At 38.5% G+C, this 69,847-nt stretch overlaps 3 protein-coding genes and 2 pseudogenes across 3 annotated transcripts; all 5 read right to left on the reverse strand.

Moving 5' to 3' along the window:
- Window positions 1-12,767: 12,767 nt before the first annotated feature.
- LOC145510825 (olfactory receptor-like protein OLF4) lies at window positions 12,768-13,578 on the reverse strand (annotated as a pseudogene).
- Window positions 13,579-20,125: 6,547 nt separating this feature from the next.
- On the reverse strand, window positions 20,126-21,058 carry LOC145511647 (olfactory receptor 7A10-like). Its single transcript, XM_081505246.1, has one exon. It carries the CDS (start codon window positions 21,056-21,058, stop codon window positions 20,126-20,128), a length of 933 nt encoding a protein of 310 aa, XP_081361372.1.
- An 11,423-nt stretch (window positions 21,059-32,481) lies between these two features.
- Window positions 32,482-33,401, reverse strand: LOC145510826 (olfactory receptor 7A10-like; annotated as a pseudogene).
- A 7,230-nt stretch (window positions 33,402-40,631) lies between these two features.
- On the reverse strand, window positions 40,632-41,498 carry LOC145508908 (olfactory receptor 7A10-like). The gene has a single exon (XM_081496678.1). The coding sequence runs from the start codon at window positions 41,496-41,498 to the stop codon at window positions 40,632-40,634; it is 867 nt and encodes a 288-aa protein (XP_081352804.1).
- A 6,503-nt stretch (window positions 41,499-48,001) lies between these two features.
- LOC145510827 (olfactory receptor 7A17-like) lies at window positions 48,002-48,994 on the reverse strand. The gene has a single exon (XM_081503016.1). It carries the CDS (start codon window positions 48,989-48,991, stop codon window positions 48,002-48,004), a length of 990 nt encoding a protein of 329 aa, XP_081359142.1. The 5' UTR covers window positions 48,992-48,994.
- Between the last annotated feature and the right edge of the window lie 20,853 nt (window positions 48,995-69,847).

Genomic DNA, 69,847 nt, shown 5'->3' on the forward strand with positions numbered 1-69,847 from the left:
GTGTCTTGGAAATAAAATAATATGACAGAAAATCTTTTAAAATGTTGGGAGGAAATGGTACCTAGGTTGTCATTTCCTCTTACACAGGAAAGTATGAACTCAAATACAAATATAGAAAATAAAGACGATCTTAAGCTAAATGCAAAAAGTCTTCCATATGTTGACTGAACATGATGCAACTTTTATAAGTAAATCTAATCACAATAGAATAAATTGAACAATGAGGAATAAGAGATGTGGAAAATAGTGGGAACACGTATAAAGCATGACTTATTAGCTCATAATATGCACAAGAGCATTCATTTTCATTTCTGTTTAAAGCAAGGATTTGCAAGTAAAAATATTTAAGTAAGAACTCTTAATTCCAGTTAAATCTTTAAAGTAATGATGGGAAGGAACATAAGGTGACACATATTTTACCACTGAGTATTTATAAATTATGGACATTCTGAACAAATTCTTCTATACATATGTGAAATAACTTAGTTGCAAACACCTGCTTCATGTTAACAATTCTAGTTCGAAGCAAAACAATTTTTAAAAAAAAGAATAAAAATATGTTGTACTCACTGTACAAAAGTAAAGGAATTGAATAGGAAAATCACTACTTTTTCAATGAAGAAAGTAACTGGCTAACTACACATGTATTCAGCCTTAGTGGAAATAAAATAATTGCAAATTAAATTCATTAACACACTCCTTCCCATAATACTCTTTTTATTTGAATACTGAGAGACATATTATTCTCATATATGTCTCATGAACTGTTGTTGCAAGATAATGTGTGGCAACATTGCCTGGTCTGTATATTTCTCATCAGTAGTCAAATATGCTCTATATTAAAAATAGTCCTTATGTCTCTATACATCCCAACACAGCTAATATGCTATTCTCTACTCCAATTAATCTCAAAGCTCCCTGGAACTAGGTTCTATTTTTAAGAAGTACTTTTCATGTCTCATTCCCTCTTCTAGATGGGCTTTTATGTCTACCATATAATGGTCAACATTGACCCTTGATTGTAGATTTCAATATGTCCTTCTATTTTGAGCATCATAAATTAATATAGTCATAACTAATCAAGCAAACAAACAACTACAGAAATCGTGGCTCTGGGTTAGTCTGCATTGGCTCTTAAGTGAACTCAGGTAAACATTCTTGCTTGCCATCCCTTTGACCATATCCTGCATTATTTCCTGGGCTCTTGGACTCACCTTAGAGACCCACCTTAGAGTCTCTAAGAGGAACATTTCAACATAAATATCGAAAATTCTGTTGGTTGGTTGATGATGGAGATAGACGCTCAGTTTCTAGACAAGACAGGAGGATGGAGTGAATCATTGATCCCCCAGCCAGAGTTATAACCCCACAAGCAACAACCATGCACCATGCAGCCCAAGGTTGCGCAGGTGGAGGGATGCAGCAGAGGAGATATTTACAGCTCCTCGTGTGTACTCATTAGGTATATTTCCCTCTTGTATCACTACCTCTAATAGCTGATTTCCCTGAGGGACAGTGGTCTGGACAGAGAGGAAAGTTTTCCTGCTCATTCTCTGTGTCTAGAAGACAATGTTACAAGCCAGATGAATTTAGTGTTTATTAATCCTTCCATGACCTCTCCTTTTTGCCTACGGGAATAAACTTTAAAGTTGCAGTGTGTGTGCTAAGTCACTTCAGTTGTGTCTAACCCTTTGTGACCCTATGGACTGTAGCACTTCATCCCAATTCTGAATTCAAATTTCTCCAGAATCTCAGTATGAGGATTCTGTCTTGATTAGGTCCCTAATGAAAGCACTGATACTGATAAGTCACCACTCCTGCTACCTCTAGAAAATGACTATTACCATCTTCAAAAAGTGGGATAATTTTGTTCCTTTAATACAAAACTTTGGACAGTACACAGCTTCAGTTCATAATTTTGCCAAAACATGTGAAAATTTAATACTTATAGCACAAGTTAAGACTGGTTGCTCAGTCCCTCATTAAAATATTTGTTAATCATAGAAGATATTTTTGGATCATAACACCATATAAGGATTATATAATAATTTAATTTTAGTAAAGACCATTCCGTGAGATGGTACTATTATGAAATCCATTTTTAGTTGTAGAAATGGACTTTATGGGAATTAGTGATGTCAGTTATACTCTGAGTAAGGCATGAGACCTTTATTGGAATCTTGTCAGGTAGTTTCCAGTTTTCAAACTCTGCACCAACCAGAAATGTCTTTGGTTTCGATAATATTTGGCCTTGTCTGAAGGGATTCTGCTAAACAACTGCAATGTCCAGGATGTATGCCTGTGTGTGTGTGTGTGTGTGTGTGTGTGTGTGTGTGTGTGTGTGTGTGAAGTCATTTCAATTGTGTCTGACTGTTTTTGATTCTATGGACTGTAGCCCTCAAGACTCCTTTGTCCATAAGATTCTCCAGGTAAAAACATTGGAGTGGGCTGCCATTTCCTCCTCCAGGGGATCTTCCCAACCCAGGGACTGAACCCACATCTTTTATGTTTCCAGGACAGTACCACACAAAAGTAATGACCCTGCTCCAAAATGTCAAGAGTGGAAAAATGAGTAAACCTTTCTAGACTAGCACTTTTCCTACTTCATTGTGCATATCAATCAACCTTTGCATGTATGCTAAGTCATTTCAGTCATGTCAGAATCTTTTCAACCCTAGAACCTATAGTCCACCAGACTCCTCTGTCCATGGGCTTCTCCAGGCAAGAATACTGGAGTCGGTTGCCATGCCCTACCTCCAGCAGATCTTCCCGATCTAGGAAATGAACCTTCACCTACTGCCGCTCCTGCATTCAAACAGATTCTTTACCACTGAGCCACCAGGGAAGCCCTCAATCAACCTGATGAGAGTTCAAATGCAGTTCCTGATTCTGTTCATCCCTGGTGAACCATGAGACTTTATTCTTCTAACAAGGTCCTGAGAGGCATTGATGAAGCAAGTACTGGACTGTGGCCACTCTGTGAGTAAGCCAGGCTGTGGTTATGGTTTACAGTCATGTGTACAGAGTTTTATCTTTTTCCACCAAAAATTATCTTTGCATGAAATTCTGAATGAACTTTTTGTTTGAAATATGTAATAAAAATTGTGTGGATTCATTCCACACTCTGTGATACTTTCTATGTATCTATGTACAATTCTTTTAAAGGCCCTTGAATCACACCAAATAATCTACTTGTGAAAAAATATGTATAGTATACATGATCAGTTCAGTTCAGTTCAGTCACTCAGTCGTGAACAACTCTTTGCGACCCCATGAACTGCAGCACACCAGGCCTCCCTGCCCAACACCAACTCCCTGAGTCTACCCAAACCCATGTCCATCGAGTCGGTGATGCCATCCAGCCATCTCATCCTCTGTCATCTGCTTGTCCTCCTGCCCTCAATCTTTCCCAGCATCAGGGTCTTATCCAGTGAATCAACTCTTTGCGTGAGGTGGCCAAAATACTGGAGTTTCAGCTACAACATCAGTCCTTCCAATGAACACCCAGGACTGATCTCCTTTAGGATGGACTGATTGGATCTCCTTGCAGTCCAAGGGACTCTCAAGAGTTTTCTCCAACACCACACTTCAAAAGAACCAATTCTTCAGTGCTCAGCTTTCTTCACAGTCCAACTCTCACATCCATACATGACTACTGGAAAAACCATAGCCTTGACTAGGCAGACCTTTGTTGACAAAGTAATGTCTCTACTTTTTAATATGCTATCTAGTTTGGTCATAACTTTCCTTCCAAGGAGTAAGCATCTTTTAATTTCATGGCTGCAATCACCATCAGCAGTGATTTTGGAGCCCAAAAAAATAAAGTCTGACACTGTTTCCACTGTTTCCCCATCTATTTCCCATGAAGTGATGGGACCAGATGCCATGCTCTGAGTTTTCTGAATGTTGAGCTTTAAACCAACGTTTTCGCTCTCCTCTCTCATTTTCATCAAGAGGCTCTTTAGTTCTTCTTCACTTTCTGCCATAAGGGTGGTGTCATCTGCATATCTGAGGTTATTGATATTTCTCCTGGCAATCTTGATTCCAGCTTGTGCTTCTTCCAGCCCAGCGTTTCTCATGATGTATTCTGCATATAAATTAAATAAGCAGGGTGACAATATACAGCCTTGACGTACTCCTTTTCCTATTTGGAACCAGTCGGTTGTTCCATATCCAGTTCTAACTGTTGCTTCCTGACCTGCATACAGGTTTCTCAAGAGGCAGGTCAAGTAGTTTGGTATTCCCATCTCTTTCAGAATTTTCCACAGTTTATTGTGATCCACACAGTCAAAGGCTTTTGGCATAGTCGATAAAGCAGAAATAGATGTTTTTCTGGAATTCTCTTGCTTTTTCGATGATCCAGCAGATGTTGGCAATTTGATCTCTGGTTCCTCTGCATTTTTCTAAAACCAGCTTGAACATCTGGAAGTTCACAGTTCATGTATTGCTGAAGCCTGGCTTGGAGAATTTTGAGCATTACTTTACTAGCGTGTGAGATGAGTGCAATTGTGCGGTAGTTTGAGTATTCTTTGGCATTGCCTTTCTTTGGGATTTGAATGAAAACTGTTCTTTTCCAGTCCTGTGGCCACTGCTGAATTTTCCATATTTGCTGAGATATTGAGTGCAGCACTTTCACAGCATCATCTTTCAGGATTTGAAATAGCTCAACTGGAATTCCATCACCTCCACTAGCTTTAGGGCCTCTAAAAGATATGATAATCTTTGAACATTATATTTTATACCATCAAGGGATGATTAAGGACATAAGTAGAATAGAGCTTCTAATGAGCTCACTTTAAGGAGATTAGCCAGGATTATGCAGGTAGGGCTAACTTAATCACAGTCGCTCTCTAAATGTGGATGAGAAGTGTTGAAGTCACAGAGGGACTTGAAAACTTGAAGCTGCTAACTTTGAAGATGCTGCTATTAGCCAAGCAACGCAGGTGGCTTCTAGAACCTGGAATAGGAGAGGAAGTGAATTACTACCTTGAGCCTCCAGGAGAAAGACAGCCATGCTCATCTCATTATTTTAACTTCAAAATAAACAATTTTAGACTTCTGACATCCAGAAACATGAGTATGAATTTGTTTTAAATTACTACCATAGTAATTTTTTAATGGCAGCAATAGGAACTTAATACAGATGTATACCCAATAAAATTTGTATTATTTGTTGTCACCACCCTGTCTCTTAGATCTTCAAAACTTATTCATCTGGTAATTGAAAGTTTGGACCCTTTGACTAACATTCCCCAAAATCCCTCACACCTCCATTCTTGGAAATCACCATTCTACTCTCTATTTCTATAAATTTGGCTTTTTTTACATTCCACATAGATGTGAGACAATGCAGTATTTAGTTTTCAGTGTCTAGATCATTCTTGTTAGCATGATGTGTTAAGTGTCCAGCCATCGTGTAACAGATGGCAGAATTTCCCTTTATTATGGTCAAATACATTCCAATATTTAGTTTTAAGCCAGCTCTTTCACTTAAAACTAAATATTAAAAAAAAAAAAAAACAACAACCTAAGATCATGGTATCTGGCCCCATTACTTCATGGCAAACAGACGGGAAAAGGTGGAAGTACTGACAGATTTCCTCTCCTTGGGCTCTAAAATCACTGCTGATGGTGACTATAGCTATGAAATCAGAAGACATTTGCTTCTTGGCAGGAAAGCTATGATGAACCTGGACAGTGTGTTGAAAAGCAGAGACATTACTCTACTGACAAAGGTCTGTATAGTCAAGGCTGTGGTCTTCCCAGTGGTCATGTACAGTTGTGAGAGCTGGACCATAAGGAAGGTGGAGCACCAAAAAATTGATGCCTTTGAACTGTGGTGCTGAAGAAGACTTCTGAGAGTCCCTTGGACAGCAAGGAGATCAAATCAGTTAATCTTAAGGGAAATCAACCTTGAATACTCATTGAAGGACTGATGCTAAAGCTGAAACTACAGTATTTTGGTCATCTGATATGAACAGCTGATTCATTGGAAGAGTCTCTGATCCTCGGAAAGATCAAGGGCAGAAGGAGAATTGGTTGTCAGAGGATGAGATGGCTGGATGGCATCACTGATGCAATGGAGATGAACTTTGGCAAACTTGGGAAATGGTGAGGAACAGAAAGGCCTGGCATGCTACAGTCCATGGGCGCAAAAAGTTGGACATGACTGAGTGACTGAACAACAATAACATTTCAATATATACAACATTAAAAAAAATCCATTTACAAAATGGGACTCTCCAGGTACCTCAGTGGTAAAGAAGCTGCCTGCCAGTGCAGGAGATGCAAGAGACTTGGGTTCCATTTCTGGGTCAGGAAGATCTCCTGGTGCGGAAAACAACAACCTGCTCCAGTATTGAGCCTGGAAAATTCCATTGACAGAGAAGCCTGATGGGCTTCAATCCATGGCGTTGCAAAGAATCAGACACGGCTGAGTGACTGAACACAACAGTCAGAGGCATTCAGGCAACAATTAATACTTCAGTTGTTTCCATATGTTTCATCAGGATGGATAACGTTGCAATGAAAATGGGGTGCATATATTTTTATGGAGAGTTCAATTCTTTGGAAATATACCCAGAAATAAAATTGTTGTAACACTTTCCCGTTCTATTTTTTTTTTTTCATTTTTTGAGTAACTTAGGCACTGTTTTCCATAGTGACTATACCATAAATTATATCAACATCAGTACTGCACAGGTTTAACTTTTCTGCCCATTGTCACCAATACTAGTATTCGGGTCTTTTTTCTTTTTATTGAAGTAATACTGTTTTATGGGCTTTGCTGGTGGCTCAGGTGGTAAAGAATCTGCCTGCAATACGGGAGACCTGGGTTCGATCCCTGGGTTGAGAAGATCCCTGAGAAGGGAATGGCAGCCCACTCCAGTATTCTTGCCTGAAAAATTCCATGGACAGAGAAGCCTGATGAGCTTTAGCCCATGGGGTCCCAAAGAATCAGACACAACTGAGATACTAACACACTAATGTTGGTTCATAGCATTATGTATGTTTAATATGTGCAAAGTTATATTTTGAATTCTCTGTACACAGCAAGTATTCTCACCACAAAACATTTAGTGTCCTCTTGTCACTGTACAGTTGGCCTCCTTGACCCGTTTTGTCCTCCTCCATACTTTCCCTCTTCTCTGTATCTATGTGTTTATATTTGATTGCTTCTTCATTTATTTTTCAGTTTTTTATAATCAAAATATAAGTGAAATCATGTGATGTTTTTTCTCATTTGTTCCACTTAGCATAATACTTTCAAAGTCTATATCCATATTGCTGAAAATGGCAAATTTTCACATATTTATACTTAAATAGTATCCCATTGTATAGATATAACATATCATTTTTATCCATTCTTCTGTCAGTGAACACTTAGGTTGAACTCATATGTTGGCTATTGTAAACTGGAGATAATGAATATAGGGACATATTAATTAGTTTTTTCATTTACTTTGAATAAATACTCAGAAGTATAATTTTTGGATAATGTGTTAGTTCTATTTTTAGCTTTTGAGGAATTTCCATATTGTTTTCCACAATGGCTGCACCAATTTACATTTCTGCCAACAGTTTGCAAGGGTGCCGTTTCCATGACATCCTCTTCAACATTGTGATTTGTAGATGTTTTGATGATAGTCATCCTGACAAGGATGGTATGTTATTTTTGTTTTGATTTTCATTTTTCTAGAAATTTGTGATATTGAGTAACTTTCCATGTGCTGGTTAGTCACCCATTTGTCTTCTTCAGGAAAACAGTCTATTCAGGTCTTCAGCTCATTTTTTGACTGGGTTGCTTTATTTTTAATTGAATTGTACGAATTGTTTATATATTTTGGATACCAAGTTTCATCAGTGATATTCAGTTCAGTTCAGTCGCTCACTCGTGTCTGACTCTTTGCGACCCCATGAATTGCAGCATGCCAGGCCTCTCTGTCCATCACCAACTCCCGGAGTCTACCCAAACCCATGTCCATCGAGTCGGTGATGCCATCCAACCATCTCATCCTCTGTCGTCCCCTTCTCCTCCTGCCCCCAATCCTACCCAGCATTAGGGTCTTTTCCAATGAGTCAACTCTTCGCATGAGGTGGCCAAAGTATTGGAGTTTCAGCTTCAACATCAGTCCTTCCAATGAACACCCAGGATTGATCTCCTTTAGGATGGATTGATTGGATCTCCTTGCAGTCCAAGGGACTCTCAAGAGTCTTCTCCAACACCACAGTTCAAAAGCATCAATTCTGCAGCGCTCAGCTTCCTTCACCGTCCAACTCTCACATCCATACATGACCACTGGAAAAACCATAGCCTTGACTAGACGGACTTTTGTTGGCAAAGTAATGTCTCTGCTTTTAAATATGCTATCTAGGTTGGCCATAACCTTCCTTCCAAGGAGTAAGCGTCTTTTAATTTCATGGCTGCAGTCACCATCTACAGTGATTTTGGAGCCCAAAAAAATAAAGTCTGACACTGTTTCCCCATCTATTTCCCATGAAGTGATGGGACCAGATGCCATGATCTTAGTTTTCTGAACGTTGAGCTTTAAGCCAACTTTTTCACTCTCCTCTTTCACTTTCATCAAGAGGCTCTTTAGTTCTTACTTTCTGCCATAAGGATGGTGTCATCTGCATATCTGTGGTTATTGATATTTCTCCCAGCAATCTTGATTCCAGCCAAAGGAACATTTCATGCAAAGATAGGCTCAATAAAGGACAGAAATTGTATGGACCTAACAGAAGCAGAAGATATTAAGAAGAGGTGGCAAGAATACACAGAAGAACTGTACAAAAAAGATCTTCACAACCCAGATAATCACGATGGTGTGATGACTCACCTAGAGCCAGACATCCTGGAATGTGAGGTCAAGTGGGCCTTAGAAAGCATCATTATGAACAAAGCTAGTGGAGGTGATGGAATTCCAGTTGAGCTATTTCAAATCCTCAAAGGTGATGCTGTGAATGTGCTGCACTCGATATGCCAGCAAATTTGGAAAACTCAGCAGTGGCCACAGGACTGGAAAAGGTCAGTTTTCGTTCCAATCCCAAAGAAAGGCAATGCCAAGGAATGCTCAAACTACCACACAATTGCACTCAGTGATATTACCTGAAAATATTTTCTCAAATTCCATAGGTTGTCTTTTTACTTTTTAATTGGTTTCCTTTGCTATGCAAAAGACTTTAAATTTAATTAGGCCTCCTCCCCTTTTTCCCTTGCTTTTACTTATTTCTCATTCTGATAGTTGATTATTGATTACTGGCGAATATAAAAGCTACAGATATCTATACAGTAACCTTTTATCTTGCAGCTTTTCTGAATTCATTTAATAGTTCTAATATACTTTTGGTGGAGATTTTAGGTTTTTCTATACAGAGTATCTTGTCTTCTATATCATGGCTAATGAAAGGCTCCTTTTGTCACTCCCTGTCAATCAACAAGAAAACATCTACAACACAAGGAAGGTGCCTCTGTACAACATACCAGGATATCAGAGAATTCCATAATTGTGTACATCTAAGAAGGGTCCATATAGGATGGGGCTCTGAGGGAAGAGCAGAGGCACCTCTGCGACACCAACTTCTCCATTCACCAACCCCCTTCAGAAGAGTGGCAGAGCCTGTGACTCAGGAGATCCCAGACATGTGGGAAAAGCCTCCATTCTAGTGCCTCAGGCAGCACTCCAACAATACCAGCAACACCAAGGCATCAACAACCCCAGAGGCCTAGGAAACTATAACTAGGGTGAAGACAGAGGTGGTGGAATTTGGAAAGTGCAAATTTTCAAATGATCAAAAAATGCTGCCTCTCTAAGAGAAGCAAACAAAAAGTCTAGCGCCAGCTACCTGACAACAAAAGAAAGGCAACAAGCATCTCCTGCATTGGCAGGCAGGTTGTTAACCGCTGCACCACATGGGAAGCCCCCTACCATTAAATGGTTAGAAGCAAACAAAAAAGTGCTCCCTTTTTCAAATGCACAAGTTGAATAACAACTCATCAAACACTAGGAAGAACCACAGAAACACTATCACAAAAATAAAATAACAACTCTTCAGAAACCAAACTTCAATGTATGGAATACTGCTACCTAACTAATAGAGACAAGGTAGCTCTCATGAAGAAGCTCAATAGGCAGTTCAATGGAATAAAATGAATGAATAGAAGGAATGCTTTTCCAAAATATTGAAACTTTAAGATAGAACCAAACAGAAATTCTAGAGCTGAAAAAAATAAATAAATAAACCAGATGAAGAATGCATTAGAAATCACTTGAAATGGGACAGAATTAGTGAGTTTGAAGATAGAAATATAGAAATGATACAAGTAGAATAGGGAAGAGAAACGAGATATTTAAAAATGAGGAAATTCAGTGAGAGTTAACACTCTTTTAGGAAGGACAAGATTGAGATAATGGGTGTCCCAGAGGAACGGAGGAAGGAAAGAGTGGAGAGTTTACTTAAATAAATAAAACTAAGAACTTAAATAAAACAGAGAAGTTCCAAAACCTGGGGAAGGAACTGAATTATACAAGTCCTTGAAGTTAAGATCATCTAATTACCTCATTGCACACGGACCTTTTCCCTCATATTGGGTTGGCCAGAAAGTTTGTTTGTGTTTTTGCAAAACATTCATTAAGAATGGAACTATCTTAAAAGAAATGTTGAAAGAAGCTCTTCTACCAGAAACAAAAAGGCAAAAACACGCAAAACTTATATATATATATATATATATATATATATATATATAAACAGAATATCATTGTTGTTGTCACTTAGTTGCTAAGTCGTGTCTGCCTCTTTGTGATCCCATGGACTGCAGCCTGCCAGGCTCCTCTGTCCACAGGATTTCCCAAATAAGAATACTTGAGAGTGTTGCCATTTGCTTCTGCAGGGGATATTCCCAACCCAAGGATCAAACGTGTGTCTCCTTCTTGGCAGTCGGATTCTTTTTACCACCGAATCGCCTGGGAAGGTGAATATTATTCATCCATGTTGTTCATCTTTTAAGAATGAAATCCTGTCATTTGTAGCAATGTGGAAGGACCTAAAGAATGTTATGCTAAGTCAGACAGAGAATGACAAATAGTGTATTATATCATTTATATGTGGAATCTAAAAGACAATGGTGTTGGGCAAGTTAGGGGAATAGTATTAAGACATACAAACTACTGTAAAATAAGTGAGCAACAAGTATGCATTGTGTAGCACAGGTAACTACAGCCATTATCTTCTAACATCATTAAATGAAATATAATCCAAGGACTTCCATGGTGGTCCAATGGTTAAGAATTCACCTTCCAATTCAGGGGACATGGTTTGGTCCCTGTTCAGGGAACTGATAGCCCACATACTGTGGGACAACTAAGCCCTTGTGCCACAACTATTGAGTCCATGCACTGCAATGAAGATCCTACTTGCCACAGTTAGGACTTGACACAGCCAAATAAATAAATTAATATTTTTTAAAAAGAAATATAATCTGCAAAAATATTGAATAACTCTGATGTATACTTGAAACTAATATAGCATTGTAAATCAACTATATCTTAAAAATCAGGAAAAAAATAGAATCAAGAAGTTTTAGCTTGGAGACTCCATCCACATGGAGACATGTATTTGATAATCTGTTTTTGTCAGTGACAATGGTAGGAATTGTGGACCCAGACCTGGACAAGATAATAGGTTCCTAATGAGAAAAATAAAATTTATTGAAACCCTGTAAAACACACTGGATGTAGAGTCTAGGATATTAGGAAAAGCAGTTAACGTAGTGACCCACAAGGGAACGATATAAACAAAAGTGAAATTCTGTGGGCTGAGATTTTCCTTTCTATAAATATAAAATAGCAACAGGTGCCTAGAGTATATTTTTGCCACAGGACTGGCAAAAATCTTGACTATCCTTTTAGTATAACAAAGGAAGAAGACTTGTTACTATGTATTTTATTTCAGAATAAACTGTTCTTAAGAAATCCATCTAGACATACCATAAACAGTAATTTCCATATTATTCTGATCTAAATTTGAGAATAAATTTGAGTGGGAAAACCAAAAAACGGAAAAGCTCATGAAAATGGGAGAGATCACAAAGCTAATCAACTGAGTTTTGTAAAGGTCTGTATAGTCCTAAAAGCTATGATCTTTCTGGTAGTCATGTAGGGATGTGACAGCTGGACCAGAAAGAAGACTGACTGTCGAAGAATTGATGCTTTCGAACTGTGGTGCTGGAGAAGACTCTTGAGAATCCTTTGGACAGCAAGGAGCTTAAACCAGTCAATCCAAAGGAAATAAACTCAGAATAATCATTGGAAGGACTGATGTTTAAGCTAAAGCTCCAATACTTCGGCCACCTGAGACAAAGAGCTGACACATTGTTAAAGTTTCTGATGCTGGGAAAGATGGAGAGCAGGAGAAGGGGGCAACAGAAGATGAGATGGTTGAATGGCATCACTGACTCAATGGACATGAGTTTGAACAAACTCTGGGAGATAGTGAAGGACAGAGAAGCCTGGCATGCTGCAGTCCATGGGGTCACAATGAGTTGGACATGACTTAGCGACTAAACAGCAACAAATTGTATGGAGGACCTGAAGTCAAAGAAAGGTAAATTCCAAGAAATAAATTGAAGGAGAAATTTCTGCTTTCTTAAACTGTCAAAGGTCTGTAATTTCTGGCTCTGAGGCTTTGAACATTTCAAGCTTCAACTGTAAGCCCTTCTTCAGCCCAGGAAAATTTGCTTTTTATAACTGCTATTTTAATGAATGTTTTCAGGGCCCCTTTATGTCTTTGTTCCTCAAACTGTAGATGAAAGTTCAGCATGGGTGTGACCACAGTGTACATCATGGAGGCTCTTTTACTTGAATATGAGCTGTGGGTAGCAGCAGAGCTAAGGTACACTCCTATGCCTGTACAATAAAATAAGGAGACACCTGAGAGGTGAGATGCACAGGTGGAAAATGCTTTATACTTCCCCTGAGCTGATGCAATTCTATGTATGGAGGAAACTATCTTAGAATAAGAGTAAAAGATACCAACAAGGGGAATACTACCCAACAGCCCAGTTGCAAATTTAAACACCATGTCTTTAAGAAAGTTGTCAGAACAGGCAAGAATAGACCAACTGTTTGAGTTCACAAAAATAGTGAGGGATTTTCACCTCGCTACATAAGGACAGCCTCAACACCATTAAGCTTTCTAACAAGGAATACAGGACACTGATGACCCAGCTAACCAGAACCAGAATTCCACAGAGCTGGGGGTTCATGATGACTACCTAGTGCAGGGGGTGGCAGATGTCCAGAAAGCAGTCATAGGCCTTTGCTGTCAGGAGGAAGTCATCTAAACCTGCAAACAGCATGAAAAAAAAGAAAAAAATTCCTGGGCAATACAGGCTTCATAGGGTATAACTTTCCTCTGTGTCTGGATGCTCCACAGCATCTTTGGGGTGGTGGTGGAGGTGACGCAGATGTCTATAAAGGATAGGTTGGAAAGGAAGACGTGCATGGGGGTGTGGAGGTGGGAGTCTGAGCTGACGGCCAGGATGAGGAGCAGGTTTCCAAATACAGTGACCAGGTACATGGAGAGGAAAAGCCCAGTTATGAGGGGCTGCAGTGTTGTTCCTCTGAAAAACTCAGAAGAAATTCTGAAACTCCTGTTTGGTTCCTTGGTGCCATGTGATGGAGGTAACTACAAAAAATGGGGGGGGAGGCAATAACATGACTAATTTTCACACAATCAGGCATGGCTCACTTTGTTGAAATGCTGTCATTTACATCTTGCTTTCAAAAAATTAATTTCAACATTTTATTCACAGACCAGGTCCCCATTATTGATTAGTCTAATCATCTCTAGGCTTCCCTGGTGGCTCAGCAATAAAGAATCCACCTGCAATGCAGAAGATGCTGGTTTGATCCTTGTGTCAGTAAGATCCCCTGGAGAAGGGAATGGCAGCCCACTCCAGTATTCTTGCCTGGGAAATCCCATGGACAGAGGAGCTTGATGGGCTACAGTCCATGGGGTGACAAAGAGTCGGATATTACTTAGCGAGTAAACAACGTCATCTCTAATTAGAAAACTTTTTCCACTTCTAACGTTTTCCCCAACATATCTTCTATTCAGCACATTTAATGAGAAGTTATTTCCTTCACTTTGGGAATATAAATTCAGTATAATGTTCCAGGTGCTGTCTAGGCAAAGATTGGAGCATTCTGAAAAATAAAAGCTCCTAAAAATCCAGCCATGGAGAAAAAAACACATGACCAAATAAAAAATTATTTAGCATGCCAAAGGGTGACAGGCGCTTTGAAGAAATTTGCATGCTGCTAAAAGGGAAAGAGTGAAGAGGAGTGCAATTTTGGGGAAATGTTCATGCAAGACATGGAAATATGGTGACATTTGAACAGAGACTTCCAGGAAAAGGAAGCAGGAGCCACAAATAAATCAGATGAAATGTGTGTCAGGCGGGGAGCACAGTCTCTGCAAAGGCTTTAGGAAGCCGCTTGTTTAAGATGTCAGTGTCTGGAGCAACATGAGCAGGAGGGAGAGTGAGGAGAGATGGCATAAGAAGATGCTGAAAAACAAGGTGGCCTCCCTGTTGCTGCTGAAACTTCAAGTCACAGGGGTCTCTCATACACACAATGAAATTGTTGCCAAGATGTCCTGTATGCTTAAATGAATCTCTTCCATTGATTGAGCTCTGGCCTCTGTATATCAGTCACCTTGGAATACGTGAGCTCCGTACCCCTGGTCTCAGGACTTCGCACACTTCACAAGACACGGAAAGAAGTACAAATACAGAGCAGACCCTGTCTTCCTAGACTGTGTTACTTTCATCTATATTTCACCCCTAGCAACCCTGATTAACTTAGAGATGATAAAACTCAGGTTGATCAGGTCAGATTATTTGTAAATAACTTTTTATTTATTTCCAGAATTTCCAGTTTTAAAATTTCCAGATACCAAAATCTTGGGGCTCAGTTGTGGCATGGCCACTTTATGCTTTGTATTAACAATCCATATTTTTTTTTTGATAAACAAATATGTTTGTGTATGTGGGATTTCCTAGTGGCTCAGACAGTGCAGAACCTGCCTACAGTGTGAGAGACTTGGGTTTGATCCCTGGGTTGGGAAGATTCCCTGGAGAAAGGAATGACAACCCACTCCATTATTCTTGCCTGGAGAATTTCATGGACAGAGGAGCCTGGTGGGCTACAGTCCATGGGGTTGATACCTTGCATTAAAAATATATCACTTTTTTCAGTAAAAAATATGTTTGTGTATATATCTATATAATTCCTGTCAACCTGGATTTTAAGATATATGTATACAATCTGAGAGAAAGAGAGACATGGACACAAGAGAAAATAAAGATCTGATAAGCTGAAGCAGTCCCTGAGAAAATGTGTGGAAAAAAACTCCTTTGGTTCTGGCAACATTTCATGTGTTCTTATATTTCTTTGATGTCCAGGAAAAGTAATAAAAGAGAAAAAAATAAAGTCATCCAAGAGATGAAGTCATGATGTAGCAAGATACAGATTGTACAGCCCAAGAGAAAAATGAGCAAAGAGAATAAACCAATACTTCACAAAGGGATGTATATAATATGCAATGAATGTAAAATGAACTTGGTTAATTTTCATACAGGCAGCAAAACTTGTTTTTCCTGTGCCTAGTTCCTATTCCTTTGACTGATTGGTTTTACATGATCTAATCACAGAGGAGACCAGGTTCTACAGGTTCTATCTCTCTTTTTATATGTAGCATCTTCTCTTTGTTATTTTTTGATTTTGTTCCTTTTCTGTTGAGTCCTAAGGGCTCACTCCAGTTCTAGGTCTGATCTTTGCCCAAGCTTTAACAATGACCTCCCAAGTCCATACACATAAGACTTGCACATATCTTGATTATTCCAACATTTTTACAGAGTAACATTTTTGTTACTATTAGTAACAAAATAGTATTATTAGTTTTTCCTATTTTTAATTTTTTTTTCCTATTAGTTGCCTGAGAACATTGTATTATACACACATTTCTTTCATTGTACCCTATCTTCACAACTATGATGATAGATCTAAACAGGCAGGGACTTCTATTTTATTCACCTTTGTGCTTTAACAAAGTGTGTAAATATAGACACACTTGTACAAAAATCAGTTCATAAAAATGAAAAGTTAGGAAACAAAAAGAATGGCAAGGAGATTGAAACCAGGTTACAATAGTGCAATTTCAAAACAAGTGCAGTAAAAAAATTTGAATGGAGTGTTAAAAACTAATTGAACAAGAAATATAGTAGCGGTAACTTATGATATCAGTATAGGTTAAACTGGCAGTGACCTAGATATAAAATAAAATGATACATAATGTTGCTAGAGTGTTCTGGTATGTAGCACATGCTCAGTTATTATTTGTTGAATGAATTAAGACAAGTGTCTCATTATTTATGAACATACAATGTATGACAAGGTTGTACTTCAATTTATGTAGAAGTATTGAATTGTTGAGAAAAAAAAAGCTAGCACAAACATTTGTTGAGCTTGCAAAAATAAAATTTCCTCCTTCCCTCAAACATCTTACAAAACAAGAGAGTTACAGCATCAGTGTAAGAAGAACCTATCAAGCTGCCAACGGTATTTTTCACAGAATTAGAACAAATAATTTCACAATTTGTATGGAAATACAAAAAACCTCGAATAGCCAAAGCAAACTTGAGAAAGAAGAATGGAACTGGAGGAATCAACCTGCCTGACTTCAGGCTATACTACAAAGCTACAGTCATCAAGACGGTATAGTACTGGTACAAAGACAGAAATATAGATCAGTGGAACAAAATAGAAAGCCCAGAGATAAATCCATGCACCTATGGACACCTTATCTTTGACAAGGAGGCAAGAAATACAATGGAGAAAAGACAATCTCTTTAACAAGTGGTGCTGGGAAAACTGGTCAACCACTTGTAAATGAATGAAACTAGAATACTTTCTAACACCATACACTAAAATAAACTCAAAATGGATTAAAGATCTAAACGTAAGACCAGAAACTATAAAACCCCTAGAGGAAAACATAGACAAAACACTCTCCAACATAAATCAAAGCAGGATCCTCTATGACTCACCTCCCAGTGTATTGGAAATAAAAGCAAAAATAAACAAATGGGACCTAATTAAACTTAACTGATGCTTTTGAACTGTGGTGTTGGAGAAGACTCTTGACAGTCCCTTGGACTGCAAGGAGATCCAACCAGTCCATCTTAAAGGAGATCCATCCTGGTGTTCATTGGAAGGACTGATCGTTGAAGCTGAAACTCCAATATTTTGGCCACCTGATGCAAAGAGCCGATTCATTGTAAAAGATCCTGATGCTGGGAAAGATTGAGGGCAGGAGGAGAAGGGGATGACAGAGGACGAAATGGCTGGATGGCATCATTGACTCAATGGACATGGGCTTGGGTGGACTCCGGGAGTTGGTGATGGACAGGGAGGCCTGGCGTGCTGCAGTTCATGGGGTCGCAAAGAGTTGGACATGACTGAGCGACTGAACTGAATTAAACTTAAAAGCTTTTGCAAAGTGAAGGAAGCTATAAGCAAGGTGAAAAGACAGCCTTCAGAGTGGGAGAAAATAATAGCAAACTGACAGAAAATTAATCGACAGCCTTCAGAGTGGGAGAAAATAATAGCAAACTGACAGAAAATTAATCTCAAAAATATGTAAGCAACTCCTGCAGCTCAATTCCAGAAAAATGAACAATCCAATCAAAAATTGGGCCAAAGAGCTAAACAGGCTTTTCTCCAAAGAAGACATACAGATGGCTAACAAACACATGAAAAGATGCTCAACATCACTCATTATCAGAGAAATGCAAATCAAAACCACAATGAGGTACTATCTCATGCCGGTCAAGTGGCTACTATCCAAAAATCTACAAACAATAAATGCTGGAAAGGGTGTGGAGAAAATGGAACCCTCTTACACTGTTGGTGGGAATGCAAACTAGTACAGCCACTATGGAGAACAGTGTGGAGATTCCTTAAAAAACTGGAAATAGAACTGCCATATGACCCAGCAATCCCACTGCTGGGCATACACACTGAGGAAACCAGACTTGAAAGAGACACGTGTATCCCCAACATTTATCACAGCACTGTTTATAATAGCCAGGACATGGAAGCAACCTAGATGTCCATCAGCAGACGAATGGATAAGGAAGCTGTGGTACATATACACAATGGAATATCACTCAGCCATTAAAAAGGATACATCTGAATCAGTTCTAATGAGGTGGATGAAACTGGAGCCTATTATACAGAGTGAAGTAAGCCAGAAAGAAAAACACCAATACAGTATACTATCACATATATATGGAATTTAGAAAGAGGGTAATGATAACCCTATATACGAGACAGCAAAAGAGACACAGATGTATAGAACAGTCTTTTGGACTCTGTGGGAGAAGGCGAGGGTGGGATGGTTTGGGAGAATGACATTGAAACGTGTATATTATTATATATGTAACAGATCACCAGTCCAGGTTCAATGCATGAGACAGGTGCTCAGGGCTGGTGAACTGGGATGACTCAGAGGGATGGGATGAGGAGGAAGGTGAGAGGGGGGTTCAGGATGGGGACACACATGTAAACCTATGCTTAATACATATCAATGTATGGTAAAAACCACTACAATATTGTAAACTAATTAGCCTCTCACTAAAATTAATTAAAAAAATAAATAATTAAAAAAAAAAGAAGAACCAACACAGTACAGATAAACATCTTGAAATCTACATATAAAATAATTGGTGGTAAAACCATTTTAGATAAAACAAGAAACTCAAAAGTAAGACAATAAATACATTTAACTAAGTAAACTTTTTAAAAATTATTGCCAAAGTGTCACCTAAAAGTCAACTGAAAAACAATCCTTTGTAAAAATTATTTGAAAGGCTATTAACTGTGTAAAATTTGACTTATGACTTATGGGTACATAATAATAATAGGCAAATCAAAGTAGGTAAGTCAAAGTGGTGACCAAATATATAAATATTTATATAATTTAAGAAAACAAGAGAAAATCTCTTTCATAGCGTCATCTTGGGAAAAATCTTAAAGATCTCTTATACTTTGGAGTGAGAAGCTTCGAATCAGTAGCAGTGATGTGCTCTGATTTTGCTGGCAGAAATATGAGTGTTACAACTTTTTAGGTAAACAATCTGAAGACAGCTTTCAATATTTAAAATGCAAATAGCCTTTAATTTGGGGGTTTTCAGAGTTGGCACGATCGACATTCAGGTCCATATCATTGTGGTGGAGTCTGTCCTATACATTGTAGAAGGTTTAGAGCATCAGTGACCCCTGTGGAACCACCCATGTGACAGACAAAAAAAATATGGATACTGCATGGTGTACCCTGGGTGACACATCAAGTGGCCAAAGGAGTTTCAGCTTCAGCATCAGGCCTGCCAATGAGTATTCAGGACTGATTTACTGTAGGATGGACTGGTTGGATCTCCTTGCAGTCCAAGGGACTCTCTAGAGTCTTCTCCAACATCACAGTTCAAAAGCATCAATTCTTCGGCCCTCAGCTTTCTTTATAGTCCAACTCTCACATCCACACATGACCACTGGGAAAACCATAGCTTTGATTAGACAGACCTTTGTTGGCAAAGTAATGTCTCTGCTTTTCAATATACTGTCTAGGTTGGTCATAGCTTTTCTTCCAAGGAGCAAGTGTCTTTTAATATCATGGCTGCAATCACCATCTGCAGTGATTTTGGAGCCCGAGAAAGTAAAGTCTGTCACTGTTTCCATTGTTTCTCCATCTATTTGTCATGAAGTGTTGGGACTGGATACCATGATCTTAGTTTTCTGAATATTGAGTTTTAAGCCAACTTTTTCACTTTCCTCTTTCACTTTTATCAAGAGGCTCTTTAGTTCATCTTCACTTTCTGCTATAAGGCTTGATATATTTTTTATTTGAGAAAAAGATTTTTTAAAGAAATCCAAAGTCATATGATTTGAAATAGAAAATAACTTGGGAGAGCAGGAAAAGGATAAGAGGTAAAACTGCTGAAATTATACTTGTGGCTCCAACCTTGTGCTCAAATGGCCTTGTTCAACTACAGGACAGTTGTGCCTTATGTAGCTGCCATCCCCACAAATCTTTTCATAGCCCTCTTTATGTCTTTATTTCTCAGACTGTATATGAAGGGGTTCAGCATGGGTGTGACCACTGTGTACATCAATGAGGCTGTTGCACTTGAGTGTGAGCTGTGGGTAACAGCAGAGCTTAGGTACACTCCTAAGCATGTACAATAGAATAAGGAGACAATTGAAAGGTGAGATGCACAAGTGGAAAATACTTTATACTTCCCCTGAGATGATGAGATTCTACAAATGGAAGACACTATCTTAGAGTATGAGTAAATGATACCAACCAGGGGACCACCACCCAGAAGTGGGGCTGCAAAATACATCACTATGTCATTAAGAAAGGTATCAGTGCAGGCAAATTGAATCAACTGATTAAGTTCACAGAAATAATGAGGGATTTCTAAGTGTGTGTAGAAGGCAAGCTGTAAAACCATTAATGTTTGTAAGAAGGAATGCAAGACACTGATGATCCAGGAGACCAGGAGCATAATGCCACAGAGCCATGGATTCATAATGACTGTGTAGTGCAGAGGATGACAGATGGCCACAAAGCGGTCATAGGCCATCACTGTTAGGAGAAAGTCATCCAACCCTACAAAGAGTATGACAAAGTACATCTGAGTAATGCAGCTTTCATAGCTTATCAGCTTGCCCTGGTTCTGGATGTTCCACAGCATCTTTGGGATGGTGGTAGAGGTAACACAGATGTCTACAAAGGACAGGTTGGAGAGGAAGAAGTACATAGGGGTGTGGAGGTGGGAGTCAGAAATGGTGGCTAGGATGATAGCCAGATTTCCAAATACAGTGATCAGATACATGGAGAAGAAAATCATGAATGTGATGGGCTGCAATTCTTGTTCCTTTGAAAATCCCAGAAGGAGAAATCCTGAAACTACTGTAAGATTTTCTTCTTCCATTTGTTGAAGTTGAGTATAAAAAGGAGAAAAATATCATTAGTGATCTTTACACAAATGGCTTTTACCCACAAAATTGAAATGGTTAGTTTATATTTTGCAGTAACAAAATTAATATCAATACTTTTGTGTACGGACCTAATCCTCTATGGGATTCTCTATTGCTATTCCTGATTAGGAAATTTTCCCATTTTTAGCTTTTTTGTCGACATGTGATGTTCCACCTTTAATGAGAAATTCTATCATTTATTTCTGAAATTCATATTGTTTGCTGACAATTTTCCTATTACTTTCTGGTCTTTGAGTGTAAGAAGATGAAAAGCAAAAACACCTAACATGCATAAAAACATCACATATGATGTACCCACAGCTAACTTCATATTAAATGGTGAAAAAAATAGAAGTTTTACCTGTATGATCAGGAGCGAGACAAGGGTACCCTCTCTCACCACTCCTATTCCACATGGTACTAGAAGTCCCTAGTCAGAGCATTAAAGTACAAAAAAGCAATAAACACATAAGATTTGGAAAATAAGAAGTAAAATTGTCTTTTTTTGCAGATGACATACATATAATACAATCCTAAAAAAAAAATCTATAAAAAATGTTACAGCTAATTAAAAAATTCACTAAAATGCAGGATACAAAGTTAACATATAAAAATAAGTAGCAACTGTATATACTAACAACAAATTGTCAAAAAAGAAATAAAGAAAGCAGTAGTATTTATAATAGCATTAAAAACAACAAAATGCTTTGGAGTAAGTTCAACCAATGAGGTAAAGTATCTGTATGCTGAAAATTACAAGACATTGTTGATAGGAATTGAAGAAGATACAAATAAATGCAAAGTATCCCATGTTTATAGATTGGAAAAACTATTATTCCTATAATGTTCAGATTAGCCAAAGCAAATCTACAGATTCAATGCAATCCCTGTCAAGATTTCAATGGCATTTCTCAGAGAAACAGATAAACAATCCTAAAATTCATAAGAAATCACAAAACCATAAATATCTGAGGTAATCTTGAGAAAGAAGGACAAAACTAGAGTTATCACACCTTCTGCTTTCAAAAATATACTACCAAGCTACAATCATCAAAACAGCATGATACTAGCATAAAAACAGACACGTATAACTATGTAACAAAATTGGGATCCCATTAATAAAATGACACTTAGATGGTTAATTAATCGATGACAAAGAACACATTAATATAAAATAGGTAAAATATGGCCTCTTCTGTAAGTAATATTGGAAAAATTGTCCAGCTACATAAAGCAGAATGATATTGGGACACTACTTTATGGTAGTCAAAGAAATTCCTCTTAAATGAATTAAAGACATAAGTAGACCTAAAACCAGTAAAAATCCTAGAGGAAAACATATGGAAATGATTTCTTGGCATAGATCTTGGAAATATTTATTTTGGATTTGACATGTCAACAAAGTATCAAAATAAGAAATAACCAAGCGGCACTACATCAAACTAGACAGCATCTGCAGAAAAAAAAAAAAAAAAAAAACTAACAACATGACCAAAAAAAGATATGGAAATGGAAAAAATATTTTCAGACAAAATATCTGAAAGAGAGTTAATATTCAAACTATAAAAGGAACTCATAAAACCCAGCAGGGCTTCCCTGGTGGCTTAGTGATAAAGAATCTGCCTGCCAATGCAGGAGTCACAGGAGACGTGGGTTTGATTCCTGGGTCAGAAATATCTCCTGCAGCAGGAAATGACAACCCACTCCAGTATTGCTGGGAAAACTCCATGGACAGAGGAACCTGGAGGGTTACAGTTCGTGGTGTTGCAAAGAGTCAGACACAACTCAGACAACTGAGCATACAACCCAGTAGCAAAAGAAATTCAAATAAAAAATAGGGAAAGGATATGAGTAGACGTTTTCCAAAGAGATATTCAAATGGTCAACAGGTACGTGAAAAGGCACACAACAACGCTGTTCATTAGGAAACTTCAAGTCAAAACTGAATGAAATATTATCTATTCCTGTTATAATGGTGATTGTCAAAAATGCTAGAGCTAAGAAGTGATTGTAAGAATGTGGAGAAAAGTGAACTTTGTGCACTATTGGTGTTAAGATAATTTGTAAAATCAGTGTAATTTGTGAAATACCCATTTTATAAGACAGAATGGAGTTTCATCAGAAATAATTAGAAAGAGACTACAATTCAATAACTTCAACTCTAAAAAGTGAAAGTGTTAGTCACTCAGTCATGTCTGACTCTTTGCAACCCCATGGATTATAGCCCACCGGCTCCTCTGTCCATGGAATTCTCCAAGCAAGAATACTGGAGGGGGTTGCCATTTCCTTCTCCAGGGGATCTTCTTGCCACATTGGAAATAGGTACACAAATGATTTATTAGCACTAAGTAGATAGAGGAAATTTCACTAATATTTTTGTTTAAAGCCATGATTTGAGACTGAAGAATGTTAAAGTGACACCTCAAATATTTCGGCAATGAAAACAAAAAATTAAAATGCAATGGAGGGAGCATTCTATGGCTGATGGATTGATTTGATCACAAAAAGTTGTAAACACTCACAGTTACCCACAGACACATTTATAATATGTAAAAGAGCTAAATGGCAAACAGTCAGTTTGTAGAAAAACTTCAATTCTTTGAAAGAACTCAATGAAAAGCAGGAATGAAAATATTCCAACTTACTATATCAAATCAAATGCCACATACATACAATTTGCGTCAAGAAAGTAAATGTCTAACAAATCCACATATATATTCAGCCTCACTAGGTAATAAATAGTTCCAGAATAAAGCTGGTTGCATACCCCCTTTGACATATAAAATAATTCTTTTTCACATGGACACCCTGAGTGACAGAAGACACTCTGAAATGTGTATCTCATGAAATGCTATTGTAAAGATTCATTTGCAGTCATTCTTTGGTCTTGATTTTCTTATCATTTGGGTACATAGTCAAATAGGCACTATCTTAAAAGTGAAAGGAAAACCCACACTTCCCTGAACATCTCTCCACAACTAATACCCTATTTGTTTACTCCTATTAATTAATAGATTCTTGGACATAAATTTCACTTTATTCAAAGTACATTACACCTCCCATTCCCCCTTCTAACTGGATTTCCATCACTAAGATTTAATTGGTATCATTGACCCTCAAATTGCTGAGTTCAATGTTCATGTCTCTTTACAGCATCATAAAAATACATTGTTCTATTAATCAAACAGCTTCCCAGGTGGCACAGTGGTAAAGAATCAGCTTACCAGTGAAGGAGCCATAGGAGACTCAGGTTTCATCGCTGGGTTGGGAAGATCCCCTGGAGTAAGAAATGGCAACCCACTCCAGTATTCTTGCCTGGAAAATCTCATGGACAGAGAAGCCCAGGTCACAGAATTGGACATGACTGAGCGACTGAGTACATGCACAGCACGCACGCGCGTGCACACACACACACACACCAATCAAACAAGTGAACAACCACAGTGATCTCTGGGCACTGGGCTAGACTGGGTTGGCTTTCACATGACCTCAGATAAGCAGTTAGCTTCCATATTATGATACCTTCTGTATCAGTTGGGCAGCAGAGCTAACCTGGATGGAAACTCTCTGTGTGGAAGTCCTCCCTGGGTGGTGGATGATAGAGACTGAAACTCAGTCCCCAAAAGTCAGCTGTTAGGGGTCAGGCATGCTTCCCTGATCCAGACTAAGGACAACAAAAGTGCTAACCGTGCCCCACCCAATCCAAGTTTGTACTCACGGGGGACTGCAGTCAGAAGGTGTTTACAGCTCTCTGTCTGCTCATTAGGTATATTTCCCTCCTTTACTACCAAATCCATGTAGATGATTTCCCAGTGGGACACTCATCTAGAGAGCATGAAATTTTTTCTGCTGATTCTTTGCTCCTAGGAGACCGGGTTCTGACCCAGGTGAATTCAGACTTGATCACTCCTCCATTAATTCTTCTTCCTTCCAGAAGTCTAAACCCTAATGACTTCATCAAAACCTGGAGTTAAAATTTTCTTAAAGCCTAAGACTGAGTATTCTGTATCATTTAGGTTCCCTGGAACTTCACACATTGATTTTTGATTGGGATAGTGTCCCTGAAACTCCAGAAAATTATTATTCCTCTGTTTTTAAAAGGGACAGGTTGTAAAATTTAATATAAAATTTTGGGCGGTATACTCCTTGGCTTCCTGACACTTTGACCAAAACAATTAGAAAACCCATAGTTATATCACAAGATAAGTCCCTTATTATAAAGTATGTATTAATTACAAGAGAAACATTAAAATAGACATTTCTCCAAAGAAGACATAAAGAGGGCCATGAAGCACATGAAAAGATGCTCAACATAACTAATTATCAGACAAATGCAAATCATCTACAATAAGGTATCACCTCACACCAGTCAGTATGTCCATCATTAAAAAAAATCTACAAACCATAAATGCTGGAGAAGGTTTGGAGAAAAGGGAACCCTCTTACACTGTTGGTGGAAATATAAATTGATACAGCCACTATGGAGAACAGCATGGAGGTGTCTTAAAGAACTAAACGTAAAACTACCATCTGATCCAGCAATCCCACTCCTAGGCATATATACAGAGAAAACCATAATTTGAAAAGATAAATGTGCTCCAATGTTCACTGCAGCACTATTTACAATAGCCAGAACATGGAAGCAGCCTAAATGCCCATCAACAGAGGAACGAATAAAGAAAATGTGCTACATATACACAGTGGAATATTACTGAGTCATGAAAAATGAAATAATGCCATTTGCAGCAACATGGATAGACCTAGAGATTATCATACTGAGTGAAGTAAATCAGAAGAGAAACATCATATGGTACCCCTTATATGTGGAATCTAAAAAAAAAAAATGGTACAAATGAACTTGTTTATAAAACAGAAATAGAGTCACAAATGTAAAAAGCAAACTTATGGCTACTGGGGGGAAAGGGAGGGGTAATTTGGGAGACTGAGATCGACACAAACACCCTGTTGATGTAGTTTAGTCAAGGAGTCATGTCTGACTTTTTGGGACCCCATGGACTGTAGCCTGCAAGACTCCTCTGTCCAGGAGACTTTTTCCAGGCAAGAATACTGGAGTGGGTTTCCATTTCCTCCTCCAGGGGATCTTTCCAACCCAGGGATCAAACCCATGTCTCTTGCATCTTCTGCATTGGCAGGCAGATTCTTTACCACTGCACCACCTGGGAAGGCTCAATGCTGTCAATGGGAATGTAAATTGGTACAGTCACTACGTAGAGTAGTATGGAGATTCCTTAAAAAAAAAAATGCTAAAAATAGAGCTACCATATGATCCCACAATCCTACTCCTGGGGCATATATCTGGAGAAAACCATAATTTGAAAAGACGCATGTACTCTGATGGTCACAAACTAGTCAATGGTCACAAACCAGTCACAGGACATCAAACTCAGGAGAATATCGTCCAACTTTGAAAAGACTGAAAAAATACATCTGGATAATGCAGCCTGCATGGGTCATGACTTTCTTCTTTAATTACATACTGACTTTAGACAGTCAGTTTAAAGTGGTCGAGGTAAAACAGATGTTGATAAAGATCAGCAAGAGATAAAGTACATGGGGGTATGGAAAGAAGAATCTGATCTGATGATTGCAGTGACAAGGAGTTTTATGCATACAGTGATCAGGTGCTTGGAGCGGAAAAGTCCCAATATGGGGGCTGCACTCCTGGTGCCTCTGAAAATCCCAGACGTCATTCTGAAATTCAGGAAACTTTCTCTGGTTCCATGTGGTACAAGTGACTGCCAATAAAGTGTTTTAAAGATTAATGTTCACACAAGCTCATGTTAGTAACCTCAAATAAATACTGCAATATAATTTTAAAGCAGAGAATTTTCATTTCAATATTTTTTTTATGGACCTGTGTCCCTTTAGGACATTCCATTTCCATTTCTTATTAGAAATTCCATTTCTAGTCTCAGCATCTTTTTCAAGCATAATTTATACCATTGTTTTATTAAAAATATCTTTCATTTAATTGAGGAATATATATTGCGTACCAAATATTTTCCAGGCACTACCCAGGCAAGGAGTATTGGGTACTGAGAAAAAAGACATCTGTACAATCCAGTAATGGAGAAAGAATACAAACAATTAAAATAATGATTTAATAGGTCAGATGGTGACAAGTGTGATGAAGAAAACAGAAGCAGGTATAAAAGAAAGAGTGGAGAGCAGCCACTATTTTTTATTGGGTGTTCTGGCAAGACTGCAGTCAAGATGATGTTTCAAAAGAGACCTCAAGGAAGAGACAGCAGGGAAAATGAACTCATGTAGGGAAGTGTGTGCCTGGCAGAGGGGATGGCCCCTGCAAAGCTCCTGAGGAATGTACCTGTTTCAATCAGTCAAGTATAGGAAAGGAAGGCAGTGTTTGGTAGGGGAATAAGAAAGACAGAGGGTGATGAGAGATGATGTCAGAGAGTGTTGAGCAACAATGTGACCTTCCTGTTGAAGTAATTTCAAGCCACAGGTGTCTCTCCTCCACATCATGTACCATTGCACTTTATTAATCTGGTTGCAAAGACATCCCATGAATTGAAATGGATCTTTCCCCTCCCCCTCACCTGTTACCATCCATTGGTTGAGTTCTGGCCTCTGTATTATTAAGAGTCATCTTGAAAATATAAGCCCAGTTACTTCTGCACAGAAAAGAAACATTGTTTTCCTTGTTTGATTTTTTCTGTTTTTTTAATGCAGTTTATTAAATTTCTTTATGAGTATTATTATATATATTTTGCCAGACAGTTTACAGACCTCTGTTTCTTTAAAGGCATTCATACGAGCTGTATTAATTTCCTTGCAGTTTGTGCATGTTCAGTCATGTCTGACTTTTTGCAACCCCATAAACTGTAGCTTGCCAGGCTCCTCTGCCCATGGAATTTTCCAGGCAGGAATATTGGAGTGGTTTCCCATTTCCTACCCAGTGGTCTTCTGGATCCAGGCATTGAACCCATGTCGCCTGTGTTTCTTGCCTTGGCAGGTGGATTCTTTACCACAGTGCCACCTGGGAAGTCCTTTAAGTGGTTTCTTTTTCCCTTGAGTACTTGTGATCCTCATGGCCTTGCATCAGTGTGCATTAAAAGAAGTTGGTATCTCTTCCTGTCTTGGCATGGAAAGTCCTTCACCAGACAGCCTGTTATGTTTCTGGATGGGCCACATGGTTATGTCTTTTGGTCAGCTTCCTTCTGGAGTCCTAAAATGGGCAGGTCTTATGTCTGGGGAGATGAGTGATAAGGCCTGATGCTTGGGGCCCTGGGGATAGACCTGAACTTTGGGTTTGTAGGGGTTGATGAGGCGTCAGGGAACACTGGAATGGGCCTGGCAGTTGGGCTGCAAGAGCTGGCCTCATGCTGGGGTAGACCTAAAGCTCTGGTTAACAGGAGTCATGCTGACTTGGTGCTTAGATAAGCTTGGAGCCTAGGGTCTCAGCAATTATATGCTATCCTATTCTCAGGACCAGCCTACAGTTTGGGTCAAGGCAGGATGTCCTCAGGCATGGGGGCATGGAACATTGTTCTACGGAAGCCTCAGTCTGGGGAAGTCTGCCTGGAGCCTGAGGCTGCAGGGGGTGGCCAGGTGTATGGGTTACAATGAGGTCAGACAAACACTTCAGCTTCTTTCTGTCATGGGTGTCTGTCTCCATGCTTTGTTGCCCACTTGTGGAAATATAATGAGGATAACAGAAAAATGTCTTTACTGATTTTTTCTCTTATTGATGTACTGAAATCAACGGTCTGGAATCCTGACACGAAGGTATTGTTGTATACAGACAGTTATTCAAATTGATGTTTCTAGGGGTGGAAGAATGCTAGAAATTCCTATATACCTCATATCGAGAAGGGCATGGCAACCCACTCCAGTATTCTTGCCTGGAGAATCCCATGGACAGAGGAGATTGGCGGGCTACAGTCCATGGGGTCACAAAGAGTCAGACATGACTGAATGACTAACACACACACACACACACACACACACACACACACACACACACACTCACACACCATCATATACCATCTTACTGACATTACTCAGAGAAAATAAGTCTCCTCCATCTATCACCTGTATGTTTAAAATATGTGTTGTTTAATGTATATCATTATATTCTAATAGGGCTTCCCAGGTGGCATTAGTGGTAAAAGGATCCACCTGCTAATTCAGAAGCTTCAGGAGATGTGAATTCGATCCCTAGGTTGGGAAGATACCTTGGTGGAGGACATGGCTGCCCACTCCAGTATTCTTGCCGGGATAATCCCATGGACAGAGGAGACTGACGGGGTCACGAAGAGTTGGACATGACAGAGCATAGAGCATGATACTCTAATAAATTACTTAAAAGGAAAAAAATTAAATTTGATGTATTAATTAATTAAAAATTAATAAGTCAGATAATATTTAGAGTGAAGTATGGAATATAGGTCTTCTAACTGGGAAGAAAGCAAAGTGCTATATATGGATATAGGAATTGTGACATTAAGGTAAAGGGATTCATATTTCAGAAACTCATTTTTTCTGTAAATGGATAAACTGAGTATAGACAAGGAGTGAACTGACCATGAATGTGTTCAAGACAAAAGAACACAGGTCACACAGTTTCATGGATGAGCCTTAGAAACACAATGAAGAGACTTCTAGCTGAATACAGACTCATCAAGTGGCAAGCAGGGTTCAGGATCACTCCCCATCATACTGCCTCATTCAATAATAAAGCCATTATGATAACTTATGTGATTTTATGTTGGCTATGTCAGGAAGAAACAGCTAGAACTGGATGTGGAATAACAGACTGGTTCCAAATAGGAAAAGGAGTAGGTCAAGGCTGTATATTGTCACCCTGCTTATTTAAATCATATGCAGAGTACATCATGAGAAACGCTGGGCTGGAAGAAGCACAAGCTGGAATCAAGATTGCCAGGAGAAATATCAATAACCTCAGATATGCAGATGACACTACCCTTATGGCAGGAAGTGAAGAGGAATTAAAAAGCCTCTTGATGAAAGTGAAAGAGGAGAGTGAAAAGCTGGCTTAAAGCTCAACATTTAGAAAACTAAGATCATGGCATCTGGTCCCATCACTTCGTGGGAAATAGATGGGGAAACAGTGGAAACAGTGTCAGACTTTATTTTGGGGGGCTCCAAAATCACTGCAGATGGTGATTGCAGCAATGAAATTAAAAGACACTTACTCCTTGGAAGGAAAGTTATGACCACCCTAGACAGCATATTAGAGAGCAGAGACAATACTTTGCCAACAAAGTTCCGTCTAGTCAAGGCTATGGTTTTTCCAGTGGTCATGTATGGATGTGAGAGTTAGACTGTGAAGAAAGCTGAGCGCCGAAGAATTGATGCTTTTGAATTGTGGTGTTGGAGAAGATTATTGAGAGTCCCTTGGACTGCAGGAGATCCAACCAGTCCATCCTAAAGGACATCAGTCCTGGGTGTTCATTGGAAGGACTGATGTTGAAGCTGAAACTCCAATACTTTGGCCACTTCATGTGAAGAATTGACTCATTGGGAAAGACCATGATGCTGGGAAGGATTGGGGGCAGGAGGAGAAGGGGACGACAGAGGATGAAATGGCTGGATGGCATCACCGACTCGATGGACATGAGTTTGGATAAACTTCGGGAGTTGGTGATGGACAGGGAGGCCTGTTGTGCTGCTATTCATGGGATCACAAAGAGTCCCACACGACTGAGTGACTGAACTGAACTGTTATGCTGCAATAACTGATACAATAACCCAAAGGCACAGAACTGAGGGCAATGAAAATAATATACTTGATCTTAGACATTTATTCTGATATTTGAAGGTAGCATTTCTGCTTATATCATTATTTATGTTTATATCAAATCCCTGATAGCTCAGTTGGTAAAGAATCCGCCTGCAATTCCTGGGTCTGGAAGAGCCGCTGGGGAAGGGATAGTCTACCCACTTCAGTATTCTTGGACTTCACTTGTGGCTCAACTGGTGAAGAATCTGCCTGCAACGCGGGAGACCTGGATCCAATCCCTGGGTCGGGAAGATCCCCTGGAGAAGGGAAAGGCTACTTACTCCAGTATTCTGGCCTAGAGAATTCCATAGACTGTATGGTCCATGGGGTCGCAAAGGGTTGGACAGGACTGAGTGACTTTCACTTTCACAAGTAACAGAAGTAAAAAAAATGACTACCTGATAACCTTTCCAGCTACCTAGGAGAACTTGGAAGGACATGCAGGTTGTTGCAGAAACCGCTGACCCTGAATCACAGGACTAAGAAAGTTCACATTGTCTTGGGAATCATTTATGATAATAAAGATTGAAGAAATGTCCCTGTATAGGAGATATATATAGTAGATGATTGTGGTTATTCACTATCCCTTTAGTGTTCATAATGAAATTTAGAAAAGGATGAGTTATTTTATTTAGAGCAATAGAAAGAATCATGTTTGTATGCATCACTGGAAGATTTCAAGAAAAAAACAGTCAGTAATTCAATGAAAAACCTTAAGACATACCTTCCAAAACTTCACACCAAAGAATAAACCCCTTTAAACAGGTGACGTATATCTTACTTCAAAAAATAAATGTATATTTTGAAAATGAAATATTATGCAGAGTGATACAAAGTATAAGTTAAAGCTTGCTTCATCATATTCAAGGTCATATTAATGCAATGGTTTATTCAAATATATGTTTTCATGGAGACATCACTAGGAGACATGTTATTAGGTAAACAAAGTCAGGGGCTAGGGTTGGCACTGTGCATACAGGGAGTAAAGAGAAAAAGAATACCCACTCCAGTATTCTTGCTGGGTATTAGTTAATTAAAATTAATTAATGAAAACAAATGTTTAGCTAAAACACACTATATGTTAAATCTATATTATTATGAAAAACAACTGTTATTGATACACAAGCGGTTGTGCTCATATAGTGAAAAATGGTGGTCTCAGATTTTCCTCTCCTAAAAACTTATATGAATGACCTTGTTTTCTCAAATGTGTTCTTCTTTTCCCCCATAGGTTTAGTACAGCCTATGGTTATGCGTTTAGGAAAACTAACGGAAGATTGCATAGGATTATATATGTCGTTTGAGAAAAAAAAAATACTGAGAAATGCATATTGTCGCATGAGACAAATGAGATTCTCCAAATATTTAATACTCAAGATTGAGAATAAATTTGGAATATTTGGAAGACAAAAAAGGGAGAAAATGTTCAATATCAGAGAGAGAAGAAAGCTTAATAATGGTAGTTAAGTTTTTCAGATAAATGGAAGCCAAAGAAATAAAAATTCTGAGAAATAAATAAAAAGAACAAGTTCTGGCTTCAAAATATGATTCAAATAATCACAATTTATGGCTTTGAGGCTGTGAGCCCTGCAATTAACAGCACTTTTTCAACACCAAGATAATTATCTCTTTTATAATTTCCTTTGTAAATAATATTTTCAGAGCTCTTTTAATGTCATTATTCCTGAGACTGTAGATGAAAGGGTTCAGCATGGGTGTGACCACGGTGTACATCACCGAGGTGATTGCACTTGAATGTGAGCTGTGGGTATCAGCAGAAGCAATGTATACTCCTAGGACTGAACAGTAAAATAAGGAGACAACTGAGAGATGAGATGCACAGGTGGAAAATGCTTTATACTTCCCCTGAGCAGATGAGATTCCACATACAGAGGAGACTATCTGAGAGTAAGAGAAAAGAATGCACATGAATGAACCACCACCTATCAGCACTCCTGCAAAATACATCACCATGTCACATATGAAGGTGTCAGAACAGGCAAGTAGGACAACCTGACTGGTTTCACAGAAAAAGCAAGGGATTTCATTGTTTGTACAGAAGGACTACTGCACCACCATTAAGCTCTGTAGCAAGGAATACAGGAAACTCATAATGTGAGATGACAGAACCAGCAGACCACAGAGCCAGGGGTTCATGATGACCATGTAGTACAGGGGGTGACAGATGGCCACAAACCGGTCATAGGCCATCATGGTCAGGAGGGAGATGTCCAGTCCCCAAACGGTAAGAACAAGTACATCACAGTCAGGAGGAAGACTTCCAGTCCCCCAAACGGCAAGAAAAAGTACATCTGGATGATACAGCCTTCATAGCTTATGACTTTGCTGTGAGTCTGGATGTTCCACAGCATCTTTGGGATGGTGGTGGAGGTGAAGCAGATGTCTACAAAGGACAGGTTGGAGAGGAAGAAGTACATGGGAGTGTGGAGGTGGTGGTCTGAGCTGATGGCCAGGATGATGAGCAGGTTTCCAAACACAGTGATCAGGTACATGGAGAGGAAAAGCCCAAATATGAGGGGCTGCAGTCCTGGTTCCTTTGATAATCCCAGAAGAAGAAATCCTGAAACCTGTGTGTTAATACCAGTTCCATAAGGTAGATGTAATGACTAGAAAAGAAAAAAATAATATGACTAATTTGCATACAAATGGGCATTACTAACTAGGTGAAATATTACAATTAATTAACTATTATATATAAATATATATATATATAGCTTGCATATATTAAAGTTTTAAATTAAGCCATATACCAATGAAGAAGCCACTACCTAGCAGCACATGTATACATGGCTTAACTGCAAACTTACATGCATGCTAAAATGCTTCAGGTGTGTCTGATTCTTTGTGACCCTATGGATGGTAGACCACCAGGCTCCTCTGCCCATGGGATTCTCCAGGCAAGAATACCAGAGGGGGTTGCCCTCCAGGGGATCTTCCCGACCCAGGGATCGGATCTGTATCTCTTATGTCTCCTGCATTGGCAGACTGGTTCTTTAGAACTTGTGGTGCCATCTGGGAAGCTCAACTCATATATATATATATATATATATATATATGGAGAGAGAGATCTATATCTATATCTATATCTATATCTATATCTATATCTATATCTATATCTATATCTATATCTATGAAAGTGAAGTTGCTCAGTCGTGCCCGACTCCTTGCGACCCCATGGACTGCAGCCTACCAGTCTCCTCCGTCCATGGGATTTTTCTGGCAAGAATATTGGAGTGCGTTGCCATTTCCTTCTCCAGGGGATCTTCCCCACCTAGGGATCGAACCCAGGTCTTCCGCATTGTAGACAGACACTTTACCATCTGAGCCACCAGGGAAGTCAGGCTATGTATATGTATATCTATATCTATATCTATATCTATATCTATATCTATATCTATATCTATATCGAGAGAGAGAAAGAGAGAGAGTAACCCACTCCAGTATTCTTGCCTGAAAAATCCCATGGACAGAGTCTGGTGGGCTGCAGTCCAAAGGATTTCAGAAGAGTTAGACACAACTGAGCAACTAAGCGCACGCATACACGCACACACGCACACACACACACACACACACACGCAGAGTTTGAATCTCATCCCCTTAAAGGAGTCTTTGTGGCTTCCCTGTCTATGAATTCTTGTCTCATCTTTGTCCTACAAAAGATGACTCTTTGTCACTCTTTGTGACTCTTTGTCCTACAAAAGTCCTACAATCTAATCATGAATGAGGAAAGAATATAAGCAAATATGTTTCATGCCAGGTGGTGGCAGCTGCTATGAAGTGTTGACTCAAATGTTTAAAAATTTTGCCTGCAATGCAGGAGACCAGGGTTCAGTTCTTGGGTTGGGAAGATCCCGTGGAGAAGGGAATGGCTACCCACTCCAGTATTCTTGCTTGGAGAAGCCCATGGACAGAGAAGCCTGGCAGGCTACAGTCCATGGGGTAGCAAAGAATTGAACATGACTGAGCGACTAACACTTTCACTTTCATAAGAGAGAGAGGTGTTATTTTTTATTGGGAATTCAGGAATCCTGTAAACAAAATGATATTAAAAAAGATACTTCATGCATTGAACATGGAATGGTGTTTCACATATGATAATATACATGTTTCAATGCTATGGGATGGGGAGAGAGGTGGGAGGGGGATCCAGGAAGGGGAACACATGTAAACCCATGGCTGATTCATGTCAATGGATGGCAAAAACTACTACAATATTGTAAAGTAATTAGCCCCCAACTAAAATAAATAAATTTATTTAAAAATAAAAAGATACTTCAGTGAGGACACAGCAGGTGACAAGAGGTTATCAGGTTGGCATGTGTGTCCTTAAGGGAAAAGAACCTGTGAAAAAACCTGAGGGTCTTTTTTTCCCCCAGATAGCCAAGTTTCAAACTTAAGCCATTGTTTGGGGGAATGTAAGAGGGAGATGATGAAGGGTGTATTACAGGATACTGAGGAATAAAGTGGCTCCCTGCTATTGTTAAAACTTCAAAACACGGGCAGTCCCTTGTCCATGTGTTCTTTGAACTCTGTGTATCTCCTGGATACCCAGAATAACTAATAAAGCAGAAAAAAATATGTAAATGATAAAAGAGATATCACTATCAAGCCACTTTATCGATTCAACATCCCACTAGAAAAATAAGCAAAGGGAATAAATCCACAATTTAGAAGAGGAAATGCATAATATACAACAACAGTAGGAGATTTTTAAGGTGAAATGGTAAAAGAAACTTCTAAATTGTATTAATAACAACTTTCGAAATTAAAAACTTGGCACTGCATCTTGGATCTACCACATATTAGCTGTTTGAATTTCAAGAGGAAACTGAACCATTCAAAAAGTTAACATCTTTACCCAAATAGTGGGAATAGGGGTATTTATCTTCCTGAAAGTGTTAGTCACTCAGTCGTGTCTGACTCTTTGGGACCCCATGGAATGTGACTCTTGTTCATGGAATTCTCCAGGCAAGAATACTGGAGTGGGTTGCCATTCCCTTCTCCAGGGGATCTTCCCAACCCAGGGACTGGACCTAGTTCTCTCACATTGCAGGCAGATTCTTTCCCATCTGACCCACGAGGGAAGCCCCTATTCACCTGAGGAGGTGGTTGACAATCTATATAAAAAGATTAACATGAACACTGGGCTTGGGTCCCTGTATTATTTAGCAGCTTCCCATTACCTCTCTGTTTTACACTTGATTGTTTATATAGGTCGATGCTAGCAAACTCTTGGCTCTGGGCCCAGCAGGTGGCTCTCAGGTGACCTCAGGTATACATGCATGGATTTGATCTTCTTGGACCCTTTCCTGCAGTACCTCTTGGACTTGCCAACTCACCTGGTTGGGAACTCTGAGAGGAAGATCACTGGGAGAAGATCCAAACTCCTCCTGAATGGTTAATAATGGAGACTGAAGCTCTGGCCCCACAGAAGATAGTGGAAAGGAGGCTTGCATGAGTCTCCCAGCCAAACTTAGGACTCTAACAGCAATAACCACATTCCATCCAGTGCAAGGTTGTACAAACTGAGGGATGCAGCCGAGGAGATATTTACAGCTCCCCTTGTCTGCTAATCAGCACATTTCCCTCTTTTTATTCCAACCTCTAGGCCCATGATTTCCATGTGGAACACTGGTCTGAAAGGGAAGGGAATGTCCTGGAGATTCTGTGTTCCCAAGAGACCAGGTTAGAGTCAAGAGAATCCACGGCTAATTATCATTGTTCTTCCTCATGCACTTTGCTGACTTCTTCAGTCTAGCTTTTGAATTGTGGTGTTGGAGAAGACTCTTGAGAGTCCCTTGGACTGCGAGGAGATCCAGTCAATCCATCCTAAAGGAGATCAATCCTGGGTGTTCATTGGAAGGACTGATGATGAAGCTGAAACTCCAATACTTTGGCCACCTCATGCGAAGAGTTGACTCATTGGAAAAGACCCTAATGCTGGATAAGATTGGGGGCAGGAGGAGAAGGGGACGACAGAGGATGAGATGGTTGGATGGCATCACTGACTCTATGGACATGGGTTTGGGTAGACTCCGGGAGTTGGTGATGGACAGAGAGGCCTGGCGTGCTGCAATTCATGGGGTCGCAAAGAATCGGACACGACTGAGCGACTGAACTGAACTTCCTCATGCACTTTGCTGACTTCTTCAGTCTAACCTTCCAAAAATGTCTCATCCCAAATCTGATTTTCTCCAATTTTAAGACTATATTACATCCCTTCCTGGATTAGATCCCTTGACTCTTAAAATATTGACTTGTAGTAGAGACACAGCCCCTGATGTCTAGAAAAAATTGCTCTTCTCCTCTTCAACAAAGACAAGGAGGAGAACTGTGTTCCTTTGATATAAACCTTGAGCACTGCACAGCTTGGCTTTGTGCCACATTGTCCAAAATCACTAGGAATTTCTTAATTATATCACAAGTTGAGTTCTGATTTAATCCCTCATATTGAAATGTTTGTTCATTGTAATGAATATATTTAGATTCTTTCCCTACTATAGTCTGAACACAAAATAGGGAAAAAAATAGATTCTTCCCTCTAGCTTCCAGAGAAAATCCAGCCCTGAAAACATGTTGATTTTAGTCCAGAGAAACCCATATCAGGCTTCTGAACTCCAGAATTGTCAGAGCATTAATTATTTATTTAAATCACTGGTGTGGTAGTTTTATCTTAACAATAGAAATTGAATACAGACATTTTTTTCCCCAGTAAAATTTTGTTCAGGAAATGGAGATTACACTTCTCAGTTCATTTATTGAGCTTCCCCTGGGGAAAGATATTTTGTGTTATAATCTCATCTTAAGTGGGAAGAGGAAATTTAAATTCAATTTGGGGATATTCAGTCTCTTTAGCTGATAGAGATTTTCTCATGGCATAAATGTAAATTTGCTTCAGATTGTGATGTCCATGAGGCATTAAGATAGGAAAAGTAATTATTTAATTTGTTGTCTACCATTTACAGTATATTTTGTGCCTAATTTTCTACATTACTTGGTTTTATATTCATTCAAGCATTCATTATTTTACATGTATCCTCTCCATCTTTCTCACACATTTCCTCTCAACATAAAACATGAGACTGTGTATAAATCAGTGTGCGTATGTTTATTTTAAATAAAAATGTATACAAATGAACACACACATACACATGACTATCTTCTTTGAAGATTTTATTTGGACCCATCATAATATATCCATACATTTCATTTGTTTCTTACAACATTTGTCTGAAGCTATGTTTACTATCCCACATTTCTTCAGAAACAAGGACAGTAAGACCCAGGAGACTAAATTTTTGACAGTTTCCTAAAAATGATATTAGAGTTATGGTGAACTTTCTTGAACTATACATAAAAAGAACTGTGCAATGTGTCCTGTTATTTCTGTAAGACTTCTATATTTTGTTAAAAAGTGCATTTTGACAATGTGCAGATTATAGGATGTAAATAATGCCAGTGAGTCTATCATTGTTGTTGTTCAGTCACTCAGTCTTGTCCTACTCTCTGTGACCTCATGGACTACAGCACGCCAGGCTCATCTGTCCTCCACTATCTCATGGGGTTTCTCAGACTCATCTCCATTGAGTCAATGATGCCATCCAACCATCTCATCCTCTGTTGCCCCTTCTCCTCCTGCCCTTAATCTTTCCCATCATAAGTGCATAAGTGTCTTTTCCACTTTTCCAATGAGTCAGCTGTTCACATCAGGTGGCCAAAGTATTGGAGTTTCAGCTTCAGCATCAGTCCTTCCGATGAATTATTCAGAGTTGATTTCCTTTAGGATTTGGTTTGATCTCCATGCAGTTCAAGGAACTCTCAAGAGTTTTCTCCAGCACCACAGTTCAAAAGCATCAATTCTTTGGCCCTCAGCCTTCTTTATGGACCAACTCTCACACCTGTACATGACTAAATAAGTCTGTTAGAAGCAAATAAAATACAGCTGGGCATGAATCAAAGAGGAACCTGAACCCCAGGTACCTGATTCACACTGAGCAATGGTAGTGGATATCTCCTCTGCCTGTGAAAAAGGAACATGTAGATACAGGGACTCTAGTAATAAATTAAGGCAATTCATACTTGATGCTCTTTTTTTCCAGTAAAATAGAAGGTAAAATAGGTAAATAGCAGAAACTGATAATATATTCATTCAAGAGAGAAGAGCACCATGACCACATCCTACATCATTAACGAGATGTACAAGCACAGGGTAGAGACCCAGATAGACTCAGGAGGAGAACAGCAGTGCTCATGCAACATTTCACCATAGAATCTGATCCCTGGCTTTTTGGATATCTGGTACAACATTAGCTAACTGATATCTAACCAAAGTGAACAGAAGTGAGGGCAATGATAATAATCTGCTGCTGCTTACTTTTGGCTTGTTATCATATATGAAGACAACATTCATGGCTTCTTTTCAGACAGCTCTATTAAAAAGATTATCTTATTGGGATTCCTTTGCAGGTAACAAAGAGCGATTGAAAGGTATGCATTTTTGTGTAGAAAAACTGGTGACCCTGATTTATATGCCTGGACAGGAATTCAAGCTCTTGCTTGAGGCCTTCTTTGACCAGAAAGATGAAGCGATTCCTGACCATAAAGGGGATATATATAATGAAAGATACTGATAATGATTAATCATGATATCTTTAGTGGTTATGGCAACACTTTAAATCAGGGAGTTATTTAATTTAGAGCAATGCAAGGAGGAGCTATATTATCAGCAATATCAATAGAAGGAACATGACAGGCTTCAGTCCTTGGGGTCAAAAAAAGAGTCAAACACAGCTAAGTGAACTAAGCAAAGACAACATTTCAAGGTAGTATCAATTCATCTTTTTATTCTAATTTCTGTTTCTGTGCAGAAATCACTGACACATGTATTTGATAATCGATTTTAATCAAGAGCTAGTGTTGGTGCTGTGTACACAAAGGTGAGTTAGAGAAGAGGAGTACTCTAGTAAGGAGAATAAAAACAAATAACCCGCTATAAGACACTGAATGTTAATTCATATTATTATGAAGAGCAGCTAAGTTAGTAATACACTAAGATTGGTGGACATATAGTGAAAAACTGTGGTCTCAGATTTTCCTGTCGTATAAACTTATCAACTAACTCTTTGGTAAGGACTGTGATGCTGGGAAAGATTGAAGGCAGGAGGAGAAGGGGACAACAGAGGACGAGATGGTTGGATGGCATCACCAACTCGATGGACATGAATTTGAGCAAGCTCCGGGAGTTGGTGATGATCAGGGAAGCCTGGCATGCTGCAGTCCATGGGGTCACAACGAGTCAGACAGTACAGAGCAACTGAACAGAACTGTTAAACTTACAATTGTCTTGGTTGCCAAGTGTGTTTTCTCATAGAGTTTGTACAACCTAGTACTCTAAGGAAACCTAAGGAAATATTACATGGGATTACATTTTTCATTTGAGAAAAACTATTAAGAATTGCATATAGCCCCATGAGATAAATGGGAATGTCCAAATATTTCTTTCTCAAGATGACAAATAAATTAGGAGTAATAGGAAGACAACAAAGTGGCAAACTCTCAATATCACAGAGAGAAAAAAAGCTTAATAAAGTGAGTTAACTTGTATAGATAAATGGAAGCTAAAGAAATAAACATTCCAGAAGTAAATAGAAAAAGCAAGTTCTACTTTCAAAATGAAATTTTAAAAATTCACCATGTATGGCTCTGAGTTTTAAGCCCTGCAATCAGTGGCAGTTCTTCAGCCCCAGGACACTTAACTTGTTATTAGTTTCCTTCCCAAATATTTTCAGAGCTTTTTTAATATCTTTATTCCTGAGACTGTACATGAAGGGATTCAGCATGGGTGTGACCACACTGTACATCACTGAGGCGATCACACTTGAGTGTGAGTTGTGGGTATCAGCAGAGGTAAGGTACACTCCCAGGACTGAACAAGAAAATAAGGAGAGAACTGAGAGATGAGATGCACAGGTGGAAAATGCTTTATACTTCCCCAGAGCTGATGAGATTCCATTTATGCAGGAAATTATCTTAGAGTAAGAGTAAAGAATAGCAACAAGGGAACCACCACCCAGCACCACTGATACAGAATATACCACCATGTCACAGATGAAGGTGTCAGAACAGGCAAGTTTGATCATCAAGTTGGCTTCACAGAAAAAGTGGGGGATTTCCCCCTTTTTACAGAAGGACAACTGTACCACCATTAAGCTTTGCATCAGGGAATATAGGAAACTCATAATAAAAGATGACAGAACCAGAAGACCACAGAGCCGGGGTTTCATGATGACCATGTAGTGCAGGGGGTGACAGATGGCCACATACCGATCATAGGCCATCATGGTCAGGAGGAAGACATCCAATCCCCCAAACAGTAAGAGAAAATACATCTGGATGATGCAGCCTTCATAGCTTATGACTTTGCTGTGAGTCTGGATGTTCCACAGCATCTTTGGGATGATGGTGGAGGTGTAACAAATGTCTACAAAGGACAGGTTAGAAAGGAATAAGTACATGGGGGTGTGGAGGTGGGGGTCTGAGCTGATGGCCAGGATGATGAGCAGGTTTCCAAACACAGTGATCAGGTACATGGAGAGGAAAAGCCCAAATATGAGGGGCTGCAGTTCTGGTCCATTTGATAATCCCAGAAGTAGAAATTCTGAAATCTGTGTATTATTACTAGGTCTGTAAGATTGATGTGACAACTAGGAAAGAAAAAATAATGACTAATTTTCATACAAATGGGCATTACTAAAATAGGTGGAATTTTACAATTAATATTTTGAAGTTAAGCTACATATATGTGTGTGTGTGTGTGTACGTGCATGCTAATTGGCTCAGCTGTGTTCCACTCTTCGTGACTTCATCACTTTCATTTTTGTTTCTACCAAAGGTCTTCAAGAATACTAAAGTGACAGCTCAACTATTCAGTAAGGGAAAATATGGAGGAAACAGAATAGACTGAGTGATATATTTGACCACACACTATGAATAAACACCCACAATCCCTTACATATACACCTGTACATTCATAAAAGAACTCAGTCTTAAACAGAAATTTGGTAGAAAAACTCTAGTTCCTTGTTTGGAACAATGTAATCAAAAACAAGAATAAAAATTCTCCAACCCTTCCTACACAAATGTAAAGATTTTGTATAGACTATTTATAATAGAGAATACAAATGAAAAAGTAGCCCATAGATAGTATTCAGCTTCAGAGGAAAATAATTGCAAAATAAAGCTATTTAGCATACTGCTTTTTAATTCTCAAAGATATTTTTTAATCTGAATACCCAGAGTGAAAAAGAGATAATGTGACATTAAAGTATCATGAACTTTTATTACAAAGTAATATTTGCAAGCAATACATTGGTCTGGATCTTTCTTACAAATATAGAAATGTTTCAAAAGTAGCCCATCTTAAAAATAAAAAAAAAAGATATCCACAATTCACTGAACTACCTCCACACCAAATGCTTTTTATTACTTCCTTTTTCTGCAAAACCCCTTAGATAAGTCCCGCTTTTACTAGAAGCACTGTATGCCAGCCATTCTTGACTCTAATGGGTTACCTTCACTTAATAGTCAACAGTCACCCCTGTGAAGGTTCATGCTTATGACCCTTTTCAGCATGATAAATAAATACATTAGTTAGGTAATCAGAAAAGCAAACAACTAGCAATCTTTTAGCGTTGGGCCCAGCAAGTGGCTATCAGGTGACCTCAAGGATATGTTCTTGGATTTGATTTTCTCCGATCCTTTTCTGTAGTACCTCCTGGATTCGCCAACTCACCTGGTTGGGAACTCTGAGAGGAAGGTCACTTGGGGGAACTCCAGACTCCTCCTGGATGGTTAATGATGGAGACTGAAACTCTGGCTCCTCAAAAGACAGCAGGAAGGAGGGTGGCAAGAGTCTCCCAGCCAGACTTAGGACTCCAAGAGCAACTACCACACCCATGCAGTCCAAGGTTGTACAGGCTGAGGGATGCAGCAGAGGAGATATTTATAGCTCCCCTTGTCTGCTCATCAGCACAGTTCTGTCTTGTTACTCCAAACCCTAAGCACATGATTTCCCAGTGGGACACTAGTCTGTGAGCACGGAAGGGAATGTGGAGATTCTGGGTTTCCAAGAGACGAGGTTAGAGTCAAGAGAATCCATAGCTTATTATCATAGTTCTCCCTCGGGTACTTTCTGAATTCTTCAGTCTAACCTTCCAGCACCTCATCCCAAACCTGATTTAAGATTTTCTCCAAATTTAAGACTACATTACATACTTGCATAGATTAGATTCCTTGAGTCTATAAAGTATTTTGTAGTAGAGACACAGCCCCTGATGTCTAGAGAAAATTGCTCTTCTTTTTAACAAGGAAAAGGAGGAGAACTTTATTCCTTTGATATAAACCTTGAGCTCTGCACACCTCAGTTTCATGCCATGTTGTCCAAAATCACTTGGAATTTCATAATTATATCACAAGTTAAGAATTGTCATTTAGTCCCTCACATTGAAATGTTGTTAATCGTAAGGTATATATTTGGATTTTTTTCCTTCTATAATATTTACTCAGAATAGGAAAGTAAATATGTTCTTCCTTGTAGCTTCCAGAAGAAATCCAGTATGGCAATTAATTTGATTTTACCGAATGAGACTCATTTCAGTCTTTTGATCCCCAGAATTGTAGAAGCATAAATGTGTTTATTTAAATCATTAGTGTGGTAACTTTACATTTGCACTAGGAATTGGCCATAGATATTTATTCAACTTCCCTGGTGACTCAGTCAGTAATCTACCTACAAGGTAGAAGACACCAGTTCAGTCCCTGGTCCAGGAAGATCGGGTGGAGAAGGAAATGGCAACCCATTCCAGTATTCTTGTCTGGAGAATCCAATCGACAGAGAAGTCTACAGTCCATAGGGTCACCAAGAGTCAGACACGTCTTAGCGACTAAACCACCACCAACACCATAGACATTTAGCCAATAAAATTTTGTTCAAGAAACCGAGATTACATTTCTGAATTTATTCATTTAGCTTCCCCTGGGGAAAGACATACTGTGTTGTAATCTCATCTTAAGTAGAAGAGGAAATTTAAATTCAGTTTGGGGATATTCAGACTTTTTAGCTAATAGAGATTTTCTCATTGCATATATGTAAATGTGCTTTAGATTGTGATGTCCCTGAGACACTAAGATAGGAAAAGTAATCATTTAATTTGTTGTCTACCATTTATACATATTAATTCATCTGATCCAAGAACATATGATATTGCTGCATTTATTTGTACCTACTTCCACTTTTTTCATGAAAGTTTTAAAATGGTTTCGTGTATAGGAATTTAACCTCTTGGTTAAATTGATTTCTGAGTATTTTTATACCCTTTTTGATGCTATTGTGATTGAGAGTTTTCTTTTCTAGATTGTTCATTGTTAGTGTATATAGACATAATTGATTTTTACATATTGATTTTCTATCCTGCAAATTTACTGAATTTGTTTATGTGTTCTAATGTTTTTTGATGGAGCCTTTAGGTTTTCACAGATAGATAGATAGATAGATATAGATATAGATAGATAGATACATATAGAGACTTATCATCTTCAAACAAACAAACTGATGTCTTTCTTTCCGATTAGGATACCTTTATTTTTTTTCCTAGGTACTCTAACTAGAACTTTCAGGACTATGTTGAATAGAAGTGGTAAGCGTGGGCCCTCTTGTATTGTGTCTGATCTTAAAGAAGATGTTTTCAATTTTTTGCCAGCCAGTATAATGCCATCTATGGGCTTTTTATATATGGTCATTTTACTGTTGAGGTTCATTTCTTCTATATTCACTTTGGTAGAATTTTTATCACGAAAGAATGTTGAATTTTGTCAAATGATTTTTCTGCATCTATGGTCATTAACATATGATGTTTATCTTTAATTCCGTTCACAAGGTGCATTACATTGAATGATTTGCTTTTGTTGAACCATACTTTTGTCCCAGAGATTAACCTCATGTGATCCTGGGTTATGAACCATTTAATCCTCCATAGAACTTGATTTACCACTATCTTGTTTAGAAATTTTTCATGTATATTCATCTGTTATATTGGACTGTAGTTTCCTTTTTCCTTCTTTAAAGATTTTTGAACTTTTAAAAATAGCTTTATTGAGATATGATTCACATGCCATACAATTCACCAATTTTAAATGTACAATTCAGTTTTTTAGCACATTCTTAGATACCTACAACCATCAACAGTTTTAGAACATTTCCTGGTAGAATTCATGATGCAGTTGTTAAAATATGCTTATCTATGATGACCTTCGAGAGTCCTGGCTGCTGTTCTTCCAATCTCTCCCCACTCCCTTGTCATGAAGTTTATGTCAGTTTTCTGGATGGACATGTAGTCATTGGGTCTTCTGCACAGCTGGGGAAGCTGGACTCTCACTCATATGCTCTCACTTCTTTTGTAGGAGAAATCACAGGACAAAATGTTGCACATAGCATTGAGCTGTTCCACCTCAGGGAAGGCATGATGCCAGAGAAACTAACTAACTTGAAACATAAAGAAAGAAGACACCTTCAGTGAGAGTCATGAATGCGGATGTGAGAAACGACTTGCCTGGCAAAGACTAACATAGAAGCAGCAAAAAATGTATTATTTTACGTGTTTGCATGAAACATTCATCAATTTCTAGAGGTCAGTTATGGACTTGCTGTATGAGAAGAAGTACATTGCAGGGTGTATTATTTCACTGCAACTACTAGATAGTCATGCAAGTTGGCAGACCAAGCAAAGTTGATTGTCAAATAAAGCTCTTGAGCAAAGAACTCCAGAAGCTGGCAGTTTGTAGTTGGGCTGAGAAATCTCTTATATGAAAAGAATCAAGATGATACATGTGGGACATACCAGTATCTAATATAGATATAAATATTATGTTTCATCCCTTGGGGGGTTGTTGAAAGTCTACTATTCTGGAATTTATTGATGTGAGGTGAGCACATTGGGGTGATAGGCTCATACACAATGTACACAGTGTTGAACACAGCTATATGGACTTATGAGCATCTGAATAGTGATCAGGGCACCTCCAGCTATAAATTTCACCTGATAAGAAAGGCTCTGTAATAAACTATATTATTTAGGATAGCTTGTTATGCAGCAATAGCTAACTGAAACACAAAGCAAACAGTAATGAGAGCACACATAACAATCTACTGCTTTTTATTTTTGCCATACATTTTGATTTGGAGACAATATTCATGATAATTATTTAAACTTGTTTCAGATAACTAGATTATCAGTTGGTTCATTGGTTTCTCCTTAATGAGGAACTTTAACTTCTGTGCTAAGAAACTTGGAATGGTTGGAAGGATATGCACATTGTGTCAAAATAAATGGTGATCTGGAATCACATGACTGGGTAGAAATTTAAGCTTGCTTGTGAGTCATCATCCTTTGATCATGAAGACTGAAGATTACTGAGGAGGAAAGACATGTGAAATGGTTCAGCTTGGTATTGTTCATTCACTGCTTCTGATTCTTTACTGGTTATGATGAAATTTAGAAAAGTGAATATCCTTTGTTCAGAGCAACAGAGGAGCCATAACTATAATCAGGACAGGAAATTTTAAAGTCAAAATTGAATGATCCAGGAAAACAATTATAAAACACACCAACCAATCACGAACTCCAATGTATAGACTTCCTGTCTCTTGGACACCAATTTTCCATTTTTCAATGATTATAGATAGAAATTGTATAGATAGATGTATAGATAGAAATTGTTTACATGTAAGGTTGAAATTTTGCTATGACATATTTAAAGTTACCTCTGACAATAGGACCATATTGTTGCTGTTGTTCAGTTGATATTATGTCTAACTCTGTGACCCCATGGACTGCTGCAGGCCAGGCTTCCCTGTCCTTCACCATATACCAGCGTTTGCTCAAGCTCATGTCCGTTGAGTTGGTAATGCCATCCAACCATCTCATCCTGTCATCCCCTTCTCCTCCTGCCTTCAATCTTTTTCAGAATCAGGATCTTTTCCAATGACTCTGCTCTTCACATCAGGTAACCAAAGTATTAGAGCTTCAGCTTCAGTATCACTCCTTCCAGTGAATATTCAGGGTTGGTTTCCTTTAGGATTGACTGGTTTGATCTCCTTGCTGTTAAGGGACTCTCAAGAGTCCTATCCAACACGACAGTTTCAAAGCATCAGTTCTTCAGTGCTTGGCTTTCTTTGTGGTAACTCTCACATCCATGCATGACTACTGAAAAAACCATAGCTTTGACTATATGGACTTCTGTTGGCAAAGTAATGTCTCTGTTTTGTAATATGCTGTCTAGATTTTTCATAGCTTTCCTTCCAAGGAGCAAGAGTCTTTTAATTTCATTGCTGCAGTCACCATTAGAAGCGATTTTGGAGCACAAAGACCATATTAGGTCAGTCTATTTATTCACATTTGCTTTTCAATATAGATTTTACTCGGAGATACATATTTGATGATGATTTTTAATAGGTGATGGTTTTAATAGGTATCTACTATGGTAGATACTAGGGACAGAGGTTGAACAAGCAGCATATAACCCCAGAAGAACAGTTATAAAACTCAGTAGTGTGAATAAAGTTGATATTATCAAGATATCATGGAAATAAAGTTATGATGTAGACAAAAAATGAGAGACTCAAAATAACAAACTGATTTTTGATTTCACTCTGCAATGGAATTATATAGGTTACTGTAGCTGCTAAGTGTGGTCTTTCTATGTGAGTAATACAACTCAAGACAATTCTTTACGGAAAATTAAAAAAAAAAATACTTGGGAAGATAGCTCTCATTTAAGGGGAAAAAATGAGGAACAAAAATTTTCCCATGAAATAAATGGAAATTTTCAAATATTTCTCATCCAATTTCAGAAAAAATTAAGAAACTTAGAGAAGTAAGGAAAGATATCCATACACTAGACAGAATAGAAAGCTTAATCAAGTGACTTACTTAAATTATATGGAGAAGTTGAAATCAAAGAAATAGAAAGACCAGGAAATAAATATAAGGAATAAGAGCTCTTTCTGCAATCTGATCAAGAATCACAATTTCTGCTTCTAATGCTTTGAGTGCTGCAATAACTGACACTTCTTCAGCCCCAGGACAATTGGCCCTTTTATAGCTGCCATCCCAAAGAATCTTCTTAGAGATTTCTTGATGTCTTTATTTCTCAGACTGTAGATGAAGGGATTCAGCATGGGTGTGACCACTGTGTACATCACAGAGGCTGTTGCACTTGAGTGTGAGCCATGGGTAACAGCAGAGCTAAGGTACACTCCTAAGCCTGTACAATAAAATAAGGAGACGACTGAGAGGTGAGATGCACAGGTGGAAAATGCTTTATACCTTCCCTGAGCTGATGAGATTCCATGTATGGAGAAAACTATCTTAGAGTAAGAGTAACATATCCCAGTGAATGGACCACCACCAAACAGCCCAACTGCAAAGTACATCATCACATTATTAAGAAAGGTATTAGAACAGGCAAGTTGGAGCACCTCTTTGAATTCACAGAAAAAGTGGGGGATTTCCAAGATGGTACAGAAAGACAGTCGTAATGCCAGTAAGCTTTGTAACAAGGAATTCAAGGCACCTATTAGCCATGCTATCAGGACCAGCAGTCCACAGAGAACAGGGTTCATGATGACCTTGTAGTGCAGCGGGTGGCAGATGGCTATGAAGCGGTCATAGGACATCACAGTCAGAAGGAAGTTGTCCAGCTGTACAAAGAGTAGGAAAAAATACATCTGGGTAAGGCAGTCTTCATAGGTAATGACTTTGGTTTGAGTTATTATATTCAGCAGCATCTTTGGGATGGTGGTGGAGATGAAACAGATGTCTACAAAGGACAGGTTGGAGAGGAAGAAGTACATCGGGGTGTGGAGGTGGGGTTCTGAGCTGACGGCCAGGATGATGAGCAGGTTTCCAAACACAGTGATCAGGTACGTGCAGAGGAAAAGCCCAAATATGAGGGGCTGCAATTCTGGTTCCTTTGAAAATCCCAGAAGAATAAATTCTGAAATTTGTGTATTGTTGCCTGGTACCATGTGGTAGTGATCACTACTAGGACAGAAAGAAAAATGACTAATTTTTACACATATAGACCTTAACATATTGAAATGCTGTAGATTATATTCAGTCATTTTAACTGGCCTTTTGTGATATCATAAGTGTCATCATTTCAGTTCAGTCGCTCAGTCGTGTCTGACTCTTTGTGACCCCATGGACTGCAGCCCACCAGTCTCCTCCATCCATGGGATTCTCCAGGCAAGAATACTGGAGTGGGTTGCTATTCCTTTCTCCAGGGGATCTTCCTCACCCATGGATTGAACCCAGGTCTCCTGCATTGCAGGCAGACTATGGTCTGAGCCACCAGGGAAGCTGTGACATCAGTGAATAGAAATTCCCATAGTCAGGTTCTCCACCAAAAGGTCATCTTATTACACCGTTTAAATGCAAAATCTTTTCATGCATTTGAGGAATTTATGTTGAATACTGTGTCTTGGCCTTCTCAAGTGGCTCAGTGCTAAAGAATCCACCTGCCAATGAAGTAGATGAGAGTTCGACACCTGGGTCAGGAAGATCCCCTGGAAAAGGAAATGGCAACCCACTTCAGTATTTTTATCTGGGAAATCCCATGAATAGAGGAGCCTGGCAGGCTATAATCGTTGAGATTGCAAAAGAGTCAGACATAAATTAACTACTTAACAACAATTGACTGTCTTCTAGGCTAAAATTTTAGGATGCTGAAAAGGAAACTCCCAATGATAAATAACAAAGAAAGAATATAAATTAACAAACAAAAAACATACCTGGTGACAGGTTTTAGGGAAAAAAAACAAGTATAAATAGAGTGAATGGAGGTGTTACATTTTAATGGGAGTTGAAAAAGATCTGCAAACTAGGAGAAATTTGAACAGAAGCCTGAAGAAAGACAAAGCAGAGACACAAAGTTACCTCGTGAAAGAGTGTGCCCTGTTGGAGAAAGAGTCAGTGCAAAGATCCTAAGTATGTCACTTGTTTCAAATTCTAGACTTAAAAGGAAGCCAAAGTGTCTAGGGGAATAAGCAAGAGGGAGAGTTATGAGAGATGATGTCAGAGGCTGCTGAGGAACAAGGTGACCTCCCTGTTACAGCTGAGACCTTAATTCACATGTTGTTCCTCTTACATTTTTTTTGTTTTGATTCATTCCTTTGAGTAGGGCATATCCTTATGCCCTTCTGCTGTTAACAATGCAGGATTTGTCTTTCAAGGGGTTCCATTTTGGAGTATATAAACTCAAGTATCACTGCCCAGAGAAATGCTCATTACAACCACACACACACAGACACACACACACAAATACAGCACATTATGGTCTGCTGGGTTTGTTACTTCTTGGCTTTTCCTACTTCCAGTCGCAATAATTAAGACATTGTGCTAGCTATTAATAGCAAATTATCTTTACCTTAAAGAATGTAGAAATAGCACCTAAATTCAAGTTGACAAGCCTCTTGAGGACGTGGAGTTCCATTTAATATGAGGTCTTTTTTTTTTTTTTTTTTTTTTGCCTTCTCTTAAAAGAAAATTTATGCTGGGCTGCCCTGGGAGCTCAAATGGTAAAGATCTGCAGGAGATCCAGGTTTGATCCCTGGACAAGAAGTTAAAAAAAAAAAAAAATCGAGAGAGAAGAAAGAATAGAACATGTGGAGGAAAATAAAATCTGCCTATAGATCCCACCCCTTGGTGGTTGCCTTGCTCTAGGGCACTGTCCTTGGGGTATGTGTATTTTAGTTCTGCAGGCATTTCATCTTCTTGGACAAGTCTGACAGCCTCAGTGATCTACACTATGGTAACCCTCATGCTGAACCCCTTTATCTACAAAACAAGATCTAATAAGCTCAGGCAGTCTCTGAGAGAGTGAAAAAGAGAGACTCCTTGCTTCCAGCAGCATTCCAAACCCAGTTATACTCCCTTGGTGCCCAGAATACTTAATAAAGTACCCCAAAATAATTTATCAAAGGAAATATGAATCATTATCTTTGTGATGATAAAGCATTTTACTAACTGAACTCTGCTAGAAAAAGGAGCAAAGGGAATTAGCCCACAATTTACAACAGAAAATATACAATGTTCAACAATAGATGAGGATTTAAAACATAGGTAGTATAGAGATTCTAAATGATTTTAAATGAAAAAATTTTGAGTCAGAAAACCCCTGTTTGAATCTCAGAACTACCACGTATCAGCTGTTTGTACTTAGTGAGACTACAGGCCCATTCTAATGGTTAATATCTTTACCCAAAAAGTGGAGGAAGAGGTATCCATTCTTCTAAGTTGGTAGACAAATTTACTCAATATATATACAAAACTTAACATGCTTGTTTCATGTCACTAGGTGAACGATTATAACTTGTGATGAGTTTGGCTGATTATTTTCTTCTGCCTCACAAATGTCTCTATTGCCTTCCCACTACTTGGTAATGAAGAGTTGCAAACTAAAGCTTTTTGTATACCATTTTGTATATCAAATACAGCTTTTTCATGTAAACACTCAATGTGAGAGAAGATACTGTGAAATGTATATCTCAAGAACTCTGTTCCAAGGCAACACCTAATTCAATAGATGTGGGGAAAAAAGGGAAGATGCCAAATATATCCCATCTTAGAATGCTGAAAAAAGGTGTATGTTTCACCGCCCATGCCTCCAAACCTAGGTTTCTCTTTCTCTGTAACTGTAAACCTCTTCTAATCTGCTCTACTTTACCAGAACCAGTTTGAGCTCCCAATTCCTCCTTCATTCCTGTCTCCGAATCGGACTTCCATTCCCATCACTTAATTATCAGCAAAGACTCTTGTGTTGCTGAGTCTATCAGACACTTCTCCTTTGAATATAAGAAATAAACAAATTATAATTAGTCAACCTAGCAAAACAGCATGACTAATATCTCTGCTCTGGTATAAGTTGATTAGGCACTCAGGTGACCTCAGGTAAAAGTTTTCTACTTCCATTCTCTCTGAACCTTTCTTGAAGTACCTATAGAACTCTCACACTCACCTAGATGGGGACTATGAGAAGAAAGTCCCTGTGTGGATATTCAAATTCCTCCCTGGATGGTGAATGATGAAGACTGGAGCTCTGTTCCCAGGCAGGTCAGAAGGAAAGAGGGAAGCACTGGTCCTTATTCAGATGCAGGACTTTAAATCCAACAACCATGTCCTGTGCAGCTCTAGGTTGTATAGACTGAGGGACTGCAGCAGAGAGGATATTTACTGCTCCCCATGCCTGCTCATTAGGCACTGTCTCCACTGTTACTCCCACCACTGAGCATAACACTTCCCTGTGGTACACTGGTCTAGTTAGACAGGAAATTATTTTTATGATACTCTGTTCCCAGGAGACCAGGTTAGATGTCAGGAGAATCTAGTTCATATTTTTGTTGTTGCTCAGTTGCTATGTCTGACTCTTTGTGACCCCATGGATTGCAGCACTCCAGGCTTCCCTGTCCTTCACTATCTCCCAGTTTGTTCAAACTCATGTCCATTGAGTCAGTGATACCATCCAACCATCTCATCCTCTGTCATCCCCTTCACCTCCTGCATTCAGTCTTTCCCAGCATTAGGGTCTTTTCTAATGAGTTGGCTCTTCACATAAGGTGGCAAAATGTTGAAGCTTCAACTTCAGCATCAGTCCTTCCAATGAATATTCAGGTTGATTTCCTTTAAGATTGACTGGTTTGATCTTGCTGTCCAAGGGACTCTCAAGAGTCTTCTCCAACACCACAGTTCTAAAGCATCAATTCTTCAGTGCTCAGCCTTCTTTCTGGTTCAATTCTCACATCTGTACATGACTACTTGAAAACCCATAGCTTTGACTATAGGAACTTTGTCAGCAAAGTGATGTCTCTGCTTTTTAATACACTGTCTAGGTTTGTCATAGCTTTTCTTCCAAGGAGGAAGCATCTTTTAATTTCATGGTTACAGTCATCTTTTAATTTCCACAGTGATTTTGGAACCCAAGAAAATAAATGAAAATGTAGAATTCCTCTCCTGAGGGTGCAATTATTATACCACTGTCACTGTCAGATAACCATGCAAGTAGGCAGAGAGATTTTGTTGGTCAGATAAAGCCACCAGGTAAAGAGATTTAGCATGTAACTGTTGGCAGTGTGCTGAAAACCTCAGAAATGTAAAGGATCAAGGTGATATGGGTGGGACTCACAGGGCCTCTGCTTTCCTTGTGGCTCAGTGGTAAAGAATTCATCTGCAATGCAGGAGGTGAGGGTTTAATCCCTGGGTTGGGAGATCATCTGGAGAAGGAAATGGCAACCCACTCCAGTATTCTTGCCTGGAAAATCCCATGGACATAGGAACCTGGCAGGCTGTAGTCCATGGGATTGCAAAGAATCAGAAACAACTGAGCACGCACACATACCACACACACACACACACACCACACACACACACACACAAATATAAATAATACTACATATTATATATTACGGTATATATATATGTATATATAATATATTATTCAGTATATATTGTGTATGATGTATATACTATATAATATGTATTTTACATGTAATAATGAATGAAATTTATATTGTTAATCACTGAACATTTAACGATCATAAAATTTTTAATTTTGTTTAGAGTAATGGAAAGAGTAGCATTTACAGGCATCATTGGAATATTTCAAGATGAAATCAGGAAGAAAATTCAAAAAAAAACAACTTAAGCACATCAAACCATCACCCCAGTGAAAAACATCCTTTCACAGGGACATCGATCTTCCATACTTCAACGTGTAGATATATAGCATGATAAATATTTCACTTAGCAATACAAAGTAAATTTAAAATTTTCCTTTGCATTCGTGTTTTTCCCTAACTCAAAAGCCATATAAAGTATAATAAGTAACATTAAATAAATAAATTTTATTTACTCAAATTTGTGTTTCAGTGTAGACTCCATGTGCTGTCATGTATTTGGTGAGCATTTCACCAGTCACTAGAGCAGGCACTGTGGGCCCGGAGCTGAATAAGAGAATAGGATCCTTTTGAGGAGAATAAAACCCAATGCCCACATATACACACACTATTATTTAAGTCTACAAATGGCTACCCACTCTAGTTCTCTTGCCTGGAGAATTCCATGGACAGAGGAGCCTGGCAGGTTATAGTTTGTGGGGTCACAAAAGTTGGACACGACTGAGAGACTAACACTTTCACTTTATCAGAACAAGCAGTTAAGGTATGACATACAGAGGAATGATTTACACAAAGGTGAAAAAAATCATGGTTCCAGATTTTCCTCTAGTATAAAATTGTACAAATTACTTTGGTTTTTAATTGTATTTTTTAAAATGAGTAATATAATGACAACTACTCTTAAAGGAAAACAAGAAAAAAATTACTTGGGATGCAAAATACATCACCATGTTATTAAGAAAAATATCAGAACAGAAATTATTATTGAGAAATTGTTGTCTCACCATATAAAGAATTGAAAATTTCCATATATTTCTATGCAAAGATAGGCAAAGTTTGTAAATTAGAAAATATACATATGAAAAAAAACCTCCCTTTGTATTAGACTGAGGAGAAAGCTTAATAAAATGAGTTACTGACACTGCATAAAGAATTTTAATTTAAAAAAATGAAAATCCCAGGAAGTAAATGGACAGAGCAAAGCTGATTCTACAATGATCAAAGAACCACAATTTTTAGTTCCAAGGCTTTGAACTGTGCAGTCAAGAGTATGTCATCACACCCAGGATATCTGCCCATTTTATTCTTGTCATCATACAAGGGCTCTTCTGAACTTCATTTACGTTTTTATTCCTCAAACTCTAGAGAAATGGGCTCATCATGGGTGTGACACCGGTGTACATCACTGAGGCTTTTGCACTTAACTTTGAGCTGTGGGTAGCCACAGAACTAAGGTATATTTCCTAAGCCCCTACAGTAAAATAAAGAGACAACTGAGAGCTGAGATGCACAGGTGAAAAATGCTTTATTCTTTCACTGAGGTGAAGAAATTCCATGTATGGAGGATACTAACTTAACAAGGGGATCACCAGCCAGCAGCATTGATGCAAAATATATCACTGAGTTATTAAGAAAGGTGTCAGAACAGAACATGAATAATTTTCACACCAATGGGCATTACCCATATTACTGAACCTGCACCATTTCTATTTTGCAGTCAATAAATTGATTTTAATTGGTTATAGATAGGTTCTTCTTGAGAGTATGCCCCACTCATTTCATCTCTGCATGGAAATTTTGCCCCATTCTCAGCATATTCTCAAAAAGATCATATATGCTGCAATTGTTAAGAAGAAATTCTTGCATGTATTTGAGGAACATATTTCAAGTGCCAACCACGTTCCAAGAACACATAGGCAGTAAGAATAGGGTGCTTAAAAATAAGTACCCCACCATCCAATGATGGTGAAAATGATATGCAAATAAGTATGTCAGATGGTGACAAATGCTATGAAAGAAACAAATCCACATATAAAAAAAATATTGGTAGGAGATGTTATTTTGTGCTGAGTGTTCAAGTAAGGCTGGCAAACAGGTGATAATTTAGCAGGTACCTCAAGAAAGAAAGAGAATGATGTAGTATTACATCAGGAGGAACATGTGCCTGTCAGAGGGAATGGCCACTACCATGGACCTGAGGAAGATATTTGTTCCACATGTTCAAATGCAAACAAGGAAGCCAGTGGGGCAGAGGGATAAGCAGGAGGGTGAGTGATTAGAGATGGTGTCAGGGATGCTGAGGAACAAGGTGGCCTCCCTGCTACAGATGTCACTTCAGTCCACAGAAAATCCCTCTTTGTATATTCTTTCTTGCATTTTATTAATTTGTTACCAAGGTTTCTTGTGAATTCAAACAAATTTCTTAATGCCATCTGTTGACTGAATTCTGACCTCTGTGTTATGTCACCTTAATATATGAGCCCAGGTGCCTCTGCTTTAGGAACTGCTCTCAAGCCACAAGGCACAGACACATAACAAGTCCTCCTGGGCTGTGTTACTACCATGCATTCTCACCTAGAACTACCTGCCTGTGTCATTACAACTGAGGCTGGTCAAATCAGATTATCTTTCTTCTAAAGAATGTATAAATGGTACCCAGAAATTCCAGTTCCTAAACTTTCCGTGGCCCAATAAACTAGGGGTTCCTTTTATGTATGAGTCTTTCTGCCATGTATTTTAAAAAAGAAATTAAAAAGTAAGAGAGAGGGCTTCCCTGATGGTCCAGTGGTTAAGAATCTGTCTGCCAACGTAAGGGACACAGGTTTGATCACTGCTCCCGGAAGATCCCATATGCCACTTGGCAACTAAGCCCATTCATCACAACTACTGAAGCCTGTGTGCCTAGAACCCATGCTCAGCAACAGGAGAAGCCACCGCAATGAGGAGCCAGTGCACCGCAACAAAGAGTAGCAGTGCCACAACTAGAAAAAGCGCGCATGCAGCAATGAGGATGCAGGGCAGTCATAAATAAATAAATCTATTTTTTTTAAGTACAAGAGACAGTCATATATATATATATATATATATATGTACAAAAGAGACTAAAAGAAATGAAATGGATATTGCAGGAAAATGATCTAGTAAGCTCAAATGTTCTCTAAGACAGTGTGATGAAGAAGAATAACTTCTTTGGTTTGGCAAAATTCCAGCACCTGTAAGATCTCCTTGATGGAGAGGAAAAAGTACCTTTATTCCAATAACATAAACAGTGATATGTGTATGATGTGAAACACCATACAGATTGAATATCCAAGAAAAAATAAGCAAAAGGAATAAATCAACAGTTCACAAAAAGGAATATATACAGATACAGTAAGAGTTTACTATGTCTTATATTAAGCAGTATAAGATTTGTCCTGAAACTTTTCCATATTTTTAGACTTTTTCTTTTTTGTGGTCTTGAAGTAAGAGATAGACGAGCCCCACCCCTGGACTGGACAGCTGGTGTTGGTCAAGTGGAGTAAAATTCAAGTTTTGTTCTCACCCAGATACTCCAAGGACAAAGCTAGAGGCAGAAGCTGATTTCTGCTGAAGTAAAGAGATAAAGTGCCCACTCCTGGGGTCAAGGAAGACTTCTGTGTCTGCACATGTGCAGGGAGACTCCTTGGGAGTCAAGAAGGGAGGGTGTCCCACCCCAAAATAAGTGTGGACACGCACCCACAGGTCTGTGATGGGATCCATCTTAGCAAAAATTTGTGTATGCATCTTGATGAGGATCCTAGGGCCAATCAGGTGTGATAAAAGAAAAAAGTTAACTGGCCAAGACCCAGAAGGACTGTGCTATGTATATGATTTAAATCACCTTTTTACTGTGCTCCTCATTCAGGACACCAGCACTCCTCTCTGGGGGTGTATTTCTGTGCTGATTTAAATAAATAAACTGTTTCTCTGGGTATCCTTCCATTTATTGTGCTGTGTCTCTTAGTAATAAACTTTGTACCTGTTTTTCAGTCTTGCTTCCTTGAAATATTTTTGCTTTCAAATGGGGTAAGAATCAGGGAACTTTGCTTCTAGCCTTGGTGGTCTAGGGCTTCCCTAATAGCTGTTGGTAAAGAATCCGCCTGCAATGCAGGACACCCCCGTTCGATCCCTGGGTCGAGAAGATCCGCTGGAAAAGGGATAGGCTACCCACCCCAGTATTCTTGAGCTTCCCTTTGGCTCAGCTGGTACAGAATTTGCCTGCATTGCGGGAAACCTGCATTCGATTTCTGGGTTGGGAAGGTACCCTGGAGAAGGGAAAGGCAACCTACTCCAGTATTCTGGCCTGGAGAATTCCATAGACTGTGTAGTCCATTGAGTCACAAAGAGTCAGTCATGACTGAGTGACTTTAGCTTTCACTTCTTGGTGGACTAACAGCTAAATTCAATACAGTTCAGTTCAGTTCAGTCACTCAGTCGTGTCCGACTCTTTGCGACCCCATGAATCGCAGCACGCCAGGCCTCCCTGTCCATCACCAACTCCCGGAGTCCACCCAAACCCATGTCCATCGAGTCGGTGATGCCATCCAACCATCTCATCCTCTGTTGTCCCCTTCTCCTCCCACCCCCAATCCTTCCCAGCATTAGGGTCTTTTCCAATGAGTCAACCCTTCGCATGAGGTGGCCGAAGTATTGGAGTTTCAGCTTCAACATTAGCCCTTCCAATGAACATCCAGGATTGATCTCTTTTAGGATGGATTGATTGGATCTCCTTGCAGTCCAAGGGACTCTCAAGAGTCTTCTCCAACACCACAGATCAAAAGCATCAATTCTTCGGCGCTCAGCTTTCTTCACCGTCCAACTCTCACATCCATACCTGACCACTGAAAAAACCATAGCCTTGACTAGATGTACTTTTGTTGGCAAAGTAATGTCTCTGCTTTTTAATATGCTATCTAGGTTGGCCATAACCTTCTTTCCAAGGAGTAAGCGTCTTTTAATTTCATGGCTGCAATCACCATCAGCAGTGATTTTGGAGCCCAAAAAAATAAAGTCTGATACTGTTTCCACTGTTTCCCCATCTATTTCCCATGAAGTGATGGGACCAGATGCCATGATCTTAGTTTTCTGAACGTTGAGCTTTAAGCCAACTTTTTCACTCTCTTTCACCTTCATCAAGAGGCTCTTTAGTTCTTCTTCACTTTCTGCCATAAGGGTGGTGTCATCCACATATCTGAGGTTATTGATATTTCTCCTGGCAATCTTGATTCCAGCTTGTGTTTCTTCCAGTCCAGCGTTTCTCATGATGTACTCTGCATATAAGTTAAATAAGCAGGGTGACATTATACAGCCTTGACGGACTCCTTTTCCTATTTGGAACCAGTCTGTTGTTCCATGTCCAGTTCTAACTGTTGCTTCCTGACCTGCACACAGGTTTCTCAAGAGACAGGTCAGATGGTCTGGTATTCCCATCTCTTTCAGAATTTTCCACAGTTTATTGTGATCCACACAGTCAAAGGCTTTGGCATAGTCAATGAAGCAGAAATAGATGTTTTTCTGGAACTCTCTTGCTTTTTTGATGATCCAGTGGATATTGGCAATTTGATGTCTGTTTCCTCTGCCTTTTCTAAAACCAGCTTGAACATCTGGAAGTTTACGGTTCATGTATTGCTGAAGCCTGGCTTGGAGAATTTTGAGCATTACTTTACTAGCATGTGAGATGAGTGCAATTGTGCGGTAGTTTGAGCATTCTTTGGCATTGCCTTTCTTTGGGATTGGAACAAAGACTGACCTCTTCCAGTCCTGTGGCCACTGCTGAGTTTTCCAAATTTGCTGGCATATCGAGTGCAGCACTTTCACAGCATCACCTTTGAGGATTTGAAATAGCTCAACTGGAATTCCATCAGCTCCACTAGCTTTGTTCGTAGTGAAGCTTTCTAAGGCCCACTTGACTTCACATTCCAGGATGTCTGGCTCTAGGTGAGTGATCACACCATCGTGATTATCTGGGTCGTGAAGATCTTTTTTGTACAGTTCTTCTGTGTATTCTTGCCACCTCTTCTTAATATCTTCTGCTTCTGTTAGGTCCATACCAGGACAGGGAAATAAGATCCTGCTTCAAGACTACTGTCTTTCTGAGAACCGTCTGATAGGGAATGAAGCAAACCCTGTCTCAATTTTCTTATAGGGCATTGCTTTTTTTGTTTGTTTTTGTAAGCATGTTTTTAATTAACATTTTAATAAATATTTTTCATATTAGATATCTTCAAATAACGTTGATCCATTACAGATAAACCTGAAACATGAATTTAATATCTCACTGCTCATTTATTTAATAAATACCTATTGAGCATGATGTTATAAAAAATATTAATGGCTAACATTTAGGTCTTCCCTGGTGGCTCAGTGGTAAAGAACCCACCTGACAATGCAGGAGATTCGGGTTTGATACCTGGGTCAGCAATATCCTCTGGAGGAAGAAATGGCAACCCACTCCAATATTCTTGCCTAGAAAATCTCCTGGACAGAGGAGCATGGCAGGCTACAGTCCATGGGGTGGCAAAAGACTTGGACACGAATTATGGCTAACAACAACAAATGGCTAACACTTAACTGAATATTTAACATGAATCAATGCATTAAATGGATTGTTTCACTTGATCTTCACAATAACTTCACGAAGCAGTTTCATTATTATCTTAGTTTTTCATGATACGAAACTGAGGCACAGAGCACTGAAATGATTTTCCCAGGGTCTCAGAGCTAGACAGTTGGTATTTTAACCCAAAGAATCTGAGTCCAGAGACCAGGTTTTTAACCACTGTTTTCAAACTTGATGTGATTTACAAAGAATAATAAAGCCCTTATTTTGTTTTGCATTCAATGGATTTATAGACTATAGGTGATTGCTTATCTGTTATTCTTGAGCTTAATATTTAGTCTTATTTTTCTTTTATAAATTCATGGATACACTTTAATCCTGGTTCCTGTCTTTGTCCAAAATGCAAAGACTTTTCCAGACCCAGTTCTGTAAATTTTGAGCACATCCTGAATATCCATTCTCTTATTGTGGATAACTTCTTCAAATGATTTAAACCCGAAGACACTATGTCACACACATGCTTATTTCACTGTACTATGATGTTGCCATCTAAAAATAAAGTGGCGCTAGTGGTAAAGAACCTGCCTGCCAATGCAGGAGACGTACGAGATGCGGGTTCCATCCCTGGGTCAAGAAGATCCCCTGGAGGAGGAAATGACAACCAACTCCAGTATTCTTGCCTGGAGAATCCCATCGACAGAGGACCCTAGCAGGCTACCATTCAGGGGATTGCAAAGAGTCAGACGTAACTGAAGCGACTTAGCATGCTTAATGTTGCCACTATAATGTAAGATCCTAATCATTAGAGACTTCACCTACTTTTTCATTTTTTATTTTCAGAAAGGTGTATGACTATATCTGTACTTACACAGGAAAACATTCAAGCAAATGTGAAATTATGAAATAAAAAGAAGGGAAGATAGAAAAAAGCCAGGTTAAATAGATTACTTTCAGAGCAACTACATTAAACAAAATTTAATGGAGCATCAAAAACTAACCAAAACAGTAGTTCATTCTCTACATCTGTGAGTGTGTTTGGGTATATTCTTTTTTTTTTTTTTTAGATTCTACATGTAAGTGATAACATTTGCTTTGTCTGTCACCATTGAGGAAAAGGAAGAGGGAAGCGTCAAGATAGAAGCATGGAATTGAGAAGCACAAACTACTATATATAAAATAAATCAGTTGCAAGGATACTTTATACAGCACAGGGAATATAGCCAGCATTTTATAAAAACTTTACATGGTGTATAATCTATAATAATGCTGTCATTATGTCACATATCTAAAATGAATATAATTTTGTAAATCAAATATACTTCAATTAAAAAAACCAACTGAAAGATGGCAAAAATTGTAATGACTTAATGATGTCACATGGATTAGTAATTAAATTGGCAAAGCCATAGACATAAGTGAATATAATAGACAATGTTCCTAGAAATAGTGGCATATAGTACATGCTCAGTTATTATTTGTTGACTGAACCAGGAATTAGGTCTCAGTATAGATGTACATTGAATATATGGTAAGGTTATATTTCAATTTATTTGGCAAGGCTACATTATTGAATAAAAGCTGGCAAAAGTGGATATGGACCTGGAAGAAAATGAAGTTTTCCCTCACCCTCAGTCATACTACCAAAAAATCACAGGAATTATCTATTCACTGTAAGAGTAACTAATAATTTTTGGTGAACATCTAGAAAACTACATATTACAATCTACGGGTGGGGAAAGGAATTTTAATTAAGGCAAGAAACTGACAAGTAAGAAGATAACCATATTTAACTAAATAAAAGGTGAAGTATTTGTATGGCCAGAACACCCTCCAAATGCCAACTGAAAAACAATAGCTTTTAAAAACTTACTTGAAAGGCTGATAATGGTAGAGTAATAAACGTATAATGTATATGTATACATAAACATAAATATTTGGCCATAAAAATATTTCACATCCCCTGGAGTAGGAAATGGCAACCAACTCCAGGATTCTTGCCTGGAGAATTCCATGGACAGAGGAGCCTGGGGGGCCACAGTCCAGGGGGTTGCAAGAGTCAGACACAACTGAGTGACTAAGCACGCACATACGCAATATATATACAATATATAGCTATATGATAATAACAGGTAAACTAGAATGGTGATCAAATATGTGAATCTTTGATCAAACTCAGTGCTAGTTTAGAAAACAACAATCTTTTCCACACCCAACAGCCTTGGAAAACACTTAAAGAGCTGTCACACTGTTTGCAGTAGTACCTTGAAATAGGGAGCAAACAGGTACCATCTATTCCTGCTGACAGAAATTTATAGTGTTACAATGCTGCGAAAACATTCTGAAGAATGATATAGATATTACAAGTATAGAACTTCTTTAACTCAAAGTTTCTCAGTCTCAGCATTATTGACATTCTCAAACAAGTTGTTCTCTGTGGTGGGGTCTGTACTGTGACTTTATAGGATGTCTAGAGCATCCCTGGCCTCCAGCCATCCCTCCTCAGTGTGACAGACAGACATTTGTACAAGCATTCCTCAGTGTTCTTTGGGAAACATAGCTGCTCCCAGTCAGAACTTAACAGTCTCAAATGTTTTTGTAGCGATGATACAACAGCACTTTAAAGGGAAAGATTATGGAAGATCATTCATAATGCAAATAGCACATCCCCTACCACGAATTATTAAACAGCTTTTGAAAATAATAAATTAGAACTGTACAGGAAGAAAGTCCCTGGTGCATATTGATAAATAAGGAAAATGGGAAGCAGGTAGAAAAAAGACTGTACTGAAACATAAGAGCATTTAGGATAAGCATTGGACTCTGTTCATGCATTTGTAGAAAAGTGTATGAATAGATATGCATACATAACACAGAAAGAGAAATTTTAAAAGAAACCAAGAACCTATGGGAAAATGTCAATGAGAATGAAATTAAGTATGAAGATTTCAAAATAATTGAATATAACAAAACTGAACGAAAGTCTATAGTTCACTTATATAAAGATATAAAATGGGAATAATTTAATGACATTAACATGGGCCACAATTCAATATTAAATTGTCAAAGATTTGGAAATAAAAGAGTATAGCAGAACAGATTTTAAAATGTGAGGAGAGAGGAATAGTCCAGTTATAATTTATTCTCATATAAAGACATATGGATTCAAATACATTTTCAGAAGATTGAAGTGAAGTGTTAGTCGCTCAGTCTTGTCTGACTCTGTGTGACCCCGTAGACTATAGCCCACCAGGCTCCTCTGTCCCTGGGATTTCCCAGGCAAGAATACTGGAGTGGGTTGCCATTTCCTCCTCGAGGGGACCTTCCCAACTCAGGGATTGAGCTTGGATCTCCTGCATTGTGAGCAGATTCTTTACCTCCTGAGCCACCAGAAAAGCCCTATGGAAGATTAAGGTGACCTTTTTTTTTATTCCAAAGATAAAGAAGAATGCTTTCTACATGATGACCAAAGGTGATATAACTTTTAGCAATACATTTAATCACAAAGGCTGAATGGAACAATACAGAAAAATAGATAAAATTAGAGATATGTGTACAAATTTACTTATTCACAGTAAATATGCGTGAGAACATTCATTATTATTCTTGTTTAAAACAAGGTTTTGCACGTGAACAGTATTAAAGTGATAGCTCACTTATTTCAGTCAGAAAATTTTTTTAAAAATTAAAAGCAGTGGAAAGAACACTGTATGATTGATAATTTGACCACACATAGTTTAGAATCTCAAATATCCCCATACAGATATCTATAGATACATAAAATAACTAAATTGCAGGCAATAATTTTTGTGAAAAAATAAAACCTTAATTTATTTTTGAAGCTTATAATCCAGCCATACTATACAAAAGCTAAGGGCTTTCACAGACAGTCTTTTATGGAGAATGCAAATGGTTAACAAATGGAAATGTACATACAACCTCATAGATAATAAAATAATTGCAAAGTAAATCTCTTTAGTGTGCCTATCTTCCCATAATATGCTTTTTTATGTGATTATCTAGAGAGAGAGGAGATACTAGGATATACAAGTTACAAAAAATGCTCTTGTAGGGATATATTTGCATAAATCCCTTGGTTAGGATCTTTCTAATTAATATGGAAACTATCAAAATGTCCATCTTAAAATGAAATGCCCTCATTTCACTGTATGTCACTCAACAACTGAAACGCTATTTCTCTACTCTTGTTATTTAGCAATATCACAGGACTTATGTTCTAATTTTACTGGGAACACTTTATGCCTCCCATTCCCTCTTCTTAATGGAGCTCAGTTTTTATCATTGCATTGTCAACACTGAGCCTGCCTTACTGAGGCCAATATTTGCTTCTCTGGCCAATAACCTTTGATATCTGAACTAGGCTGCATTGGCTCACAGGTGACCTTTGATAGAGGTTCAAGGATTTCTTTTTCTCTAGTCCTCTCCCATGGGCTCCCCAGGTTGTGCAGTGGTAAAACATCTCAGGAGACACAAAATGCATGGATTTCATACCTGGGTTGGGAAGATCACCTGGAGTAGGAGATGGCAACCTACTCCAGTATTCTTGCCTGGAGAATCCCATGGTCAGAAGAGCCTGGTTGTCTACAGTCCATGGGGTCACAAAGAGTCGGACATGACTCAAGCAGCTTAGCACCAGCACCAGTCCTCTCCTGCAATATCTACTGGGCTCTCAGACTCACCTGGATGGGAACTGAGAGAAAGGTCTCTGTGTGGAAGTTCAAATGCCTCCTGGAGGGTTGATATTGGAGACTGAAGCTCTGTTCCACAAGACAGCAGGAAGGACTTGAAGACCAGCCAGACTTAGGTCTCCAAAGGAAACACATGCTATCAAGCGCAAGATTTCTCAGGCTGAGGGAATTGCAACAGAGGAGTTTTATAGCTCACTTTATATTCTCATTAGGTATCTTTTCTGTTGTAACCCACAGTTATGTCATGATATCCCTGTGGAACACAGGTCTGGACAGAAGGAAATATTTCCAGCTGAATGTCTGCTCCTAGGAGACCAGGTTACAAGGAAGATGAATTTAGATTTTATTCCTCCTTCTTCATGAACTCTCCTGCATCTGGAAGTCTAAACCTCTCAGCACATTTTCCCAGCCTGAGTTAAAGTTTCCTCAAAGTTTAAGACTGAATTCTCTCTTGATTAAGTCCCTCGAATCTACCAATAATTGACTAGACAGCTCCTGATAAGCTCTAGAAAATTGTTATTCCCCCTTTTACAAGTGAGATAACATTATCCTTTCATATAAAACTTTGGGCAAAAAAAAAAAAAAAAAACTTTGGGCACTACACTGCTTGCCTTCCTGAATCTTTTCCCAAAGCTATTAGAAATTTCATACTTGGTTTCAGAAGTTAAGAGCCATCAATTAGCCTCTCATTACAAAATATTTGTTATTATGAGACATATTTAGATATTTTATATATCATTACCTTCCTTGGCATTTAGAGTCACTGTATGCTTTAATTTTATAGAAGTTCTGTGATGTTGTCCTCTTATGCACCTCATTCTCCATTGTACAAAAGAGATTCAGACAGGTTTAATGTTCTGATCAGTTTTAAACAAATAAGAGAATGCATCTTGACTGGACTCTCTGGATGCTTCCAGCTCTCAAACTCTGAGAGAGTGATTGTCAACCAAGGACCATTTACAACTGGTGATATTTGGCTTGTCTGTAGGGCTGCCACTGAAAACCTGTGCAGGACAGCATCCAACACAGATAATTATACTGCTCCAAATGTCAACAGTGAGAAGGTGAGAAAATTTATTCTAGACCAGCATGTCTCTAATTCACTATTTCTACAAATTGCTAAAGGTTGTAGTTCAAATTCAAATCATGATTCAACAAGTCTGATTCAGGTAGCCCAGGAACTCTGCATTTCTATCAAGATGCTAAATGTTATTGATGCTGCAGATCCTGGTCTGTAAATCACAATTTGAACAGCAAGGCAGTGGTCCTGAATTTAACTCATGTGTTGGTAGTCTTAGGTCTTTATCAAAAATATTTCATGTATGTAATTTTGAAAGAAAATAGTTTCATTTACTTTATAGTGATAAATTTATTTGATTTTTTATTTATATAAAATAAATGAATGACATCAAATAATTTCTGTCTGAAAAATACTTTGCAGTAGGCAGAATAAAGGGGCTTCCCAGGTGATGCTAGTGGTAAAGGATCTGCCTGCCAATGCAGAGGCAAGAAAGGCAATTTCAGTCCCTGGGTTGGATTGATCCCCTGGAGCAGGAAATGGCAAGCTACTCCAGCATTCTTGCCTGGACAGTTCCATGGACAGAAGAACCTGTTGGGTTACCATTCACTGGGTTGTAAAGAGTGACAGTGACAAAACACAGGCAGAATAAAATCCTCAAAAACTATGTCCTCATCATATTCCCAAGGACTTTTGAATATCCTAGCTTGCACTGCAAGAAAAATTACAATAGCAGATGCAATGAGATTGTTAATTAATCTTGATATAAGAAGATTAGCACAGAGCATACAAGTAATCACAGTAACCCTTTAAAAGTGAAAGGGAAAGAAGAAGAAGTGAAGTGAGATAGGCAGTTAAAAATGCTATGCACTTGGATTTGAAGATAGAGGAAAGACAATGAGCCCAAGAATGCTGGTGGCTAATGTAAATAAAATAAGAAAGGGAATACTTGTCCTCTGGAGTGTCCCTGAGGATCAAAGTCCTGCCAACATTTCAATTTTAGCCCAAAGAGATCCATTTCAGGTTCCTGACCTTCTAGAATTTCAAGATAGACATTCATTCTAAACTACTGGTGTGGTAATTTATTACAGGAGCAAGATGAATCTAATATAGATACTTGTTCAATTAGATATTGTCCCTCTGAGCTGAGTTTAAGCTTTTCAATACAGTCAGTGAGTTTCCTTAAAAGGCATTCTGTGTTGAACTCCTATTTTAAATATGAGAAAATTAGAGTCAGTTTGGAGAAATTTTGTCCCATTAGCTGGTACAGGGAATTTCACATTGCCCAGTGTAAATATTGGAGAAGGAAATGGCAACTCTCTCCAGTATTCTTGCCTGGAAAATCCCATGGACAGAGGAGCCTACAGGGCTACAGTCCACGGTGTCACAAGAGTCAGACACAATTTAGGGACTAAACAATAACAACAAATGTAAATATGGTTCTGACTTTGAGGTCTTGGAGAATTTAAGATAAAAAAAGTAAATAATTATCAAAATTAAGATCACACATTCTATTTTACATCTTCCTGTTAAACTTTTTATATTCTATTTATGTTAATTCAAGCATTTATTCTTTCATGACTATCCTTCCAACTTTCTCTCAAGTTTTCTTCTAAAACAATGGATGGGTTACAAATGAGACTGTGTGCATGTATATGTATGGATGAGTGTGGTTCTTTGAGAGAAAGGTGTATACAAATACATACATGTACTTCTAAACTTGAAAACTGTGGACTCAGTGAAGTATTTCTATACATTTCATTCATTTTTCACAACATTCAAGTGAGTTAGAATTAATCATCTCACAGTTTCTTCTGAAATAAGCAAAACTAAGGCTCAGAGCAAATTGCATGATTAACAATAACATTAAAAATGACTTAAAATATCTTGTGCACCTTCTGAAAGCATACACAAATTGAATAATGTTTTTATTTTTTTGAAATCCAGAAAATTGTATATTTTTAAAATGTGCAGTTTATTATATGTAATTACACTTTAATGAGTTAGTTAAGAATTAAACATTTTTTTGGTACATTGTTTAGCATAGTATGTTAAGCACATGTAGTTGAGTCAAACCTAAAATTGGTGAGAGATAGCTCCTCTAAGTGCTCTAGGGGTAGTCAGCTCCATTGGCTCAGTCAGTGAAGAGTGTGCAGGGAACCTGGGTTTGATCCATGTGTCAAGAAGATCCCTTGGAGGAGGAAATGACAACCCACTCCAGTATCCTTGCTTGAGAAATCCCATGGACTAAGGAGCCTGGTGGGCTACAGTCCATGGGGTCACAAAATGCAACTTATTGACTAAACCACCACCAGTTCCTCTAACTAGGAAGAAACAAAGTGTCACTTATGGATATAGTAAGGGTGAAATTTAGATAAAACAGTTAACATTTGAGAAACCCATTTTTTTCTTGTAAACTAACCTGCATATATAAAAGGAAGAATTTGACATAAAGGGGTTCAAGACAAAGAAGCATTACAACTGCACACAGCATCATGGATGAGCCTTTATAACACAACATAGAGCCTGACAGCTGACAGTAGACCCATGAGGAGACAAATCAGAACTCAGATAAAATCCCCATCATAGAAATCCATTTGATAATAAAACCATTATATTAAACCACTTGCTTTTAGGATGCTTTTCTATGTAGCCATAGCTAACTGATACAATAAGCAATGTGAACAAAACTGAGGGAAGTTATAAAAACATGCTGCATTTTTCCTAGGCAGTTGTTGTGATATTTCATGATTTCCCTGTTATTCAAGTTTATTTCATACAGTTGTGTTAAAAAGAGATTCCACTGAGGTTTCCTTTTAGGTAAGCAAGAAAGTTTAAAAGGATATGCCTGTTTGTACAAAACTTGTGACTGAACCACAGGACTGGATAGGAGTTTAAGCTCTCTAGTGAGCCACACTTTGGAGATATATATATATATATATATATGATATATATATTATTAAGACTTCCCTGATAGCTAAGTTGGTAGAGAAACCGCCTGTAATGCAGGAGATCCTGGTTTGATTCCTGGGTCTGGAAGATCTGCTGGAGAAGGGAGAGGCTGCCCACTCTAGTATTCTTGGGCTTCCCTTGTTGCTCTGCTGGTAAAGAATCCTCTTGCAATGTGGGAGACCTGGGTTTGATTCCTGAGTTGGGACGATCCCCTGGAGAAGGGAAAGGCTACCCACTCCAGTATTCTGGCCCGGAGAATTCCATGGACTATACACTCACAAAGAGTTGGACACAACTGAGCAACTTTCACTTTCATATTATTCATTGACTACTCTTTTCATGGAAATGACAGAACTTGGAATGGGGGAAATGCTTCATTTAGAGCAATGGAAGGAATCATATTTGTAAGCGATAAGGGAAAACTTCATGCAGAAACAGAAAGATAATTAAACCAAACACTTCTTCACCCCAACAATAAACTCCTTTATGAACGAACACCATGAAAAACTATTTTGCATGGTAATAATCTGACATAAAGTTTTGCTACATCATGTTTAGAATCCTCTTTGAGTGAAGACCTTATAATGTCAAAGTCTTTTTTGAAATTTGCTTCAGATAGACAATTGGAGATATACATCTGATGCTCCGTTTTCCCAGTAACTCCTGTAGGCAACATGGACACTGAGCTAAATGGAGAACAGTACACTGTGAGGGAGTAAAATCAGATGACCAGTTATGAAACACACTCTCTGTTAATGTCTATGAATACATTTTCAGATAGAGTAATTATTGCAGCGATGTTCCAAATTATACTGAACTAAAAAATGATTAACTGGTTTCATATTTGTCTCTTCTATGGAATTATGTAATTAGTTTTGTTGTCAAGATTTTTTTTTTCTTTTTTCCATAGAAGTAGCACAATTCATGATTATACTTTTAGTAAAGGGAAAAAAAAATGACTCAGTGTAAAGTATTTCATCTCAGAAGAATTTATTCTTAAGAAATGGGCAATTTACATACATTTCACATAAGATTTTTGAGTCAATTTTGGAGAGTCAAAAAAATGACAAAATAAAAACTATACATGACAGAGAACATAAAGTTAATAATGGGTGTTTTTTTTATTGTGTAGAGAAGTTGAAATCAAAGAAAAGGAAATACCAAGCAGTCAATTG

The sequence above is a fragment of the Giraffa tippelskirchi genome, chromosome 6, assembly GCF_054371585.1.
Source record: "Giraffa tippelskirchi isolate mGirTip1 chromosome 6, T2T-mGirTip1v1.2.pri, whole genome shotgun sequence".
Lineage (NCBI taxonomy): Eukaryota > Metazoa > Chordata > Mammalia > Artiodactyla > Giraffidae > Giraffa > Giraffa tippelskirchi.

Coding starts and splice junctions, on each gene's coding strand:
- LOC145508908 (XM_081496678.1), bottom strand. CDS start 41,498: ATGTACCTGATCACTGTGTTTGGAAACCTGCTCATCATCCTGGCCATC.
- LOC145510827 (XM_081503016.1), bottom strand. CDS start 48,991: ATGGTACCAGGCAACAATACACAAATTTCAGAATTTATTCTTCTGGGA.
- LOC145511647 (XM_081505246.1), bottom strand. CDS start 21,058: ATGGAAGAAGAAAATCTTACAGTAGTTTCAGGATTTCTCCTTCTGGGA.